This window comes from Phaseolus vulgaris, chromosome 8 (genome assembly GCF_051622355.1).
Source record: "Phaseolus vulgaris cultivar YP4 chromosome 8, ASM5162235v1, whole genome shotgun sequence".
In the NCBI taxonomy this organism is placed as follows: domain Eukaryota; kingdom Viridiplantae; phylum Streptophyta; class Magnoliopsida; order Fabales; family Fabaceae; genus Phaseolus; species Phaseolus vulgaris.
In genome coordinates, this window is record NC_143505.1 from 17393021 (window position 1) to 17455530 (window position 62510).

At 35.5% G+C, this 62510-nt stretch overlaps 3 protein-coding genes across 11 annotated transcripts; all 3 read left to right on the forward strand.

The window, feature by feature from the left end:
- Positions 1 to 20028: 20028 nt before the first annotated feature.
- LOC137824664 (uncharacterized) lies at positions 20029 to 21153 on the forward strand. Its single transcript, XM_068630334.2, has 2 exons — positions 20029 to 20218; positions 20405 to 21153. The coding sequence occupies exons 1-2, from the start codon at positions 20029 to 20031 to the stop codon at positions 21151 to 21153; spliced, it is 939 nt and encodes a 312-aa protein (XP_068486435.2).
- Positions 21154 to 25735: 4582 nt separating this feature from the next.
- Positions 25736 to 30605, forward strand: LOC137827212 (cellulose synthase, putative (DUF1644)). Of its 9 annotated transcripts, XM_068633468.2 has the most exons (6): positions 25890 to 26075; positions 27552 to 27769; positions 28983 to 29269; positions 29375 to 30016; positions 30083 to 30176; positions 30275 to 30605. In XM_068633468.2, the coding sequence occupies exons 3-5, from the start codon at positions 29002 to 29004 to the stop codon at positions 30157 to 30159; spliced, it is 987 nt and encodes a 328-aa protein (XP_068489569.2). In that variant the 5' UTR covers positions 25890 to 26075; positions 27552 to 27769; positions 28983 to 29001; the 3' UTR covers positions 30160 to 30176; positions 30275 to 30605. The 9 variants fall into 9 exon arrangements, with proteins under 9 accessions (XP_068489566.2, XP_068489568.2, XP_068489564.2 ...); XM_068633465.2 differs by lacking the exon at positions 25890 to 26075 and adding an exon at positions 25736 to 25866 and having other exon boundaries at positions 28983 to 30016; XM_068633467.2 differs by lacking the exon at positions 25890 to 26075 and adding an exon at positions 25736 to 25866 and having other exon boundaries at positions 29375 to 30176.
- Positions 30606 to 50563: 19958 nt separating this feature from the next.
- On the forward strand, positions 50564 to 53286 carry LOC137826698 (uncharacterized). The gene is made up of 5 exons (XM_068632786.2): positions 50564 to 51188; positions 51283 to 51379; positions 51542 to 52017; positions 52506 to 52767; positions 52872 to 53286. Exons 1-5 carry the CDS (start codon positions 51183 to 51185, stop codon positions 52889 to 52891), a joined length of 861 nt encoding a protein of 286 aa, XP_068488887.1. The 5' UTR covers positions 50564 to 51182; the 3' UTR covers positions 52892 to 53286.
- The last annotated feature ends 9224 nt before the right edge of the window (positions 53287 to 62510 follow it).

Genomic DNA, 62510 nt, shown 5'->3' on the forward strand with positions numbered 1-62510 from the left:
CCTGGGCCCGTTTCCATTGGCGATAAGGCAGATGAAGTACCTGATTTTCGCCATCGAGTACTTCACCAAGTGGATAGAGGCAGAACCAGTGGCACAGATCACTGCCCACAAGGTACAACACTTTGTTTGGAAGAACATTGTGTGTCATTTTGGGGTGCCAAGGCGTCTCATTTCAGACAATGGCATCCAGTTTGCGAGTCAGCAGTTGGGGAAGCTGTGTACAGAAGTAGGGATCAAGCAGGTGTTTGCGTCAGTCGAGCACCCCCAGACGAATGGGCAGGTTGAGTCAGTGAACAGAGTTTTGTTGAGGGGTTTAAAACGCATATTAGAAAAGGCTAAAGGGGCGTGGGCAGAAGAAGTACCAAGGATTGTATGGGCTTACCACACCACGCCTCAATCCTCCACCAGGAGACGCCTTTCAGCCTAGTGGACGGATCAGACGCCATGATCCCAGTAGAGATCCACGAGAGCTCGCCCCGTTTTTTAGGTTTCATGACAGAAGAATCCAATGAAGAAAGGAGGGTGAACCTGGACCTGATAGATGAAGCTAGAGAAGAGGCGAAAATTAAGGCTGAGGCTGTGAAGAGAAGATTGAAGCGTCAATACAGCTCTTAGGTGAAGCTACGACAATTCTAGGTCGGGGATTTGGTCATGAGGAAGGCTCACCCTTACGAGTTAGAAAATAAGTTGTCTCCCAAGTGGACTGGACCGTTCAGAGTAACCAAAGCCAAAGGGAATGGTTCGTATAAGTTAGAGACTTTAGAAGGGGGCCTCATCCCACGTAGTTGGAATGCGGCGAATTTGAAGTTTTAAGAAGGGGGCAGATTTTGTAAAGGGGACACTCTTTTTCCTTCTCGGGGGTTTTTTAATGAGGTCACCCAAATAAAGAAATGAAAATTTTAAGATACATTTGCCTTAGTTTTTCCCTTTCTTGTAAAATCAAAGATCAAATAAGAAGATAAAGATGGCGTCGCCAAGGTAAGGCGTCGTCAGGGTAAGGCGTCGCCAGAACAAGGCACCGCCAAGAGAGGGCGTCGCCAAGACAAGGCGTCGTCGAGATAGTGATGCCAAGATAAGGTGTCACTAGAACAAAGCGTCGCCACTAGATAAGCAAGCAGAGGTCAAATTCAGAGCAAGATAACAGGTATGTCTAGTATAAGCTAAAAATTCGGGAGCCTAGTCCTTGATCAGGGGTTAAGGGAATCCTTTGGGACACCCCCTCCTCAAGTATGAACAGCTAGCCCCAATATCAGATGTCAGTATAAGTTAAAAATCTGGGAGCCTAGTCCTTGAGCAGGGGTTAAGGGAATCCTTCGGGACACCCCCTCCTCAAGTATGAACAGCTAGCCCCGGTATCAGTTATCAGCATAAGTTACAATTCGGGAGCCTAGTCCTTGAGCAGGGGTTAAGGGAATCCTTCGGGACATCCCCTCCTCAAGTATGAACAGCTAGCCCCGGTATCAGTTATCAGCATAAGTTAAAATCCGGGCGCCTAATCCTTGGGCAGGGGTTAAGGGAATCCTTCGAGACGCCCCCTCCTCAAGTATGAACAGCTAGCCCCGGTATCAGTGGTTAGACATAAGTTAAAAACCCGGGCGCTCAGTCCTTGAGCAGGGGTTAAGGGATTCCTTCTGGACGCCCCATCCTCATGTATGAATAGCTGGCCCCGGTATCAGACGATAAATGTAAGCTAAAATCTGGATGCCTAGTCTCTGAGCAGGGGTCGAGAGATTCTTTCAGGATGCCCTCTCCTCAGGTAGGAACAGCTAGCCCCAGCATCTGATGTTTAGAACATTTTCGCCTTGGTGTTTTCAAACACCCTGAGGACGATACGGCATTGTTGTAGCAGGCCTCTTCTCAGGCGTGGGCACCATACGCAAAAAGATAAGGGCTAAGCCACCCTGGTGTTTTAGACACTCCATGAACAATGCGGTACTATAGTTTAGACCTCTCCATGGGCGTGGGCACTAGAGTGCGACTTTTGTCCCAAAGTATTCAGGCGCCCTGAGGACACATAGAGCAGGTCCCTCCTTGAGTGTAGACACCCAGCACAGGTGAGATAAGCCCTCCTCGCCCTCGAGCGACGTTGAGGCATCAGAGACGAACAGGTATAGTCCTCCCTTGCCTTCGGGCAATGACAAGGCAAGCGACGCTTTCATGAGGAAGATTCCTCGCAGATACGAAGGCCAAGTAAGTTCCTTGGTGGAGAGACCAAGGGAAAGGTACGCATCACGACTTAAAAAGGGAGAATAGGAGAGGAGATCACGTGCTACCTAAAGAGTTAAAGTCGAGCACGATGAAGGAAAGTATCGAAGGTAACGCACGCGATATAGCAAAGAAAGCAGAAGCAGACACAAGCATGCAAAGATAATGCATATGACATTTAAGCATAAATTAAGAGTAATAGTTATAGATAAGGTTCATGACGGTGGCAAGTCAAGCAAAAAGCAATTATATACATGTCAAATATTGGGCCGAAACATGAAGTAAGGCTATTCTTCAGGGGCCTCCAGGGGCACTATTTTGCCATCAACCACTTCGTTCAAAGGGTTGCAACCAGAAGCGTCAATACTAGGATTTGCGCAGGCAGCTTGGACCAGAACCTCTGCGAACCCTTTGGCAAAACTGGTGGCGGCCTCCCTTAGCAGCTTCTCCTCCAGCTCTGCAATTCGCTCCCTCATAGGAACAAGCTTGCTCTCTAACTCGACGGCGTCCTGAATTTTGTCGTGCACTTTCCGGCGCGAAGTTTTTAAGAGTTTCGAACATTGCAAGAAGCGCAAACGGCAGTGAATGATAGTCGTTGATAAGTCCACGTGTCAGTGGATAGGAGGGGGTTGATGAAATATCAAATCAGTGAATAGCACGGGCGTTAGCGCGCAAAGCCACGTAGGTCGCCAAAATTTCAACTTCTTAGTCTTTTCGCTGGACAAATCACAGCTTAAGACTAGGGGGTTTGTATACCGATCAGGTCATCGGGTGTGATGACGTGGACAAGAGAAAGGTAGGTGGTCAAGAAGTCAACACAGTCGCCATTTGCGGAAGTGGCGTTCTGCGGTGTACATAGTCGCCGTTTATGGAAGTGGCGTTCTGCGGCATACATAATCGGTTGTCGCCGCTTTGTGTGTCACCGACGTGTTAGATAATGGAAGATCAGGTGGTCTGACATTGCCGCAAGGAGCACATCGCCGGATCTCCCAGTAAACTTAGTTAAAGTTGTTGGAGGTTCAGTACCGTCCCGTCCCCGGGCGTTGACCAAAGGTCAAAGTCAACACATGGCGGGACCCCTCAAGGGACCCGAGGAAGGAAAGTCAACAGGTTGACCGCTCGAGTCATCGTCTCGCTAAGGCATCGCCCAAGAGAGGCATCGCCTAAAGAGAGGCATCGCCAAGCAAAGACATCGCCCAAGAGGAACAGTCGCCAAGTTAAGGCGTCGCCAGGAGAAGACATAGCCAAGCGGAGATATCGATGGTGTTACCCCCCGATGCCCATGGGTAGGAAAGACCGTGGAGGGGGCGAGACCGTGAGGAAGCCTTGGACCTTGATAGCTCATAACAGTAACAAAGAAAGGTGGCTTCAAGGCCATAAGTTCTAGTACCAGTAGGGGGTAAACCTGACTCGTGAAGTACCCACGCCACTACTGGGAAACCCTGGTATAGATACGACCCCTGAGAGGGCCACGACCAGGGGAGAACCACGTGCATGGTACGAGAGAAAGGTAGATACACTCCCAGGGCAAGTAACTAGTGATTGTGAGGCATGAGTTGGCACCCAGAAAGTCAACCCACATGCCAAATGCACTTCGAAGGAAATAAGGCCCACACGATGGAATAACCCTAAGTTGGGTTGCGGCGCTGTGGGACCTTCTGCGCAGAATAACGATCAAGTCAGAAGAGCACGTGGTAATACACACGTGCTCATTAAATGTTTCAGCGGAAGTTTGCCAAGGTACGCACTAATTCAGTTAAGATTCGAATGTTCCAAGGAATATTTTTATACGCTTTCAATGCGCTTGAACGCGTTTTAATCATGAGAGATGTATAAAAAGGGACCTTGGGGCATTTGAAAGGGATTCGAGTTTTGACCTAATTCTCGCAGTTTTACACATAGCACAAACCCTAGTTGTTTCTGCGGCGCACCTACTGTGAGCACAAGGCAATTAGGGCAACCCAGTTTAAGTGATTCAGCACAAACCCTTTGATGTTTCTCGCTAGCTGACTTGATCGTCGGAGTGCAAACGGCCGCGAGGGCGCCCCTTTGTTAACTTCTTTTCAGGTACTCACAGACGGAGCAAAACGAAGGTGCCCTAGCTCGCGAGGACAAGCCACACGCAAAGACGATCCCGGTCAACCGGCGGGAACAGATTGTACCGTTTGTATCCCCCATGCTTATATCCAATGAAAATGGTCTTCACCGCCTTATCATCCAACTTCGATTTTGCTGCCTTGGGAACATGAGCATAAGTAATTGACCCAAATACCTTCAAGTGCTACACATTGGGTTTGAATCCACTTCATGCCTCAATTGGAGTTGTGTTAGAAACACTCCGAGTGGGTGATCTGTTTATCAAATATACCGTACATATTACGGCCTCAGCCCAAAAATAATTTGGCATACCTTTCGCTTTAAGCATGCTCCTCGTCATGTCCATGATTGTTCTATTCTTTCTCTCAGCAACTCCGTTGTGTTGAGGTGTGTAGAGGCAAGTTATGTTATTTTGCAACCCAAGTTCTTCACAGTGCCTCTTTCATTAGACTTGTACTCACCTCCTCCATCACTACGCACCATCTTAATTTGTCTGTCACTCTCTCTTTCAACAAATGCTTTAAATATTTTAAAGAAGTGGAATACCTCATCCTTGCTTTTCAATACATAAATCCAGGTTTTCCTTGAAAAATCATCAATAAAGGTTAAAAAATACTTATTACCTCCAACTGATGATATGTTCATCGGGCCACAAACATCTGTATGAACAAGCTCCAAAGGAAATTTTGCACGCCAAGTCTCCTTAACAAATGGTATCCTGTGATTCTTTCCAAAAAATGCATGTCTCACACAATTGATCAGGGTGATGAATATGGGGTAAATCATTCACTAAATTTCTTTTGGAAAGATTTTCCAAACTCTGAAAATTTAAGTGCCCAAAGCGTAAATGCCATAACCACGATTCATTATTCACTATTGCATTCAAGCACTTCACCCATATGAATATCTACTGGAAACATGCGGTTTTTTGATAAAATGGTTTTAAGAATCAAATTATCTTTTTTTTATCAAAAAGTGAGAATTTATTTTCAACTATGTGCCTCATGTAACCCTTTTCGGCCAGCTGTCCCATACTCAACAGATTGCTTTTCATATCAGGTACATAGAAAACATCATAGATGTACCTGTGATCACCATTCTTCAATGTGATAATAATTCGCCCTTTTCCAGTCACCGAAACGAACCTGTCATCATCAATTTCACTTTTGTGCGAAATAAGTCATCCAAATCCATAAACAGCTCCTTCTGACCACACAATGATTCGTGCAACCTGTATCCAAATACCAAGTCTGATTGTTTGGGGTTTCATTTGATGTGGCCGCCATTAGTACTGTATGATCCTCTTCATCTTGTACGTGATTACTGTCTTCTTGAGCACAATTGGCAGCATGATTATCACCTCTTGATTTGCACTCATTTGCATAATGGCCACGTTTATGGCAATTATAACACTCAACATTTGATTTATTATAAATGTCTCCTCATCCTCCGTGACCACGCTCCCCGCTCCCCGCGCCAAGCGCCTCCATGATTCTGGCCACCACAACCTTTGCTGAAATAGCTACCATGTTTATGATAAGAGCTACCAATTGAGGCTTGTGCTTGTAAAGCCTGTTCAATTGGTTTTTCAATCTTATTGTCATTCATCCGCTACTCATGTGCTCGTAGAGAACCAGACAATAACCTTACTGTCATTTTTGAAATGTCATTGGCCTTTTCAATTGCGGCAACAACATGTTCAAATATGAGAGTTAAAGATCTCAAAATCTTCTCCACCCTGCTCCAAATGTGTTTCACCATTGGTCTTCATCTGATTTGTCAAGGCAAGAACTTTATTTATATAGACATCAATAGTCTTTGTGGTTTCCATCTGCAATGTCATCACCTTTATAATTGGTTGACAAAATTATCCAAGCTTCACTAGCAGTTGTTGCTCTTTCTATCTCCTCAAATGTCTGGTCATTCATCCCTTGATGGATGAGATACAAAGCCTTATTGTCCTTCTTCTTCTTATCACGATGCGCTACTCGTTGCACCTCAGTTGCATTAGCAGCTAATGCAGACACTTCACTCTCAACGACATCCCATAACTCATGATAATCAAACAAAACTCTAATTTGCACACACCACCGATTGTAATTTTTTTTCATCAAGGATAGGAACTGATAATTGGGTAGAGTTCATGATAACATACTATCTCTTGATACCAGTTGTAGGAACTAATTTAAGGAAATAAGAGAAGGCAAAATGTTGTAGCAACTGATTGAACGTAATTGCGCAAAATTGCAAAACTGATCTTATTGATTTTGATTTACTCAATCATATATATAATAAAATTACAATTACTAGAAGCTATAAAATAGTAGGAATACTAACAGGCCTATAAACTGACCATTAATACAATATAACGGTAAAATAGTTTAAGGGTAATAAAATCAGAATTAATAATAATAAAATATAAATTCATAACCATCAGAAGCTCATCCAGATGTCGACCGACCTCGAATTGGTGAGAACAAAGTTTTAATATATTTTAGAACTAAATTCTCTAAAATTTTGAAAGTGTAATCTTAATTTACAAATAAGTTTTCTAAAGTTTCAAACATTTATTTTAAAAACTCAACAAAATAACCTTAGATAATAAGTATTTCAACAACTAATCTTGGATAAAAAGTATTTCAATAGTATTTACATATTTTTTATAATTGAAAATAATTGGTTTGTATGATTCCTAGTTTCAGAAAGTCTGACTTATTTTTTTTTATCTTTTTATTTACGTATATTTTATGTGTAATTTTAATTTTAGTTATAATTGTTAATATTTAAGTCTCATAATTTTAAAATATTTTAAATTAACGTCTTTATTTTAAAATGTATCTAATAATTATAAATTTATAGTAATTTAAAAAAAATATATTTATAATTGCATTTACTCAGTTTAAACATTTCTTATATTAAATATTACATAAAACAGTAAATGTTGGTTGAAGCCAACATTGAAACCGCGTATATTAAACCTTGTATTTTGCTGAAATAAAATACATGAATATGAATGATAAAAAAATATTTAAAAAAAAATTATTATAGGTATTTCTTTAAATATGTCTTTTCTGTTCATCTTATAAAAATTATTATAGATATTTAACAATTGGGTCGTTTGGGTTACTGTACTATTAATGAGACATGGAATCGTATTAGAATTGGGATCAAAGGAAACTTGGACTTTTATTATTTGGATTATTTTCGAAATTTATTTACATACTAGAAAAAATAAATATTCTTCAATAGTGCTCTCCATATATTTTCTTATAATTTGGATATGTTATTTAGGGATAAATCTTTTATAATAGGAACTCAAAATCTATTTTGATTTTTTATAAGGTCTTCTTGAAATCTTTTTTATTGTTTGGAGTACGTCTAATACTCTTATTTATATTATTTTTTATTATAAATGAAAAAAAAAATATTAACTCAAAATTAATCACTCTTCATTAAATAAAAATAGAGTAATACATGGATCAATAAAATTACAAAAAAAATCATTGAATTTTTTAAACTAATTATAGAGATAACACTCCTACCCCATGATGACATTCTTCCACTTTTCATCAATCCCTTTTCTTTATTCAACAATCTTTTTCAATGTTCAAGAAATACATGCTTCTGATATCTTTTTATAGATACAAAAAGTTAAAATATTATGTCATGAAATATAACCCATTAAACAAACCAAGGTACAGTTATCTTTTGATACTGATAGTTTTTTTAATTATAATTAATAACTAACATAGCTTTTTCATAATCAAGTGAATGGAATAAACTTAATACATTACTCAGCATTTTAACACACATAGCACTAATAGGGAGACAAACGGAAGAAACTTAAACAAAAATAATAATGATTTATTAGATATAATTTATTATTCAATTAAATCTATTTTAAAATTGTATTTAGTAACATCTGAATAGAATTTATTAAATAATTAATAGAAAAGTATATTCAAACATATGTTATTAATATTAACTGATAATTATTATTAAAATAATGAAAAATATTTAATATCTATATTGAAATATGTAAAATCTATTTAATGAAAAAGTGGATATTATATAAAAAGGTGATTATTATATAAAATAATGAAAAATAATAAATATTTATGATAAAATATTGTAAACTCGTGGTTATTATATATATAAAAAAAAGTAATACTTTAATGTTTAATTTTTAAGCAAGTTTCATACTAAACATATAATCTTTAACAACGATATATCATCAGTAATATTGTTATTAATATTGCTTACGGTTAGATAAATTGTCTACAATCTTGGTAAGTTTATATAAGAATTTATATTCCTAGGTAATGTTATTAATATTAGTATTAATATTAATATTATTAGTATTAATTTAATATTAATATTAGTATTAATATTAATATTAATATTTGTAACAATGTACACATTAAAAAAGCATATGCACATACCCCACATGTAATTTCCCTTCTCTTTTTTCATCTCTCCAACCCTCTTATTTTTTCTCTTCACTTCTCACTCCATACATCATCTATTTTAGAATCCGATCGATTTAATGAATATTTCTACCTGATCAAATTTTCTAACAGAGTAAGTTCTTTTTTGCTCTATAGATCCTCTATTTTCTATTTTTCATTATATTTTCAAACCGAGTAAGTTCATATTTCTACCTGATCAAATTTTCTAACCGAGTAAGTTCTTTTTTGCTCTATAGATCCTCTATTTTCTATTTTTCATTATATTTTCAAACCGAGTAAGTTCATTTTTCTCTAAAAATCCTTCATTCTCTATTTTTCCTTAGGATTTAGTCACGAATCTTGCTGAGATCAGTTGAGAAAATTAATTATCTCAACTTATTGTACTATATACTGAATTTATGTTTTCTTTGTGGATAACTTGCATTAGGCCCTTATATTTTGAAGCTTATCCAAATTGAGGGGATAAAATTTTAGAGGTTGTATTAAAGGCTATGAATACAAGAGTTATAGAAAGATGTTAATATTAATTGTGTATTTTATAATTCTTAGTGTTTTCCCTTTATAGATGTGACCTTTTATTGATTGACTCTTTGTTTTCCATTCTCTTTTTTTAGTTAGACCTAGAATGAGTGTACTGTTTGTATATATTCAGACTATTTGTTTTGATTTCAATTGAAGAATAAAAGAGATATTCATTCTCATATCCTTTGATTTCATTTTACATTTTAATTCATCTCTGTTCTATTTTATAGTATGGTATCAGAGCAATTTAAAGTTTATCCTAGCGAGTGTATAGTGGGCTTATCAGGCCACCCACTATTCGACCGTTATCGGACCACCCATAAATATATTATCTCACGCACGAGTTTTCACTACCGACGTGAGGGGGGGTGTTGGAGATCCCACATCGACTAGAGATTAGAGCATCTCATAACATACAAGTGGGTGCAAACCTCACCTTATAAGTCAGTTTTATGAGGATGAGTTAGGCTTAAAGTTCACTTCTTAATAGGTTGCTTGGAAAGAAAACAGTTAAGGTAAGGCAAGCTAACTTTTACCCTAGGTTAGAAATCTGAATGTAGAGGAGACGTGGTCCCAATTTTTAATTTCTCTTACAGGGATGTTATTCGATAAAATTGTTTGATTTTATTTTGTGTGAACTTGTATAAATATTAGATTTTGATAGTTTGAAAGTTAAATATCGTGTTTGATGTTGGAAAGGTTCTTGAATGTTGTGAATTTTTAAATTATATGTATTATATATGAATGATGAAAATTGTATGAAATTGATGTCATACATTTGGAATAATGTATGAGTTATTGTTTGATGATAAATTAAGTATGAAAAAACTATGTTTAACATCTAGAGGATCCTCTAGCGTCGTTAGTGATGATCTAAGTCATATAAACTAAGATATCAGGTGGTGAGAAGTTGATGAGTGAATGTGAGTTCATACACACCGGGTTCCGCTGTAGACACTCAATATTGGATGTTTGAAAATGTATGGATTAGATGTTAGTATCTGGTACGGGCATACCTAATGAGTCTTTCGATAGACGATGGATTCATGAGTAGTCAGTGTTAAATGAAATCAAAGTGCTATGAATTGAAATGAAATCCAATGATTATGATTGAAAATAAATCCATGTTTGGTCTATATGAATGTTGTAATTGGTATTGAAATTTTATATGACAATATTTAAAGAAATGTTTATAATTGATTAGTCTGATTAGTTATTATTTTTCATGAATTAAATGTGTTATGAAATTTCTTTTCATTAGCTTACCCTTCTTTTCATGAATTAAGTATGTTATGAAATAATGAAGTATTTCTAAAAAACTAATAGAGGCTAATTTAGAATATAAAGTAGTGAGTAGCTAAAATCTTGGTACCTAATAGTTAGATACCAATTTAGAAACTATTTTATAAATTTTTATTAATAATATAAACTAATTTAGATACCAATAATTTTTTTAATTTATAAAATGGTCTCTATTTTAGTCAAATAATAACTAATTATTTTAATTTTTAAAATTAATTTCCATTTAAGTGGATCTTGAATTTCTCAATCCAAACATGTATAATAGTTAATAACATATTTTTTTTATTAAAAAAATTTAATAAAAAAATATTTAAAGTGTGTTCCAACCATTAGTTAGGTGAACCCTACATGATTAACCCAATATGAATCCAATTGCACCTTAATCAAAGGAACAAGACTACAAGTGAAGTTATGACCATTGCGAAATACAAAGAAACGTCCCAAAGAAGAAACAGAAACAGATAATAAGATATATTAAGATAAAAATATATCTAATTCCATCTACCACAAATTTGATTGGCACCTTCGTACCTACATGGTCCTTCTTCACTTATAAACCAATTGCATTGTTTGCAGCCTCCACCTTCTTTTGGCACACACATATCAAAGTTGTTAAATGCATCTTTCCATTGAAAGAAACAAGAGAATGGTGACTTTCCATGTGTGCTATCACCAGAATAATTCAACTCATAGAAACTACCTGGGTCAATAAGGTGAAGCTCAGGACCAAGATTGTTGCAGTACATTTGGACATGGGACCTCAAGTGGATAAGAGATTGGTTTGAATGGGAGAAGCCCCAAGTAGATGAATTCATGTTTGTGCTGGAAGGTCAAACACTGAAATTAGGCAAATTTGGAGATACCCGCAAACTTTTAAGTATTTTTTAAAAATTGCATATGAAATCCTCTCTACTCTTACCCGAGGTACTTTTAATGATATGTATAGAGTTATGTGGGGTCTATCGATACCACCCTCGACACATTGTTTTGCTTGGAGAGCATTGCAAGACAGGATTTCTATAAAGCAAAACTTGATTAGAATGTTGGTTCATCTTGTGGATTCTATGTGTGCTTTAAGCGGGAGTAAGCAGGAAACGACTTCTCATCTTCTGATATCTTGTCTGATCGTGAATGCTGTTTGGAATTTATGCAACAAATGGATAGGGGTTAGTTTCGTAAACCATTTTGCTTTGAAGGAACCATTCGAACAATTTCACCATACTTGGTTTAGCCAATAACGTAATAAGTTGTGAAAAGTAGTGTGAATCTCAATCATCTAGTGCATTTGGAAACATAGGAATGGGATAGTTTAAAATTAAACACAGGAAGGTTAGATATTTGTTTTTATAAGGGTTGGAACACCCCTTTATATTCCATTTCTATTTAATTTATTGTTTGCCGATTAAAAAAATGTCATCTCCATTAAGTTTCTACAAGGAACATGATTTGCGATGATTTGAGAGATTATGAAATGTAATATATTTTTTTTAAAAGAGTTGAAATATTCTTTAAATATTTTAAATAATTTATTATTAATAAAAGAAAATATCAATCTTAATTTATTATTTATTAGTTTTATTTTTATTTTTATAAATCAATTTTTGTGACGCTTAATAAAAAAAGAATAAAATGTAAATTACGATATTTTTTTTATAAATTATTTTTTATTTTTCCTCCTTATTTTTGTTGTATTTTAATATACGAAAAATAAATGTAAGAAAAGAAGAAAATTATTAATGAATTGTTTAAATGTAAGACAAATATATAATAATACTCTAATTTGATAGAAAATAATTCGTGAGGTTGAAGATGATAATTCAAATAAAATAAAACTTAAGTGTTGGTAGACTAATAAGTTAATAAGTGTGAAGGATCAATTAAACACATAGTTTGTTCCTTAAATTTATTTTCTATAATATATATTGAGATATTAAGTAGTACATATTATTTTTCAAATAAATTAATTTAAATTTTAATATGAAATAAAATAATTTATTTCAATATATTATTAAAATAAAATATTAATATTTATTTATTATTTTAATTTTAATTATTTATTTAAAAAATGTAATTATTAATAAAAATAAATTATATTATAAAAGATTAATCTATTAAAGATAAAAAATTTTGTAAACTTTCTTTGTAGTTTTGAACTGAAAGTTTAAGTCTTGATTCTTTTTCGATTGACGATTTTATTCTTTTTTAAATTTCAAGCTTTCATCTCATTTTTTATGAAAGGGTATTTATACATGTTTTTATCCACAAAAACAAACATAGTAATAAAGATTTGATTTCGAATTTGATTTTTCGTTATGTATCCTATTTAGGTTTGATCCTTCTTTGAGTATGGTGTTTGTGTTATGATGTTGTGGAGTTTAGGATTATTGAATTTTATTTGAAGTTAAACAAATACATATTTTTTCACGAAACCCATATAAGAAAATGCAGAGATAATAATACTAACCAATAACTCATCTCACAAATCGTTTAAGCAACTATAAGAATAGTTTTATGCATAATATGGGATTGAAATTCCAGTCAAAGTATGAGAAGGATGATTTTGGACTATAATTCTTAACCAGACCCATACATTCCTCTTAGCATCAGTTGAATAAGACTTGGTTCCTTTGCTTACAAAGTGCCCAAACCTGACCCACCTAAACCCTTTTCTAGAGTTTGAGTGTGCTCAAAATCATCATCTTTATCCCTGACTTAATATGCCTTAAACTGACTAGTTTCTTTCTTTTCATAATCACCATCATCATTCTTCTTTAAATCATATAGTGTAGAGTTTAGGGTTTATGGTTTCCATCATCACCAAACAAAACAGTGCATTCATACTTTTGCAATTCTCCATAGTTAATTCATATTTCACCTTTAGTTTCTTCTCTCTTTTCTTCCACAACCTTTCCATACTGTTCCTGCATGCTATTTCTTCTTATTTTTCAATTCTCACACCTTTCACACCTTCAAGGGTGCATTAATAAATCTTTATAATGATTTTTTTTTCTAAAATTTTTTTTTTCTCCTATTCTTGTGTACAATGAAAAAAATATGAATAAAAAGAATGTCATGATTTAAAACCCTTAAGATTATTTGGAACAAATATAATAAGACTTTTTCGTGCTCCATTGAAGGCTACTTTTTTACCTTCATATTTCTAGAGATCTAGAAATGTAGATTTGGTGCAAGTAGTCACTGTCTAAGAACCAACTTTGTTTCTTATCCTTTTCCATATAGCATATCTATAATGGGAATTACGAGTTTCTCTTTCTTACTAGTTTCTGGATTTGTTTTCTATGTTTGAATCTGACAATTGTATGCCAAGAGTTTCCACAATTTTTACAAGTAACTCCAAAGGATTTATAAAATGGTTTTTCTTTTCTTTTGTTCCAACAGATCATATCGGAAACCAGACTTTTCAGATGCATGTCTTGAAGTTGCAAAAAGAATATTTAGAAATTTTGGGCTCTCAAACAAATTTATGAAAATCATGCTTATAACATGTCTCTCTTTCTTGCAGAAGTTTTATTTTTTAGCATCTAACTTTTGTATGTTAACTCCTTGTAACTTGATATCTAGTCAACTTATTGTTTTCTAAACTTAAGACTTTAAACCTGTTACTTAAGAAGATCTTACGTTGAGGAATCCAATCCGTCATGAATTTTTGAAAGTTGTGTGTGTCTATGTAGATTTTGTTGCATATTTTTACAACACATTATGGTTCAAGTTAACTTCAAAAGTTATCTCCATAAAAGTTTTTTTTCTTAATATGTTGTATTTTTTAATCAGGTTATTCGAGTTTTTATCGCTTAAAATTACTTTTATTAAAGTATTTTGATTATAGTAAATATTTTTAACATATTGATTTATCATATCAATAGGTTGAAAGTACTTGAAGTTTCAAAAATATTTGAAAATATTTTATTTTCCTATTTTGTCTTTTCTATTTAGTGAAATCAACAAGTTATTTCCATAAACGTACCAATTTAAAAACTGTTGATTTCTTCTAGTAAAGGAAAATAATTAGTTATTTCGAAAAATCAATTAAATGTTTTAACAAGTTTTTTTATATTATAACCAAACAAATTTAAATTGATACAATTTTTTTCATCAAACCGTTTTTACAATCATTAAAACCTTATACTAAGGAAATAATTTGAACATTTTAAATGACAAACTTTTGTAAGAGAGAAAAATAGAAAGTTTTGAAATCATTCTTGAAAATTATTTTTGCTTTGTGTGGTTGAAGAATATTTTATGGGTTTGATTTTTTTATTTTTTTTTTGTGCTTCATCTGTAAAATCCCAGGTGTTCTCAAACCTTATTTCTTTCTTTGTATTCTGGTGTAGTAGATTTAGATAGAGTTTCTGAATTTTTGCAGAGTGGTTAAGAGTGTGTGTTCTTGTAGGGTTCAAGATCTATACTCTTGATTGTATCTTTTATAAACTTTGTGCTTGGTTTAGTGAATTCTTAGTGATTTTACTAAGGACTGAATGTAGCTTTTTGTGTAAGACTGAACGAGTATAAATCATCTGTGCAAATTTCTCTCTCTTTCTCTCATAATTACTTTATCAATTGTTTTCAAGTTTTCTGCCTATATGTTAATCGGTTAAATAAACATAAAAACTGACTCCATCAATATATTGATTTAATTAAGTTTTCAATTTGACTCCATCTTATACGAAAATCTTCTGAAAACAATTCATCCCCTTTTATTTTAGGCCAACAATTCTAACAAAACCTTTGTTTTAGCTCAAGATATTTTTCAGAGATAGAGTTACATCTTGTGAGGAGATCCTCAAAAGATATTCCATTATCTTCATCTTCATTGGATGATAAGTGTGGTGAGTTTGATACTTTATAAAAAATGGAGTTGGATTTATATATTACCTCTTCTGTATCTACAATAAGACAATGATTGTCATGTTCATTTGCGCTTGAGTTTGACCCTGAGTCTGAGTCTTCCCAGGTTGTCATTAGACTTTTCTTGGTTGAGCCATGCTTTCTTCTTAGCTTGGAACACTCATTTCTTACTGGCTCAGACTTATTGTGCTCGAAACGGACGATGTCTTGTGGGGCTTCTTCATCTTTATGCCTAAAAGAGCTTTCTCTTATTCTAAGAGGAAACCTTGTGTTTCCTTACCCTCTTCGTTTGAGTAGTTACTTAAACTTTTAAGATATTATGGAGATTTCTCCATCTATTGAATAGTTTAACTCCACCCTAGATATGTTTTCATTATTCTCTTGACTCTTAACGACCTTGACTTCCTTTCTTTTGTTGGCCATCTATCTTGAGGAAGTTTTTTCCTGTAGCCCTTTTCTCTCCGAGTGTTATACCTTTCTTTTACCTTCCTTATTCCCTTAATAATTAGCAACTAGAGAATCTTATATCTCTTTTGCAATTTTCACTCTACACACTTTCTTATACTCGGTTCTTAGAAAGTGCACAAATAAGAGTATATTTTTCCTTGTTGTTTAAATGCATCTAGTTGTATTCTTCCAAGTCCCAATCCTCCTCTTAAGGATGAAATCTTTATATCATCCTCGTTGATGATTTGTCATAGTTGATAGTGTGTGGACTGTATGTACATTTTCATTTGAGTTTTCACTATAAAATATCTTCTCCCATAAAATGAGAAGGTTTAGAGAGAGAAACTCCTTCTACAATCAATTATGGTTTCTTGCATACCATGCTTATTGTTTGATCTTCTTCTCTAAAAATATCAAGAATTCACTCCCTCAACCATACTCTCATACCAACTAAACAAAAATCAGAAAAATATAAAAAGTGAGAGATAAACTGTGTTTTTAAAATTTTTATTATTTTTTATAAATATCGTATATGTTATTAGACAATAATTTTTATTAAAATAAATAATATGATGAAATATTTTCATAAAAAAAGTTTTATGTCCCTCTCTTTCTAAATTAGTTATAAAAAATAACATATATTTTATATTAGTTTATTAATAGTAACTATACTGGTATGGTCGACCAAAACTCTGACATGCCTCGGTCTCCTTGACTGAGCTGACAGAAACACACACTGGCGTGGCTCGGCCTCCCTGACCGAGCTGGCCGAGACACCACGCACGGCCAGGCTGACCGACACAAATAACCATTAACGCTCAAACCAAGGTCAGTAAAACTAAACTACCATTAAGAATTAGGTAATGCAATCATAAGTGCGATCCATTCCACTAATCAGGCCCAATGAGGTAAACCCATTAAAATAGTATAAATAGCACACATTCCAAGGAGCAAGGTACGCCATTTATTATTGTGCACCTATCCAAGTGCCGATCACCCACTTTACTGACTTGAGCGTCAGAGTGCCTTTTGCAGGTACCTCCCCCATTTGGCATTCACTCGAGACCGAGAGCCAAAGGAGCAACACGAAGGCGAGAAGGATCCCAGTGAAGCCCTAGCAACCTGCCCAACCGAAGGAGGAAGACGAAGACTTCAATAGTTCTCTAGGTCCCATCTCCCTAGTAGGAACAATTGGCGCCCACTATGGGGCCGAGAGAAACTAGTTGAAGAGAGAAAGTAGATGGTCACAACCAGAAGCATGGAAAGGATGACTAATGCCGACAGGCAACGCTACTATTGTCTCTCTAGAGATAGATGACCAAGATGAAGAGGAGGAAAGATGAAGTTGTCCAGAAAAATGAGCAAGAGATGCAAGCTCTCCAAAGGGAGAATGACGAGATGAAGAAGAAGTCGGTGGAGGGAGGACCGTCCACTGGACCGACCAATGTGGCTGATAGGTCCTTCGCCTCTCCTCCCCACCCGAGACCAGTGGAGGAGACGAGAGACAAGATTCTCACCCACGAGATGGAGGGACAATCCTTTCTCAACAGGTCGGCCAAGACGACCATCACCACGGACTCGGCCCGCCGACACCCGTTCACCAACACTAACATTGAAGTCCCCCTACCAGACAAGTGGAAGGGTTTCAACCGAGACTGATATGATGGGTCTACCGACCCAGACGAGCATATTGATGCATACACCACCCATATGAGTCTCTACACCTCGGACGATGCAATTTTGTGTCGAGTGCTACCCACATCCCTGATGGGAGCAACCCTCAGCTGGTTCACCAAGCTCTCACCTAACTCCATTGATAACTTTGCCACGCTCGTGACAAAGTTCGAGACTCAGTTTGCCACTAACCTCCATCGCCCTGGTAGGCATCCGTAAGAAGAAGGGAGAGTCGTTGAGAATCTTTGTTGATAGGTTCAACAAAGTGGCAATGAGCATCCGGAACCTCAGTCCGGATGTTGCCATGCATCACATGCTGACAGCCCTACGTCCAGAGCCTTTTGCTGATAACTTGTGCATGCAGCCGGCCGACAGTCTGGACGAGCTGAGGAAGAGAGCTGCTAAGTATATGCAGCTGGAAGAACTCAGGGAGTTCCGTAACCAAGCCCGAGTCGAGGCTACTGGAGAAAAGAACAAGGAAGAGAAGGACCGCCAAGGCTGGTTAGGCCAGTAGGAAGACAGGCGCAGAGATAATAGAGATCGACCATTACGATTCTTGAGGTATACACCCCTGGCGGTTGAGAGGGGAAGAATTCTGGACGAGGCACTCAACACCGAGCTGATCCCTCCTCCCAGAAAGGTAGCCAACCCAAACAATACCGACCAAAGGAAGTAGTGTCGGTATCACCAAAACACCGGGCACTCCACTGAGGAATGTCAGGCTCTGAAGGACAAGATTGAGGAACTCATCCAAGCTAGACACCTGTGCTGATTCATCAGGAATGACCGAGACACAAGACGCTCACCTCGCAAAGAGGAACCCTCCAAGAGAATGAGATCACCTCCACGAGGCCGAGACGACCGAGACCGTAGGGACGACTGCCGGCCTCGGAGAGACGATCCTCCCAGGGAGGCCGAGAGAGGAGGTAACCGAGAGGTTATCAACACTATAGCCGGCGGATGGAGCACCAACAACACCTGAAAGAAACACCTGTGGGCGGTGCACCAGGTGAATGCGGTGACATTTCGACACCTTCGCAGATGAAGACTTCAAGGGCGTGGATTACCGCCAGGACGACCCCATGGTCATATCGGTCGATATAGATCGATTCACTATCAAGAAGACCCTTGTTGACCAAGGAGTTCAGTACACATCCTCTACTGGAAGACGTTTAAGGCCATGAGAATACCCGAGGTCGAGATGGTACCTTACGACGACCATGCAGTCGAGTTCTTAGGTGAGAAGGTGGGTACAAAGGGCTACATTGAGCTCTACACCACCTTCGGCTAGGAGAAGAACAACAAGACTATAAGGATCCGATATCTGGTCATCGATGCCAATACCTCCTACAACATCCTCTCTGGTCGACCGTCCATCAACTGGTTGATGGTCATCGTATCGACTTCTCACCTGGCAATGAAGTTTCCTGTTAATCGAGACAACCGTCGTGTTGGTAGATCTAGACCCTCGGGCGACCGAGGACAGATTAGAAGCGTGGGAAGAGCTGAGGCAAGTACCGCTCCTGGATGAAGAACACAACACAGTTGTGGGGACGACCATGGCAACGGCCGAGGCCGAGATCATGAACGCCGCGCTAAAGAAGAATGTGAACCTGTTCGCGTGAACACCGACCGACATGCCAGAAGTGAGCTCAGACATCATCACCCATAGACTGCCAATATTTAAAGAAGCCTGACCGATCTCCAAGAAGAAGAGAGACCTAGGCGATGAAAAACACCTAGCAGCGAAAGTAAAGGCCGAAAAGCTTTTATCGGTCGGGTTCATACAGGAGGCCCGGTACACGACTTGGCTAGCCAACGTCGTCATGGTCACCAAGCTGAACGACAACTGGAGGATGTGCGTCGACTAGAGAAACCACAACAGCGCGTGTCTGAAAGACTCCTACCCCCTACCCAACATCGACCGCCTGGTGGACGGGGCGGTCGACCATAAAATCTTGAGCTTCCTGGATGCTTATTCTGGCTATAACCAGATAAGTATGCACCCCAAAGACAAGGAGAAAACGACCTTCATGAGGCCGACGCCAACTACTACTATGAGGTCATGTCGTTCGACCTCAAAAAAGTGGGGGCGATCTACCAGCGCCTCTTGGATAAAATCTTTCGGGGGCTGATCGATCGGTCGGTAGAGGTGTATGTGGACGACATAGTGGTGAAGTCTGACTCCTTTGAACAACATGTGAAGGACCTTGACGAGGTGTTCAAGGCCCTCAGAGGGTCCAATATGAAGCTCAACCCTGAGAAGTGAACATTCGGGGTTGATGGAGGGAAGTTTATGGGTTCATGCTCACCCACTGGGGGATAAAGGCCAACTTCGACAAATGTCAAGCCATAGTCGGCATAAGAAGCCCGTAAAACATCAAGGAGATACAACAACTCCTAGGGCGTCTGACCGCCCTCCCAACTGGCCGAGAGGACGAGACCGATGGTCCAGATACTTCGAAAGGCTTCCAAGTTCAGCTGGGACGACAAATGCGAGGAAATCTTCAAGCAGTTGAAGGATTTCCTAACATCTCCATCAGCCATACAGAAGCCGAGACCCGCCCAACCCATCCTGGTCTACCTAGCGGTCTCAGATGAAGCAGTCAGCGGTGCATTAGTGCAGGAGGTCGAGGGTGAGGAACGACCAATATACTTTGGCAGCAGACGCTCCACACGGTCGAGACGAGATACTAGATGATCGAGAAGGTGGCGCTCGCCCTGGTCCTCATGGCGAGGCGAATGTGCCCTTATTTCCAAAACCATTCAATCACTGACCTACTATCCAATCTTTAAAATTTTGTCTAAATCGGACCTTGTAGGGAGGATGATAGGATGGTTGGTTGAGTTGTCCGAGTTCGACATTCGCTATCAGCCACAGGGGGCTATCAAGTCCCAATGCCTAGTCGACTTCTCGATCGAGCTGACACCACTACCCACCCTGTCGATCGGGTGGACACTTTATGTAGATGGCTCATCCAACAAAACAGCTTGTGGAGCAGAAGTCGTCCTAGAAGGGTCAGACGACCTCCTCCTGGAGCAAGCACTCCATTTCAGATTTAGGGCGATCAACAATCAGGTCGAGTACGAGGTCTTGCTCGTCGGGCTAAACCTAGCCTACGACATGGGAGCACGTGAGGTCGTGTGCAAAAGCGACTCCCTGGTTATGGTCGGCCAAGTCAAGGGAGAGTTCGAGGTAAAAGAACCCCTACTACAACGATACTACCATGTTGCCCGAAACAACATAGCCCGGTTTAACAAAGCACCATTGGAGCACATACCGAGGGAGGAAAACAAAAGGGTCGACATCCTGTCTAAGCTGTCGGTCACCAAGAAGAAGAGCCATCAGAGACCAGTCATACAGATATGGCTAAGGCACCCCAGTGTGTATGAGACTAAATGTCTTGCAATAGCCGAGGCCGAAACTGATAATTGGATGACACTCATCATCCAGTACCTAGAGGATGGCACATGCAAGCCAGAGCAAGAAAAAACCATGAAGCAACAATGTGTCTGGTACACCATGATCAACGATGATTTATACCGAAAAGGATACTCGGCCCCTTGCTGAAGTGTATCACCAACAAGCAAGCCGAGTACATCCTAACCGAGATCCATGAAGGTGTCTGCGGAAACCATTCGGGGGCACGGACGATGGCTTTCAAGGTCCTGAGGGCTGGCTACTACTGGCCGACCGTCCAAGGTGATTGTGCCGAGTACGTGAAGAAATGTGCCAAGTGTCAGGAGTTCGACCCTCTCCACCACACAAGGCGGGAAGAGTTACACAGTCTTATCTCCCCATGGTCGTTCGCCATTTGGGGGATGGACATTATCGATCCCTTTGCACAAGGAAAATGGCAGACCAAGTTCCTTCTAGTAGGATTCGACTACTTTACCAAATGGGTCGAGGCCGAGCCACTTGCATCCATCTCGACAAAAAATGTTCAAAATTTTGTCTGGAAAAGCATCGTGTGTCGATATGGCGTTCCAAATACAATCATAACCGATAATGGCCGACAATTCATTGACCGAGGACTTCAGTCCTTCTACGACGACCTCGATATCAAGTCAATCATGGCCTTGGTCGAGAAACTACAAACCAATGGGCAGGTCGAGGCCGCAAACAAGGTCATACTAAACGACCTGAAGAAACGCATGGGCAAGGTCAAAGGCCGATGGACCTAAGAGCTTATAGAAGTACTCTGGGCGTACAGGTGACCCTCCAGACAACCACCCAGGAAACGCCATACAGCCTGACATACGGGACCGAGGTGATGATCCCGGTCGAAGTGTGCGAGCCCACCATACGAAGGCAAATGTTCGATCTCACCCTAAACGAGGAGAGCCTAGCGGTCAACCTCGATTTGGTAAGCGAACTTCGAGAAAAGAGCAAGATTCGGGAGGCCGCATGCAAGCTTCGGGCGTCAAGATGGTACAACACAAAGGTCCGACCGAGGAGCTTTCAGAAAGGAGACTTCGTGTGGAGGATGCGCAGCGATGCGAGAAAAAACAAAGGGAAGTTCTCGTTCAACTGGAGGGACCTTTCCGAGTTTGAGGAGTCGCAAAGGGGGGAGCTTATCACCTAGAATGACTTTCAGGCAAAATTGTACCAAGGACGTGGAATGCCACGCACCTTAAATTTTATTACAGCTGAATAAATAAAGTCATGCACTCTTTCCTCACCCCACCGAGGAGGTTTTGATGAGGCGTTTTTCTCAAAGTACTAGCATTGTTCTCCTGCAAATCCTCGGCTCGGTCTGGATGAAGCCTTAACCGGCTTACCCTGCCGAGACCGACCAACTAGGTTTGGTCTGGATGAAGCTTTAACCGACATACCCTGCCGAGACCGATCAACTAGATTTGGTCTGGATGAAGCCTTAACCGGCATACCCTGCCAACACCTCTCACTCGGATCGGTCTGGATGTAGCCATAACCGACATACCCTGCCGAGACCGATCAACACACCCAAGTTACCCTTGTAACTGGACACAAGATTAAAATCAATCTATGAATACACAATTAATGGCCGACAGTGGCCAACCGGTGAAGCATTCACGCCGATGGTCGTCCATTCAACTTGTTCGATTAAGCAATCACAATTAATGGCTGCCCGCCCATTCAATTTATTCGATTAAGCAATCACAGTTAATGGTCGACCGCCCATTCAAGTTGTCCGATTAAGCAATCACAATTAATGGTTGACAACCAGTCGTACTTGTTCGATTAAGCAATCACAGTAATGCCTGACAACCAATTATACTCGTTCAAGTAAGCAATCACATAAATGGCCGACAGCCAACTCAACTTGTTCGATTACGTCCTCACATTAATGGTCGACCGCCCAAACAAATAAAGACCGATATTTTTAACTTATCGAAATTTTTCTTCAAATTCAAGTAGAGTGAAAGAAAAGAGAAGGGGGAGGCCACACCCCGACCTTGGAGGAGATAGAAAGCTACAAAACAAGAAAAAAGTCACAACCGACCGAAGGCAAATCTATTCCTGATTGTTTTCACGACCTTCGCCCTCTTCGCCTTCGGTTGGCCTAGCCTCCTGTGCCGCCAAAGCACTCGCCTTGGCACTGGACATCAGTTGACCCTGGTACACCTTGTAGTCGAGGTCAAAGGCATGAGAGGTCGGCGACTCCCCATAAAGCACATGGGCTTGGCGTACGACACGAAGGAAGCTCTGCTTCAGCAACTCCTCGGTCTCCTCAAAGTTGCGGTCAAACTCGGGTTCGACCTCGTCCTTTGCGGCCTGTAGGGTGGCCAACTCAGTGGCCGAGGACGAGAGTTTTTCATCTCTCTCCTCGACCATCCTCTTCAGCTTGGCGTTTTCAGTCGCCACCCTGTCCATCTCGGCCCTTGCCTCTCCCAGACGGCGACCAACATCAATGGCCTCTTGCTGAGCCAACTCCTTATCGACCATCTCCCGATAAATTTTCTCCGAGAGCTTGGAGTTAGCAGCCAAAGACTGCTTCAGACGGTCGGTGCCCTCGACAACTTCATGCTCCAGCTGAGATATCTCCTCGTCCTGGCGCTTCCTCTCTCGGATCCCTAGTTGGATCATCACGACCGAGCAACACAGCATCTCCAGGCAGCCCCTCAGCAAGTCCAATGAAGGGACACCTCAGATCACCTCCCGAGTGTCTTCTGGAAGGGCCACGTGCACCCTTCGTGTGAACTACAAGTCTCCCCCCAGAAAGGCAAGGGGTGATATCGAGACCTCTACATGGTCGATCTCGGGAGGAGGAGCCACCTGTTCCACACGCTTGGGCGAGGGCGAGTCCACCTCGACTGCCTCCCGACGAGGTGGTGGTGTCGGCAGAGACCCAAGAGAACGAGTGGTGGTGGCAATGTTACCACCCATCCCTCGACTTCTTTTTGGACTTGTGGGAAGGGCCGACCGAGCCCTTGTTAGCTCGGGCATCCGAGCCCTTTACAGTAGGTAGGACGTCGATGCTCCAACGCCCCTTTCTCTCAGCCGCCCGTTGCCGATATTTGTCTAGGACGCTGGCACCGATAACAGAAGTAAAATACTCATACCCTTAACGGCTGCCCATCGCGCCGACTTGACATAAGCACCGATCAGCCCCCTGGTTGGAAGCTTCCTCGGGAGTGTGTCAAAGAGCAAGAGAATCTCTAGCTCGTCAGCACCTCCCGTTGGCCTTGGCCACACTTTAAAGTCACAAGGTTGGCTGGTCCAGTAAAGAGGGAACCAAGACCGACCAGCCTCGTCAAAATAATACGATGTCGCCTCGGGCTGAATGACGACTTTCACAAACCTCTCCTTAAATCTCTTGAAAGAGACGGCGAATGAATTAAAAAGAACACTCCCTAACCGAACGATCAAGGAGTGCTAAGACACAGGCTGGGCGGGGTGAGAAGTATAATAACAAAGAAAGGAAGAGGGAGAGGGGTGAAGACGCATGACATCACACAACAAGCGAAAGGGCTGGAGGGACGCCCAGATGTTTGGGTGGAAGCCTTGTTGAGTGTCCGAAGGATGCCCATTGTGAACCTATAAAAGGGGAGAGACACGTGTAGGTCGGCAAAAAGGCACGTGTACATGTAGAAGAAAGGGGAACCGGTACCGGGTCTCCCCAAGCAAACACTCTCGGTGGGCTCACAAGGCAAAACGCTAAAGTAGCCAAAACGCCCGCCCGACTTTAAAACCGGGTGCTTGGCCAAAAACTTGGTCACAGCAGCCTCAGTTTTAAAGTGGCACGAGATCCCCACTACCTTAGGGTCCACCCAACTGAGGTCCACCAAAGGAACGCCCATCGGGGGGGAGTCCGATCGGTCAATAGCATTGGCTGGGTCATCCTCCCTGACCACCTCTACTGGGGGTGACGCCTCGGCCACCTCGATCGACAAGGAGTCGGTGGTAGAAGAAGAAGAAGAGGAAGAAGAAGAAGAAGAAGAAGAAGAATGCCCAAGGGGAGAAGAGGGGAGACCGAGAGTAGGAGAAGGGCGATCAGAAGATGATGTAGGACGAGAAACAGTCGACATGACTAACCTGATATAAAGTAGGAGACTGGACAAAAGCAGAAGGGCGAACATCACTCGGTTATCAGAGCACTGGGCGAGATATTGCTCGGTTATCAGACAACTCACACAAAGAAAACACAGTGTCTCGACACTGTTTGGACCACTATTTATAGGGCCTAAGGACCTAAAAACACGAAACGTCAAAACGATCTCAACCGTTAGATCTTCCAGATCCAACGGTCCACAATGTCTCCCACCCAAAAAACCCTTCATTAATGCGGGTCATCACACTGCTTGAGGTCACATCACACCTCGGGAAGTCCAATAGTCACGCACCCTAAGATACTCCATTTATTACTATGCACCTACCCGAGTGCCGATCACCCACTTTATTGACTTGAGTGTCTGAATGCATTCTGCAGGTACCTTCCCTATTTGACATTCACCCGATACCGAGAATCGAAGAAGCAACATGAAGGCGAGAAGGATCCCACACCCTAGAAACCTAACAGGAACAATAACAAACTAACTCTAATTCTTGAATAACTAATAAAGATTATTAAAAAACTAATACTAAAAAGTAGACATAAATATTCATCAAACCACATTTCCGACTTAACCTAAATATTTATTCAGAAGAAACTTAACCCGATTTTTGTTCAGACCGTTCAATTATTCTTATCCGTAATTGTATTGTATACGTATCCTACGAGTTTCATGGACGGTGAGTATTTAAAGCACGATTAAGAAGCCCAATGTGTTTGGACCCGTGACACAATATCCTTGTTGATAGGTGCACACTGCATTTTCATCTTTGTTCGTCACAATTCTATTATATATAAAAATAATACAATATATATATATACAATAAGTAATAAAGCCTTTCTTTTGGAATTCCATTTTCTTTGTTGTCTTGTTTCTTCTCTGTATCTTTGGGATCGCTTGCATAGACCAACCCCAGAAGAAGAAGGAAATAAATAAAATATAAAATTCAACCCTTTTGTAAATCCCCACCTTTTGTCCTGTTCAAGATTTCGTTTTTCTTTCTTAGTTTCTGCAATTTATCTTTGTTCATCATAATTGGATTTGATATTTCTCTCTCAGTTTTATAATTGTGTTGTATTACGTTTGGATTTTAATTTTCCCTAGAAAAATCTTCAAATTTTTTGGTGATTGAATTTTGTTCAGGGTTTGGGGGTTAGGTTTAGGGTTTGTTTTTAATTGGTGTGGTGGTTGAATGTTGATCTGGGGTTAGTGCCGGCCATGTATGACTTTCCTTGGGATTTGATTGGGTTTTGGAAATTGATGCCTAGTTATCCCCAATCTATTATGGGATTCCTTTCTGTTTCTTTATTCCACTTTTGTTCTAATTTTTTGTTATTGGTTTGGTGTTTGGATGCGTGCAATTGGAATGTTCTGCAATTGCCCTGTTTTCTTATTGAAACAGAGCTTTGTGCTTTGAAATCATTACTAGTTTTCTTGATTATCTATATAAATTTGTGTGGTAGATGGCTTGTTTGGGCAAATAAGTGATTTTCTGTTGTTCATGAATCTTTGAGAACTTGCAAAACTTTGTGGCTTGATATTGCTATATGGGATTTTGTTATTTTTCCTTGATGCCTATTTTTATTGCCTTGGTTTCTACTTAATATTTGATATATGGGCAAAGAATCGAATTTTGATACTCTCCAGGTCCATTTGATTGATCATATGACTTAATAGTGTTGATTGCTTCCATGCTTTAGGACTTTTGAAGAGTATGTGGGATAGACATCCTGAGAGTGTAAAATTTGATTTGATTATCATAGGTACCTATAGTTGATACCTTGGTTGTATCGGATAGGAAGAATTCCTGCCTACCCGGCTAACCTCACTTTTTTGTGGCTATTATCAATGTATTAATCCTTCACCTGCATATTTACAACTCAACCTGATTAGGTCTTTGTACTTTCCTTAACTTTTCTGTCCCTCAGCATCATGATATATCCGGAGTGTTGCTTCTGTAACAATAATGCATTGAAGCTCTTTTGTTTCTTATTTATTTTCATGCATGCTCATTTGAGTTTTGCTCAAATAACTAGAAAAAAATTCATTCCCCCATTTTTAACATTTCATAATGTCACTTCCATTCATATCCTCTCCTAGGTTGATCTTAGATGCAAAACAAAAATAAACGGGATTTGCTGATGAGCCTGGATCACAGAATCCATGTTGACCTCTGATAATATGATCTAGCATACTAGGTATAATCATGTTAGTATAGCAAACTCTGCCGGTATCATCTCATTCAAAGTATAGTGTTGTATTGTATTGATGAATCAGTCTGATTGAAGTGTCTTTATTTCTCTGTTTATATGGTTCTGTTTGTCATTGACGATTCCTAGATTTTAAACTTAATTGATACTGAAATTTACTGGATTGAGATCTTGTGTTGCTGAACATAGTCTTTTTCTTCCTTTTTTGATGGTGTACCCGCAGATTTTGGGGCATGTTGGTGATTCTGTTGTACAGAAGTGTTCGTTAGTTATACATGTGTCCAAGATTATTGTATACATTGATTCATTTTTTGTATCGTACTTTGGAGCATTGCATGAGGGACTGCCCTCTGATTCTTTTGTGAAGTCATCTAAAGTTGTTATAATTACAAACTGAGCCAGAAGCTGGTAGGGAATATAGCTAGAGAGCTTATTGCCCTGGTAAGTTTATAAGCAAACAACACATCATATTGTTATTCCCATGTCCTTTATTTTTTTATTGACAATTTTTTTCTAGTCGTTTTTAAAGTTAAAACTCTTTCTTATACCTACTTTTCTTCTATGAGAAAAGCTGTACTTTACAATGGGTATACCTAATTTTCTTCTATGAAGAATCTGGATTTTGCAATTGACAAGGAAGTCTTGGTTAATTTGTTTTTCACTACATCGTAAAACTTTTGAAATTTTTTTGAAGTTATAATAAGGTGCCGTTACTTTGGAAGTTATAACTTGTAACATTTGGGTAAAGACACGAAGTGTTGTTACAACAGATAAGAGTAATTGTCAGTCTTTGTCAAATTAGTTTTAGTTTAGTCTGAAGTAATGACACCATTTTAGTATTGGTCTTTTAGTTTAAAGAATCTGACGACAAAGGTGCCATTAAACTTGAATGATGATTGATATCCTTGCGAAATGCTTGGTTTTGAATCCAAGATTATGTTATATTGGTGTCTTTTGAGATGTATGAAGAAGTAACTGCATGTTTTGTAAATGGGACTACCTAATCCTTTTAGTTACGGTTCATTTTGTGTTGTCAACAGTCTGTTCTTATCTATTTATTTTATTTTTAACTTTTCTTATATATTACAGGTTGTGTCAGTAAAGTTTGAACTTTTGAGGAGTGGAAAAAGTGTGATATACTTCTTTTGAATTGTAAATAATGCACTGCAGAGTTAACATATTGGAATGCCAGATGTAGATTATACCTTGTTTATTTAAATCTCAAAATCACACGTAGAATCAAAACATTATCCTCTAAGCTTCACTGTTGTGTGTAATAAAAGGAAAACGTTATACATTTATATTTTGTTCCTTTTTTTATGTTTAATTGGTAATGGCAAGTAGAACTAAAATTAGAGGAATACATAGAAATTGGAGGGAAGCCAGTGACTAGAAGTACACGCAATATTATACATAAAGCATTTCACAATAGGAAAAGTTAAGTGGTATGTGTGGAGTTTGTATTATATCTAGTTTTAGTTTGTTACATTTTTATTGTTCCTAGATTAATAGAATTGTTCTTCTACTGCTGATCATGTTTTTTATTTTTAATTTAATGTCAAAAATTTGTGTTTATGAAATCTAAGTATGTAAAATGAAAAAAAATGGTCTGGTTACTTGCATCCTTTTCTAATTAGTTCAATATGTTGAGTAGTTAACACCTTGCGAAGAAGATGGCTGGTGTTAAGAGAAGATTATGTAGTGATTCAGATATCCATGCTCTTCACAAAGAATTGGATGAAGTTTCATGTCCTATCTGCATGGACCATCCACATAATGCTGTTCTCCTACTTTGCAGCTCTCATGAGAAGGGCTGTAGATCTTACATTTGTGATACAAGTTATAGACATTCAAATTGCCTGGACAGATTTAAAAAAATGAGGGACAATTCTAAGGAGAACGAAAATTTACCCAGTTCTTTAGTTAACACAAACAATTCTGGTAATAGTTTTGATATTAACATTACTATGCAATCTGACATGCATGATGTTAATGAACTCCATGAAAATGAAATTAATACTCTATTGTCTGTTGGACTTGCACAAGGATCAAGACAGGGTGATGCCCAAGATCCAAGTAGGCATTTAGACCCACATGATGAAGGAATTTTAGAAACTGCTGATTCTGAGACCTTGCAGGACAGGGCTGTGCTTGAGGATTTAGGTGCAGATAATTCATCTGAGTCAAAATTGAAATTGAAATGCCCTTTATGCCGAGGTGCAGTACTGAGCTGGGAGGTGGATGAAGAGGCTAGAAATTATCTGAACGTGAAGAAGAGAAGTTGCTCAAGGGACTCATGCTCATTTGTTGGTGGTTATCTGGAATTGCGCTGGCATGCCAGGAGAGTTCATCCTACTTCTCGACCCTCTGACATTGATCCTACAAGAGAAAGAGCCTGGCGACATTTCGAGCGCCAGAGAGAATATGGCGATATTATGAGTGCTATTCAGTCTGCCATGCCTGGAGCTGTGCTGGTTGGGGACTATGTTCTTGAGAATGGAGACGGTATTGGTAGGTTATCAGATGAACGTGAAGGCAACATCAGCAATGCAAATGGACCTTGGTTAACCACTACTATACTGTTTCAAGTGATGGATAGTACCATTGAAATCGTTAGGGAACCAAGAGCTCATGCAAGTACATGGTCAAGGCACCGCCGTTCATCTGAACGCCGGCGCTATCTTTGGGGTGAGAATTTACTGGGTCTTAATGAAAATGACATTGAGGATGATCTTAGGATATTTAGTGATGCAGGTGAAGATCCATCTCCTGTCCCAAGGAGGCGAAGGCGTTTGACCCGGACAAGGTCCAATGAAGATCAACCACGATGATTCCCATCATTTACCTGGTAATATTCATAGTTCAGTTTTATGGCAAGAACTTGTATTACTTGAATTGTTTTGAATATGTCATGTCATCACTTAACGCACTTGGTTTCTTCATTAGAATTGTTTGAACTTGAACTTGTTCAAAGTTGTGTGGGATTTGCATTCAGACCTGTGTTCCAGCTTTGGACCAAGAGTATGCTGAAGCAACAAGATCAGAATAAATGATAGTCATTTCCTTGAACACTAGTTCCATTGAAACAAGGAAAATCTGTAGAAGGATGTTTTCAAAGACCCCTTTAATGTAAAGTGCATTTAACCTTGAAAACACTAAACATTTGGGTGATTTGGAAGTTTGTTGCACTGTTAATATTGTTATCACGTATAATAAAATGTACTGCAAACCTATGCTGTTCAATCCTTAAGTAAATTGTTTGTTTTGTGGTGGGGAATATTGTGTGATTCTTTTAAGGCGCACTGTTTTTGTTTGTTGGGACATGATGAAAAAATCCAGACAAGTGACCTCACCTGAAACATTGTCACACGTTTGACCAAATGCTTCAAAGTTCAAACTAGTTATTATTTTTGGGAGGTCATTGAAGTAAAAGCATGAAAGGGACAAAAGAAAGTGTGGATTTAGAAAAGTAACTGAACTGCTCTGTGATGCAAAGGGAGCTGTCAAAACAATTTCAATGTTTAAACGTTTGAATGCTCTAGATAATAATTATTCATAATGTAAGATTTAGATTTAATTCAATTCTACAATATCAGATTATTACTAAGGAAGGTTACATGTGTGTGTGTGTGTATATATATATATATATATATATATTAATAACTTTCATTAAATATGGTAAATTAAACAAATTTTTATATTTTGAAACCCACGTTCCTTAAAAATGTTCTTAAATAATGTTGTACTGTGTTTGATTGGAAGACATTGGAGGTTGTGTTGAAAAGGTTTCAAAATGGTGATGGAATCAAATTATTTATGTGTTGACTGTTCAGACCTGGCTCAACCTCCTATGTACGGCCACCCTCCTCTTCTCTCCTCCTTGAAACGCTGCTTTGCAACGTTACACAATAATAAAATAATAAATCAATGTGCTTCTGTATCTAAAATATCAATTGTAATATTTTTAATTAATATTTTTTTAAAGTAGTAAGAATTTATAAATATAAAATTGGCAACTGTATATGATTACATGATCAATTTATCATTAACACCGTATTTAGCTAATTTCTTATTGTCTCTCTATTCTACTTAAATTGCTCACTTTCTCTCCTCTCTTCCATTTACATGTTTTGTTTTTAATTCTGTAATTTAAAAATATCTTGTTTTGATATCTAAATTTGACATTATTAAGAACATATTTAAATGATTTAAATTATTGATAAAATTATTTCCACCTTATTAAAAAATATACTCAAATGATTTAAATGATTGATAAAAATGTTAAGTTAAACAAGTATATGATTTGTACAAGAAGTAAAATGATTTCTACTTCACTTAATGGCAAGATGAAAGTATAATTAATAATAAGTAGTCTTAAAGTTCATAGGTAAGATATGAAAAAAAAAACTATGAAGGTATGCACAAAAACCTACAACCATGCACTAGAAAAACAAGCAAAACATGTTTAATCAACTTGTAGTTTTAAATGAGGTACTATATGACTTAAAAATCCTTTAAAAACAACACTAGGTTGAATTCCAAATACTTCAAGTATTGTATAACAAACTAAAACACTGGTTCAAAAATCTAAAATAGACAGTTCACTAACCACAATTCAATAGTGAGCATAGAAAACTCAATTTTGATCTTGCATAGTCGATATACATAAATGACTCCCACATGATGCTCACTAATCCTAGCACATATAATTATGACAATAGACCCAGTTAATTGGGTTAACCTGAAGTAGTAAACAACAATTGTTATCAATAGAGATAATGAATCATGATGCTAAAAGGTAATCATAAAATTTCATGTAACTCCTCAACCCAAAACTCATCCCATTTATTAGACCACTTTTTTTTATGAGCTACAAGGCAATGATGGCGATTATCTATAGGACATCATCATGAATGCAATGATACCTCTAAATGAAAACCCAAATTATTGAAAGTTGTAGTCCACTTGAGTTTGTTGGTGAATTGGTTCACACCAGAGGATACATGAATCTCTTCATTTTTGTCATTAGTAAGGTAAATCAAACACTGAAGGTTCGTTATATATTGGTCGAGGTCGACAATTCTTACAATGTGCTAATTAGATAGTTAATTATAATTTAACTTGGGGTTGTCGCTTGTATCCCCATATGTCTATGAAGTTTCTGGCAGAAAACAAGATTATCATCATTGTCAAAAAGTGTTATGCTTGTAACATGAAAGTCTCACCACATACCGTAAACAATTAAAGGGTTAAGAGTATAGTAGCACCATACAATTCCAACTCCACTACCTTCCAAAATGAAATAATGGATTTAGTAACCAACGAACTATATGAGCACCAGTGTAGAAAAGGTGAAAAATGACAATTATTTTAACATTAACACGACGACTTTTGGACCATTGTGTTTTAACACGTAGTCTATTCTTTTTAGGCATAGACGTCGACTATTTAACCCCCGTGTTAATGACATATATTATAACCATAACCGTTGTTTTAGACCTTTCCTGCACTTGTACATACAATACATACAAGAGGTATAAAACGACGATTATGGTAATAACCGTCATTTTATACCTTCCCTAGACTCAACAAAGATGGGATCCTAAAAAGGAAATTATTAGCATAACCGTCGTTTTATAGTTCAGGTCGTCCAATTGCTTTAATCAGGATATCTTGATGACCTTGAGGTACAAAATTATCTTGGGAGCTTTGCTCAACCAAAAAATCCTGCAAGAGACCAGAGTTATATAAGTTTTTAATATAATTAATGCTTTAAAATAAATGCAAAAGAGGATAAAAATAACTTACAATTTTTCTGAGACTATCCGTGATTGCTTAGAACTATATCTACCTGACTTCTTAATTCGAGCCATCTTCCATTTTTTGTGGCGGGAATTGTGAAGGAGGTTCACTGACCCCTGTATCAATCTCAAAAGCAATCCCTATCTCAATTGCTCATTTTCCATCATCAATGATTGTTCAAGCTTACGATACCCCGAACGAGACATTAGGTGCGGGGTCACATTCTTTAATGTTATGTCTTGAGCTTTCTTCTGACGATCTTGTCATAAATGAAATAAACAAAGTGAAACAAATAATATTAAGTAATTAATGTTATGATCCATAGATAGAATAGTTAAGTAACTTCACTTACCAACCATGCTTCAGATTCACGGCTTTGAAAAAAAAGATGTCATGTCTCCTCATCAATATTGTTGTACTTTAAACAAGGATTTTGGCCTTTATAACGTCAAAAAACATAATTCGTCATCAGTTGACTTAAACTGACGGAATTTAATGGTGATATTAGATATAATCTTTGATCTCAACAGTTCCACATTAGGGATCTCAAAATGCGTCTGCAAAAAAATATCATGAAATTAAAATTGATCAATTAATATTAAAAAGCAATATAAGATAACAATAATAATGTATACATTACCTGAACATCCTCACAGAGCATGTTCCGGTCAACCTCAGACACATCATCCCATGAATTTATCAATATGGAGAGCCTCTCACGAGCAACGACTCCAAGATAGTTGTTAAAAGTGTCAACATTAGGACCAGAAGCCACTCTGGTGTTGACGTTAATGTTGAGAGGTGTCTTCTTACCACAAGCACGTCTCAATGAGAGATGCCTTAGTCTAGTAGGCCCACCGGTGGATCTTCCGAATGGGGGGGGGGGGGGGGGGGGGGGGGGTAGAAGAAATTGGAGTTTGATCGTCAATCATATATGTGTTAAAAAATTAGATAACAAACATTAGTTAAATTGCATCGATAGAAAATCATATAAAACAAATACATTAAATTCTAAATTCGTATTATAAAAAATATTTCTAAATCATATGTAAATTCCCTCGTGGTCTTTACGCGTTGCATGTACATCATCAACTACATCGTTATCTTTATTTATTATTATTGGTGTGAATGAACGGGGTCACCATTTTCAATATCATCAATAGCTTCTCCTTGTTTTTTCCCATGTAAAATGACATACCAATGTTCTAACATAGGATCTTTGACGTAGAAAACCTAAGATGCTTGTGGAACCATTATAAATGGCTCATTTCGATAACCTATCTTTCAAAAGTCCACTAATATGAATCCTGATTCATCAATTTTAACCTCACTCTTATTGTCAACCCATTTACACTTGAAAACTAGAATAAAAAACTTAGTATAGTCAACCTCTCATATCTCTTCTATAATACCATAGTATGTCATTGATCCAACTATAGGATTTGTATCTTTTGAAGTGGAAAACTGCATTGATTCGGTTTCAAAAGTAACACCTCAATTTTGAATTGTACTCTTTTCATCCATAAACTTTGTGTAAAATATACAATTGTTCACTTTGTAACATGTACAAGAAATGACATTAAACTTCAATCCAACAGCCAAGCAGGTCAAGGTCTCCGATATCGTTGAATCCTTTAACACCTCGTCTTTAAACCAAGGCATGAAATTTCTATTATGTTCCGTCAAGACCCATTTCTTTGGTTGTCTTGGGTTATTTGCCTTTAGAATGGCTTTATGAGGATCTATGTAAGGTATAACCTCATTTGTGTTATTCAATATATACAAATTTGTCTGCAAGACTTCTGATCGAGATTTGCTTACGACATGTACACCACGTAAACATTTACTTATAGAATGCCTGTGGTGCTATGAGTTGGATGGAACACCTATTGGATTTGCTTTTGACATGTACTCTAAACAAAATTCAATACTTTCTTAAGCTATGTACCTTTCAATCATTGAAGCTTCTCGACGATAATGATTTTTGACATACCCTTTCAAACATCTATGTCATTTCTTGACTGTCTTAGACAGAATATCACCATAGACAACATCATGTATTTTTGCTTCATGCACAATCCAGGAGGTAAGTTGTAAATAACTAGTAAAACAGGTCATGAACTGCGATTCATACTCATATTACCAAACGGATTCATTTCGTTTGTAGCTAAACCAAGTCAGATATTTCTTGACTCTTTACCAAACTCTGGAAACTGGTCATCAAATTTTTTCCATTTAATAAAATCAGTTGGATGTCGATTCATGCCATCACATTTCCTCTCATCTGCATGCCATCTAATATTATTAGCATCATTTGGGTTTGCAAACAAACGTTTCATCATTGGAATGATGGGAAGATATCACATAACCTTCATTGGGGGTCCATGCTTTTCTATCTCTTCAATATCATCATTTTTTTTGTTTCAACTTATAATGTGATAACCAACACCTCAAACAATTTTTCAACAATTCAAAATCTTTCTTGTATAATATACAATCATTAGGACATGCATGTATCTTTTTATACTCCATATCCATCGTACAAAGAATCTTTTTGGCCTCATAATTACGATTAGGCAGAGTATTTCCCATTGGAAGCATATCCTTCAACAACTGAAACAATTTTGTGAAACTTTTATCAGTCCATCCATTTATTGCCTTCAAATTCATCAATCTAAACACCACCGACAATCATGTGAAGTTAGTTTATCCAGGATACAATGGAGTCTCTACATTGCTTGACATACTTCCATATCACAATGGAGACTCAACTCCAACATAATGAATCATGTCTTCCAATTGATCATCATGTACTTCACCACATACTGCATCATCCATGGTGGACCATACATATTCTTCGGATATGGAAACACTTGGTAAATTTAATAATTCACCATGTCATGTCCATGTTGTATAAAATCGTAGAAACCTATCACATAGAAGGTGCTCTCTGATTTTGTTAACATCCAATCTCATTCTGTTTAAACAATTAAAACTCAAACACCTAAACTTTACTCCATCATGACCACTATTGTTGGCGCTACGTTGCGTAAATTGTATAATTTTTTCTACTCCTCTTTCGTACTCATCACTTATGCGAACAAAGTTAATCTAATCTCGATCCATTATGTTCTGTAATGGTCATTCAAGTGTTCACTAATAAGTGTGAAATCTCACATTTGTCGAGGGTTGAACACTCCGGACTCAATACCAACACGTATCAATTGTCAAGTGTCGAACACTCCCAGACTCAATACCAACAAGTATCAATTGCTAAGGTTCGAACACCCACAAACTCAATACCAAAATGTATTAATTGTCGAGGGTCGAAACCCTCATACTCAATACCAACACGTATCAATTACCGAGGGTCGAACACCCCCGAACTCAATACCAACACGTATCAAAGAATTATAAATATACATACAATATAAAATTAATAAATTTAATTAAAGTTATGAATAATAAATAATATCAATTAAAATCAATAAATTATTTATAATCTAATTACAAAATCTAATTAAAAATCATTAAATTAATTATAAATACTAAATAATATAAATCTATTTACAATCTAACAATTTATTAATTCTATTACAACCTAACAACTAACATAATATAAATTAACAAAAAATAAAAATTATAATAAATGCTAAAAATACAAATACAAATTAAATTAATTATAAATACTAAATAATAGAAATCTATTTACAATCTACAATTTAATAATTCTATTCTAACCTAATTACTCACATAATATAAATATAAATTAAAAAAAATACAAATTATAAAAAATACAAAATATACAAATTAATAATACTAAAAAATATTTAAAAAAATTAAAACACCACCAACCTTGTGCATGAAGGTAGAATGGTGGTGAAGGACAGTGTCGACGGTGGCTAGCAACGACAAAGAAACCAGTGAGGGCAACAAAGAAACAATTGAATATAGTGGTGGTAGCCAAGAAACCTTCACCAATAGAGGAGAAAAACCAATAAGAGAAACAAAAAAAATAAGCAATGGAGAAAATAGGAATGAGTGAATGTGAAGGAGAAAGAACATAAAATGAGTGAATGTCACAACGGAGATGAAGAAGAAATAGAGAGCACGAGAGTAAGACAAGCGAAAAGACAAACGGAAAACGAAAGTGTAAGTGACACGCTTCAAATTAGGGTAATCAAATGACTCTAACACGGCTGTTCTTAGGTAAAACCGTCATTTTAGACCAACATTGCTTGGTATAAAACGACGGTTGTGGGTGAAACGGGCGTTTTAGTCCAAAGTGCTTGGTATAAAACGATGGTTCCACCCACAACCGCCATTTTATACCAAACAACTTTGGTCTAAAACGGCGGTTTCACCCACAATCGTCGTTTTATACTCGTTTTAATTTCAAAATGTCACCGCGTTTTGATGGACAACGTTTGATAGTAAAAGCGTTGTGTATTTAGTGTTGTGAATGGGCTTTTTTGCACTGGTGGAGGTACCATGATCTTTAGAGTAGAGTAATAATGTGGGGTTTATCTCTCTTGATGGTTTTAGTGTTAAAAAAAATAAATTTGACTTGGACCCAAGAAATGATATTAAGGAGAATCAACCTTCCTTCAATGAACAAATGTCTAACTCTCAACTCCGATCACAATAAGGTCAAAACACTCATATTGGTTAAGTAATTAGTCTTTTCATGCAAAGAAAACTGAAGGATATTTTCACTAAAAACTCCAACTTTTTCGCATGAAGCGCAACTGACATGTTAGAGATTGATATAGACTTTATATGTCATAACTTGGCCATCATACCAAAAGCTAAATTGGTGGCTCCAAAAATGAGAAAGCCTAGCGAGGAGTGATAATAAGTCCTTGACCAAGAAGTCAAAAAACTTTTGAAAGGTGACTTTATAAAAGAAGTAACACATACCACGTGATTTACCAATGTCATCATGGTGAAAATTCATATGTTAAATGGAGGATGTGCATTGATTACACCAACATCAACAAAGCATATCCTAAATATTATTATTCTTTTTCAACCATAGATTTCTTGGTAGAAAACACATATGATTTCAAAATACTTAACTTTTAAATGCATACTACAATCAAATCAGAGTGTACCCTCAAAAAACGACAATATGAACTTCATGACTAAACATGTAAACTATTGCTACAAGATCATGTCATTTGGTCTAAAAAATGAAAGTGCAACCATCAATGTTTAATGGATAATGTCTTTAAAAACCTAATTGGAGACATCATGGAAGTATGCGTTGAGGACATGGTTGTGATATTTTTATGGTTGACATTTCTTATAACTATTTTCCATGTACTATGTAGGATCCCTCAACATCGTTCAACTCCATGGTCTCATAAATAAAAAGCAATTGGATGATCGTCCAATGTTGAAGATAACCCGCAACATCTCAAGAGAGATTTTGTCGAGGTTAGAAAACACAACATGCACTTGATCCCTGAAAAGTCTGTGTTTGAGATTGGAAAAGGAAAGTTTCTTGGTTTCACAATCACACAACATGGGATTGAAGGGTGAAACCATTCTTCCCATGAGAAGCCCTTATAATTCAACAACTAAAAATAAAGAGAGCCCCCTTAGCTAGTTTCCTATGAAATTTAGCTAAGATGACTAAATTCTTCTTTAAACTTCTCAAAGCACCACAAAAGTTTGAGTGGGATAAGAAGTGTGAAGGATATTTCAACAAATTAAGTGAGACCTTACTTATTTACCATTGCTCATAAGTTAGCCATGAAGCATCCTATTATATTAAGTTGTTGTTAAATCAACTATTAGCTTGATCCTAATGTTTAAAAAAGGAAAAAGAAAAATTTGGTATACTTCATAAGCAAAACTTTTCAGGCTTTTGAGAAATGATACGAAGTCATTGAGAAGTGAATTCTTGCTTAGGTTAGCTCAGCAAGATGAATTTAACCATAATTTTAGAGTTTCAAGCGATGGTCAATTTGCCCAATCAAAAAAGTATTGCAAAAGCCAGAGCTTGATGGACAAAAAATAGTTTATTCAATTGAACTATCCAAAATTGGACTATAATTTGAAAGTTGCGGCCTAAGAAAAACACAATTCTTAGCTAAAATTTTAGTCAAGCTACCCTATCTCAAACATAAACATGAATTACGGACACTAAATGTAGATGATTCATCAAATAAGAAAGGTAGTGGAATTGATGTAATCTTGGAAGGTCCCGATGGGATAATCTTAGAGTAACTTTAATGTTTGATCCCAAAACATCCAATAATCAGTTCAAGTGTGAAACCTTAATAACATAATTATGACTTATTATATTGCCGATCAAAAAATAATTATGACTTATTAAAGAGATAGGAGTTAAGATACTTTGTTATCAAAGCAACTCACAACTTGTCATTATGTCAAAAAGAGAGGTTCAAGCTAAGGAAACTCTCCTTAAAAATTATTATGACATCGCTAGCTTTGACGAGTTTAATATGAACATGTCCCATTCATTTAGAATGATAGAGTCAATTTCCTATCTAAGTTGTTCAATATGAAAAAGTTGGGATAACATTGGACATTAATCCAAGACACTTTGACCTACCTAGATTGGGACTATGATGATGTGTTCCAAATTAGTTTAACCAAACCAACATGGATGATGTCAATTATTCATTAACTTTCCGATGACATCCTTCCTAAAAATAAAATGGATGAAACAAGAGTACAAGTTATGTTTTCATTTTACACCATTTATAACAATGCAAAAAGGATTCTTCATCATTTACTCAAATGCTTAGATAAAAATAAGCTCAATATATGTCTTTTAAGTTGCATAGAAGAATTTGTAGAATGCATTCAAGATCATAAAGCATGGATGCTTGATTACTTCACAAAAAAATATAATTTACCATTTTCTAAAAGATGACACCAATGCATTTTTCCACAAATTCAAAGAGTGATGACAATTCTCCCTATACAAAATTTACCTTCCAGAGATTTGTTCATCATAGCTACACCTTGGTCATTTGCTATTGGGGGATGGATATCCTTAGACTCTTTCCCATGGCCAAAAGACAAGTTATGTTTCTAGTTTTAGTTATAGATTATTTCAGTAAATAGATTGTAAGATCATTAGATAGGATCATTACATAATAAGTCCAAATTTTCAATTGAAAGAATGTTATATTTATGTTAGAATATATGGCCTTAAACGATAGGGGGGTGAATTGTTTAAGAGGGGTTTTTGAAACTTTTTAAGCTTTAACAAAATTCTTTGTATGAATCCAGAACAAAAATCAGGTTAGCCAAGAACAAGATCAATAAAACAGCAAAACAACAGAAAAACAATCGGTTGATGTAAATGAGTTTAAGGGTAAGAGAAAGATACACCAACAGTTTATATTGGTTCACTCTTAAACCAAGAGTTACATCCAGTCCCTAGAAAACCACTGGTAATCCACTAAGTAATCAAACCAAATTACAACAAACAATCCACCAAAGCAGTGACTTTGAACCCTTCAAGAAACACACTCACTTTGCTAATTCACACACCAAGAGTATTAATCTTGATCCCCTCAAGAGCACACAACACTCCTTAGCAACACAACACTAAAAATACAGAAGGTTGAGAAGAGATTACACTCATTTACAGAACAATCTAAAATCAATACAAATGCAATCCTATTCCACTCTCTTAGAAAACCCAAAGCTTTGATGTGAATGTTCAAATATTGAATCAACTCTTTCACAACTCAAAAACTCAAATCTGTTTTCTCTTTTTTTGTTTGAAAACATAAACAAACTATTTATATTTTCCAAAGATTGGTAAAAGCATTTAATGAAGGAGCGTATTCAGTTGGAAATCATTTAAAGCTCATTCAACCATCAAAACAAAATTCTGTTAGGATTTTCAAAGAAACAATCGGTTGAAACCACGAAACAACCGATTGTTTGGTTTGACAGTTGAGTCAACCAAACTCAAATAGTTTTCAACCTTTTCAAAAACTCCTAAGAGTAAAACAACCGGTTGATTCAACAAAACAACAGGTTATTTTTCACTTAGTTTGAAAAAGACTTTATTTTAAAAAAGGATTTAAAACACATAAGCTTTAGATTCAACAAAGGTGTGAATTACATATAAAACTACCCAGATCCCTCCCAAAACACAACAACAACACAACCTTGCGTCAAACACAAATGGTTAGGATTCTTCAAAGCACTTGATCACTCTTGATCACTCTTGATCAACAATTTCAACATGGATTATATTATTTGTGGTCACTAATAATGGTAGAAATCATCAATAATGGGTTTGAACAATTTCTTCAACGGCTTAAAATTAAATATAAAGTTTCCTTAGTTAAGCATCTTTGTTTGAACAAATAGGTAGAAACAACCAACTAGTCGTATTTAATGGGCTTAAAAAGAAGTTAGGTCAAGGTTTTTGAGCCAATGATATGTTTGTCATTTTATGGGACTATCATTGTATGCCATAATCCTCCATAAAATAAAACCTTTTTTACATGTGCACGAAACTAATGTCATGATTTTAGTCAAATTGGATTAAGAATCTTGAAGACAACAATTCAATGAATCTTGCAACATAATCAACGAGATATAAGAAAAAAAAAAGCTTAGATTCATGAAGGACCTACTAATGTATTAGCAGAACATAATACTTGTATCAAGAAACACAACTTTGAAAACGATGACCTCATTTGAAGAAATTTGGTGATGCTCATCAAGATCAAGCAAAATGTACGTTGACACCAAATTGGGATAGTTCATATCGAGTTATGAAATTCTCATAAAATAGAACTATAAATTAGAAGTGTTAAACAAAAATTTCATGCTAAGGACATGAAATGTCAAAACCTATTGTAGTTAATGTAAAAAAAATCTTAAAATTTCATTTTTCTTCTACTTTTTTAAGCTTTTTTTTTTCAGATATTAGTAAAGGTGAACTTCGTCATTGGCGTGTAAAAGTGACATTTAACATTTACTTAACCTTTTTTTACTATTCATGTTTAATAAGCTCTTAATAAATTGTTAAGTTTTATTTTCAAAATTTATAAAATTCAAAAGCAAAAATGCTCTTAATGAAACATTAAAAGTTGTGTGACAAGTTATATCACTACAAGAAAATTTAGTATTACATAAAACATAAATATGTATGTAATAGACAAAATCTTATGTAAAACATAGTTGCATACGAATTGCATACAAAAAAAAAAATTCGTATGTAAAAGTGTTGTAGGTAACTATTACATACGGATTTAAAAATCTATATGTAAATTACCTACAAACATATCCTTATGTAATTACATACAAATATTTCTGTGTGTTATCCGTATGTAAGGATCTGTTATATTTACATCGGACAATTACACAAAACAATTCTATGTGTAATTACATACAACAAAATTTGTATGTAATGGTTTGATGTAATTATTTACAGAAAAATCCGTATGTAATGTCCAATTTTATTTTTAGATATCATCTTTAACAAAATAACTCTTTTTTTTCAAACTTTGACATATATATTCAAAATCATAATAAAATAATTTTTATAAGTTATGTGGATTTTTATAAATAAACAAAAGTGGAAATATTCTTGAAGGTTATTCATCAAGCCATATAAAAAAAAACATTCATACTACTAAAAGTTATTCGTTGAGTTATATAAAAATAATAGAAATGATTTGGATAAAGTATTAAATTTTTTTAGATTTTTTATAAAATTAAAATCATAAATGTTCTTGATAAAGTATTAAAAGTTATCTGTCGATTTATATAAAAAGAAAAGACATAATCTCTTGTTGAAACATTAAAAGTTATGATCAAGTTTTATAAAAATCAAAAGAATCACTACAAGAAAATCATCAAATAGAAACTAATTATAGAAACAAAAAATAATTAGTTGCTATAGTGACTAAATTAGGGACCATTTTAGAAATCAAAAAAATTATTGATTTCTAAATTAGTTTCTATTATTGATCAATAGTTTCTACATTGATATCTAATTAGCTACCAAAGTTTTTGTTACCAAATTTAGAATCTAAATAATTGGTTGTTAAAACATTGGTAGCTAATTAGATACCAATTTAAAAACTATTTATCAATATTAAAAACTAATTTAGAAACCAATAATTTTTTTAGTCTCTAAAATGGTCTCTAATTTAGTTACCATAACAACTAATTATTTTTTGTTTCTAAAATTGGTTTCTATTTAATGATTTTCTTGTACTGAACGGATATTTTTGGTGAAACATTAAAAATTATGCGACGAATTTTATAAAAATAAAAATAAAAATGTGAAAATATTTTCAATCAAATATTAAAAGTTATGTACGAGTTATATAAAAAAGAAAAGGTTGAAATTTCAATATTAAATCATATCAAGCATAATAAATGACTAAGCTCTTAAATATGTATGCCCAATATATTTTTATTATATCATACTTCATTGTATTATCTATACTTGAATCTATTTTTAAATTTTTACTAAATGATAGAAACTTGTTAAGTGATTTTTTTTTACTTATTAGTCTTATTCCTAGGATCGAAGTATTTCAAAAATTAATCTAATAAAATAATATCTCATAATTTTTAACTTGGACATTTACATAAACAAAAGATGTGATAAAAAATTAGATATTTTTTTTCATTAGTGAAAATAAATAACATAGAATATAACATTATAAATTTAATACTTTATTAATTTCCTTCTACAATATATTTTACCAAAAGACTTTAAATATATACCTCGAATGGAAGAAGAAAGTTGGATGCATTATTTTGAAGCTTCTTCAAAACTAACATTATTTAGAAGTTTCATGTCAATATCTTTTAAAGGTCTTTACTCAATTGACATTGATATTTATGTGTCATAACGACATTAACTTGTTTGCATTGATTGACACATGATCAACTTGATTTAGAGGCCTATATTTACTCTAAATTAATATCGTTGACCTTCTCCCAGATTGTGATAGTGGTGCCTGAGTTTCTGAAGAGCTTGTATGTTAAGTAAAGGAAGATTGACCAAAGGAGGCGTTTATTGAGCTAAGGGACTATTCAGAAGGTTGCTCGGGGAGTTTGGACATGAGACAAAGTCTACATAAGAGGGACTTAGCCAATAAACTCCTATATCACACAATTTTGTTTGACTTTTCAAGCCTTTTTTTCTTCAACATAACCTTCAACTTGGAATTTCTTTCTCATAATTTATGTGCAAATAGAAAAAAGTTAGTATCACAAAACAATTATCAAACTCCAACCTCAATTAGGTTTAAAACCTTACTTAAGAACCAATTTGTTTGGTTCAGAATGGACGCAAAGGATATCTTTGCTACCCAGTGGATGAAGAATCCTTTTAAGAATTTGCATATATAATATATTCCCAATGAATAGTATATACTCGACCCAAAACTTGTATATTTCAATATTTCTTTGTCAATAAAGTAGGAACCAAGTGTTTGATTAGGATAACAAAACAAACTTTTAGCTTAATTATGATTATTTTTTTAACATTTAATTTCCAAATCTTGCTTCTAAATTTCCTGAAGGAGTATGTATATATAGAAAAAAGACCTCCATAATAGGCATCATTAAGGATACCATTAAATTTATGCCCATGTTTAAGAACATAATGGAAGTTAGAACAACTTTTCCATTATGCTATCATTATTAACAAAGAAAGAGTCACCATAACTCTCTTCACCAATCTTCCTTGACAACAAACACTTCCTATTCAACCAGGAAACACTTACCACTAAAGGAGTTTCTCACACTACTAGTTGAAGATTGAGAAATTATCACAAAATAATAAGCAACACAAAGACAAACAAATGATGTGGACCAAAAAATATGACAAGTTTTGTAGAAGACAATTCTTCAAAGTTGCAAAATGAAAAGGTAAGAAGGGTAAGAAACAAACATTTTTTTTATATGAACAAAGTGAAAGCTTTCACACAAAATGTCACACATTTTTCCTAAATATGACACTTTTATATCAAATCAATTCAAAAGACACAACAAAAATTATTCAATGTTTAAATATAAGATTACTCAAAGCCTGGACTTCAGACTTATGTATCTACTCATATTTCATATACTCTTAATATAATTTGAGTATCTTATAAGTAAGTTTTATTAATAGACCAATAGTTAACCATAAAAGGATCAAGCCTAACAACTAAGTCATTTTCTAATTTATCTCCAAAATCATGTCAATTGGAACAAATACCCAAAAAAAATATTTTTTACATCATAATTCATATGTTTTATCCTTTACAAAATGACTCTAAAAAGCCTATATATAACACATTCATCAAAGGGATTCTCAATTCAACTCATATTCTTCTATTTTTTATTTATTTCTTCCTAACACTACAAGAAAATCATTGAATAGAAACCAATTTTAGAAACAAAAAATAATTAGTTGTTATATTGACTAAATTAAAGACATAATTTTAGAGACTAATTTTTTTTTTCTAAATTATTTTCTATTATTGATAAATAGTTTCTAAATTGATATCTAATTAGCTACCAAGGTTTTTACTACCAAATTTAGAATCTAAATAATTGGTAGTTAAAACTTTGGTAGCTAATTAGATACCAATTTAGAAACTATTTATCAATAATAAAAAATAATTTAGAAACCAATAATTTTTTAAGTCTCTAAAATGGTTTCTAATTTAGTCACTATAATAACTAATTATTTTTTGTCTCTAAAATTGGTTTCTATTTAATGATTTTCTTGTAGTGTAATTTAAGTGTTAAAGAGTCATTCACAAGTGAACTTCCATTTAGTGCTCAAAATTTCACTAAAACTCTTTTTTTCATCATAACCTATTCAACTTACAAAATTCAAAGATTTTCATCTAAAATTGTTTTCTTTTTCGATAAATACAAATATTCCATTTTCTTAATCTAATCACTAATAATCATTTCTTAGTTTCTATATAAAATACAAGGAAAAATGTCATAAATGATATAATATGAGAAGATCATGAAAAAGAGAAAGCAAGGATTAGCAAGAAATTTGAAAAGAGTTAAAGGAAAAGTGTGTTGTTTTGGGAAAAGAAAAACATAAGGGAAAAACATGAGAGTGTGATGTAAATAGTAATTACTTAAGTCATGAAGTGAGAGAAAGAAAAAAAAAAGGAAAGGTGGCAATGAAAGTAAAGGAGAAGAGAAAAGAAATAAAAAAAAATATAACGAAGACGATTAAAATAGGAAAGACCAAATAGATAAAAAAAAATATAAGGGAAAAAACTTGAAAATTAATAAATAAAATTTGTCACTAAAAAAATGTTATTATCATATTTTTATTGGATTATGAGAGTTTGAAACCTCTACAAAAATTTTGTATAACATTACTCATTAATTTTGAAAGTATGAAACTATCATAGTACTATTAATATTATCTGAAAACTAAAGTAACCACTTTAGAATTTAAGGAAAAAATATATTAGTAATTTTCAGAATGCAAAATAATAGACTGAAATATATTTAAAAAAACATTAAAAAAATCTGATTTCATTAAATTGATTATATGTGACATGCATTGACAAGGTTCATTCGTGTGGACGTCATTAATCATTTCATTTATGTCTTTAATGACAAAGATATAACACTAACCTGAAATTCAAAGCCTTAAAAATATTTTTTTTGGATTTGGAAGAAAATAAAATAACACAAATTTAAGACTCTAAAATTAAACTATTTTTAATATAAATTTTAAAAGTAAACTATTTTTAATATAAATTAAATTTTTTTGTTTACTTTTATTATTAGTTTGAGCAACATTTTATTTCTCTAAACTTTTAATCATTCTTCTAAAACCAAAAAATAAAGAAAAAAAAAACTCAATAAAGTGTAAAAATGGATTATAAAACTAAAAAAATTAAATTTAACTAATACAACGAATCTTCTCGTCAACTCTTTCACACACGTTAAATGATGTAATTGTTTTCTCAAACACTGTGACAAAAATAAATGAAAATGTTGCGACTAGAATGAAAAATAAAAGTATGGAGATGTTGTGAGATTGTTTAAAAATGTGACATTATAGTTTATTTAAGATTATTTAAAAAATTAAGAAAAATTAAAGCGACTTTTCAAAATTAAAATGTGGTGAAAGATGAAGTTATAGAGGTGTGTGAATTATAATAATAAAAAAAGGTATTGATGAAACGGGGTTTGTAATCCTTTGTGAGAGAGGGAGTGTGGAAATTCTGGTGCGTTGCATAGCTCAGCCATGTGATACTTCTAGTTCCCCAATTTGTACCCACAGGAATTCACCGCTGGCTAAATATCTTCTGCAAACCCCCACATGCTTGACTGCAACAACAACAATATACCTTAGTAACTTTTTCTCAAATACACATGATTGCACAAGATTTTGAAAGGGATCACCATGCACCATGTGCACCCAATTTTTGTTTCTTAATCAAAATCTGTGTTCTACTTCCATGTGCCCCCCAAATTTCGGGCACTTTCAATATAAACTATGTCTGTATGTATCTATGCATTTTATCTACCTCATTTGCAAGGACCTTTGCTTTTAATAACTGATATATCTTATCCTTTTTTTTCTCTCTCATTGCACAGATATTTGTCTATTGTTTAGCATATAATTGCTTTCCATGATTGAGCATCCAATGTTATGTTCTATTGTAGCATGGATTTCAGGAACAAGAAAAACAATACACACTTTAGGCCAGTTTCAGTCAATTTTCAATAGATATGCTGTTAATTTTTTTACCAGTAATGTGATGATGTTTCATGTGAATATTGATTATCAAATTAACACATTTATATTTTATTTTTTATTTTTTTTATCAGCAAAGAATGGAATTAATTTAAAAGGGATACAAAGGGGTATCCCAACCCATTTACACATACCAAACTACACAAAACAAGACAATAGAAATCACTCACTAAGGAGAAATCTCCCAGGATCTATGCTAAAAAACTAAGCCTAACACAAACATGTGCACTTGTAGACAAAAGTGCAACCACTAGCAGATATGATCACCAAAATCCTCCTGGGCCGAAGAACCTCCATCCTGTTCTTGTAGAGCATTGTCTATATCCGGATGCTCCACAATTAGTTTTGGGTGCACCTTGTACATTCTTTCAATCAAACTATACAACCTAACAAAGTGAAAGGCCTCAACCTAGTCCCTAGACAGCTGAACAAATTCTTACAGCCAGCACCAACCTGCACCCTGCAAAGTATAACGACCAGAACAAGCTAGGGGGAAAGGCTTCAGTGCCAACTTTGGGAACTTTGCGACAACGGCCTGCACCAATTCCCTGTTCCCACCAATTCCTTAATATTGCTTCATAGCCAACGAGTCTTCCCTGATCTGAGCAGAACCTGCAAATTTGCACCAGCAAAGGGGTCCAGACCGAATCTTTACTTCACATTGGCATCAAAGGTGCACCAGTGGTTCGACACACCAGAAAGAGGACCAGCTTTACATCTCTGATGTTGAACAACATAACACCTGCAAAACACTATAAAAAACGTTAGTTCAGCAAGCCTGCTAGTAACTGTTGCACGTCATCTTTATCGGTAGCTGTTTTTATTCTTGGTCCAGACGCATGTTGTACGCACATAATAGCCCCAGCATGAGCTGAAGCAGTCATGCCGCCACTCAGCTCACCAAGCATAAAACGTCGCTCCATCCTATTGCCCGAATTGAAGGACCAGAGCTGTTAGTGCACCGATGGCTAGGAGGGAACCTCCCCCGACAGAGACTGTAGCTCTCACCAGGCTTACACACTTCTCCTGACAAAGAGGTTTTAAGATCCCTCATCCAAGAAAGCTGAGAGACGTCTAGTGCAGCATACTGCTTGACCAAAGTGAATGAAGGTTTACCAGCTTCATACTTCTACCATCCTACCTCACCCCAAACTTGATTAGAGGTACTTGATCTGACAGAGCAGTGGAAGGCACATCACAACCTACCCACTTTCCCAAGCAGGACTTGTACCGAATCCTAGGCAGAAACCTCCACCTTATACCTGCTGGATACAGCCTCCCTTCCCTGAACTACCTTCCCTATTCCAGCAGTCACACCCAACATTCAGCGAACCAAGACAAAGCACTGATTCGGATCCAAGATCCAATCTGAAAATGCATACGAAAAACCAATTGTTTTGTTTTTTAACCAAAACCAGGACTGCAACTGCGCATTCTGGAACATCTCATCAGCATCGGGGACTCCCTGTCTAAACACCACCAGGTTCCTATGCTCCCAAATGCAGCTAACAATGGCCGCCCACAATCCTGACCACACCTGATTTTGTTTACTAGAGAAGTGCACCAATTGGAAATTCATAAAGTGGTTCATGAGATCCTTATTATGAGCCCCTAAAACACCAATCCAACGATAGCACTGTGACCAAACTTGTTGTGCAAACATACATTCTAGGAAGAGGTGTTGGGAAGATTCGTCCGACAGATTACACAGTGCACAAAGGGATGATGTCACAGGCACTCCTCTTCTTACCAAATTTATTCTGTTAGGAATTCTGTCTATGAGGATTCTCCACGCCGTAGTTAGAACTTTGGGCATGGCTCCTGCTTGCCATAGCTTGCTGAACACACTTTCCTTTGGAGTTGGGATTTGGTGGTTAGCCAACATAGAGTAGGCTGATTTTACCGAGAACGTACCCTTTTGGTCCCCCTTCCATAGTAGTTGGTCAGGGGAATCCTTGCACATTGCGCCCAAACTTAGACTGGATAACAAGTTGACCTCCAAGTCCGTCTCCCATTGAAATTTGTCCCTCCTCCAATTCAGATTCCACCGCCACCTATTATTTTCCCATTCGCCTACTTCTCCCACCTTTTTACCTTGGTCTAGAGACAAAGAAAAAAGTCTAGGGTACACCGATCTAAGGCACTCGTTCCCAAGCCACACATCCTCCCAAAATCTCACTAGTGCTCCGTTCCCAACTTTCCACCCTATGGCCTTTTGGAACCATCCGTGCACTACACCTTCACCAAACTTTAATGAGGTCCTATTTATATTTTATAATTGATTCATATTAATGTAGATCCCAAGAGATATATGTCAGTCTCATTTTCTATTTAGTGATTCTATTCCCAAAGTGGCAAACCCACACAAATTTCATTCAATAAAACAGAAAGAAGAAGATCGGTTGCCAGAAATCAAATATTGAATAAAACAAGAATATAAGTATAACAAATGTTATAAAAAGAAAGAGACAGGAAAAAAAACACAAGTTTGATGAAGTGTTTGATATATCAAAGTGTCCATATATCATCTCTGAATAAAAATATTCTGAGAATAATATTAAAAAATGTACTACTGGTTTATATATTAGAAGGCCTTAAAAGTCATATTGATACTTGTGCATAGCTCAAAGGACAAGTGCACAAATTATAATTGAGATCATAAAGTAATCTTGCTTGAAGAAATGACATTGAATGTTGGTTATTTCATTCTTTTATTCTTATCCTATTGTATGTAGCTTTTGTTTCAAGCAACATTAACCCGATTGCTCATTTTGGTCCAAATAAAAGCTAGATGTCCATGCTAACTCTCCACCACCTTCATTTGAAACTACCTTATTAAGCAAATCTCATTGGTGGTACTTCCAAGATGGGGTCCAAACATCTCACAGACACACAAAAATGTATGGCCAAGAACATTGCCGCAGAGGCTGCACTGAAACATGTTGTTTCTTAATTGATTAATTAAACAAATTTTAAGTGATTTTATCTTAGTTTGGGCCACTTGATCATGTTATATATAATAAGCCATTAAGCCCCATGTTACAAAGAATCACAAGCCAACTATTCCCCACTCACAGCCTGGTTGTCTAACCATCATCCTTAGATTCACTGCAATTTTGTTTGTCTTATCTCACCAAAGGCCTCAGAGAGTAGACAGGAATCTTTGGCATCCAGACAGCACAGATAGATCTGCAAACCTGTTCATTTGACTGGTACAGTCATCACACAGACCCACAAGCACAGACAAAAATTTATATTTTTATAAAAGGTGGGAACAAAGTATCCACTGTAGGCATGCAGGTATGATTGTTATGTGATGATAATATATATAGTGGAATCTACAGCATGCATTATTCACATCAAAGCTAATACCTCTTTTGGTGTGTGATAGCAGATTCTTCAATGGCTCTTTAAAGGGGCACATGAACAAGAAAGAAAGAGCAGCAAAAACAACAACTTTAGTATCCCTCCCAAAAGGGAAGATACTAGTGGTAAGATCAACTCTTACAAGTTACAATCAATAGTACTACTTAATTTCTCAACTCTTGTTTCTTTCATATTGGTCATATTCTTGAATGAACATGAACTTCTTCATCTGATTTTGGTGTGATGAATGAAGAACCTTGATGCAAATATATCTTCTTCATTTTCAGAAAAAAATGCTAAAGGGAAAGAGGTAAATCTACAAAAGGGTGAGAGATCACAAAAAAGAGAAAGAAGAAACAAATGGAGCACGCCTGGTTGCAAGAACTTCAAGACATTCACTTTTCTATATAGAAAAGATATTCCAAAAGCTTTCTTTTACAGCACCCTCAACTTAAAGAGGTTAGCAAGCTTTAATAGAAGACAAAGTCTGTACTTCATGAAGATGAAGAAAGAAGAACCATCCAAAGATGTAGGAAGTGCTAACAAGGCAGATTCAGCTAGCCATGTTGGAAACAAGGTTTTGCCCTTAAGTGAGGCACCATTGTCATCCTCTGCTGAAAGAAACGACAAATGTGGTGATACCACAGAGACTAAAGATCAAACCAAGGGGGACAAGAAAAAACCAATGTCAAGAATGAAAGAGCTACTTAGATGGGCTGCTTCTGCCAAGTCAGAGAAAGGAGGGAAATTCAATGGAAGAAAGGTGAACTAATTTTTAATCTCTACAATGACCATTTTTTTTATTTTCAACCATGTGGGTACTATACATGGCTGTTGTGAGATCATTTAGTTATAATATTGTCATGTGTCACACTATATTGTAACAAAATTAAACTTCCATAATGATCAAACAGGTAACATATATTGAGAAATCTGTAAGACTTTTGCTAATATCTAGAACATGATTGATTTTCTTTCTTTTTTTTCCATTTTATAAACCATTGACTAAAATAATTTCACACTATTTAGCCACTTATTTCATTCTATTTGTAAAATATGTGCTTTAGAAAACAAATTAGAAGATGGTCTCATATTCTTCTTTTGTTTTCATTTTATTTAATCTCCTCCTAATTTTTTTGTACCTTTTAGTTGCATTTTTGAAAACTACAAGTACTTTTAGACAATGGAAATCGAAACACACCCTTAATCTCTATTTCTTCTCAGTTGAATTGATCTTCAAAATGTTTTCAGGTTTTAATGTTTAGAAGGCGTGGAAACTTGAAAGCAGTTCCAGATGATGATCAAGGATGCACTGAGTCACCCAAGATCAGTTTCAGATGGGATGTGGAAAGTTGCTCCACCACTTCCTCTGTCTACTCAGCTATCTCAATAGCTTCCTCATCAAAACATGGACATAACCAAATTTCAACTTCCACTTTATCCATCCCTCCTGAACACACTGGTCTCAGTAACACCACCAGAAAAGGAAACTGGATCACAACAGACTCTGAATGTATGCCACAACTTTTTGTTCATTTTTATTCTAAGATCATACATAATTTATCATCACCACTTTGACTAACATTTTCTTCACCATCTTTTTTGTTTAATGAACAGTTGTGGTCCTGGAACTGTGAAAAGAATGAGGCTTAAGGGGATATTGCATGTGCGGTGAAGTGTTAGGTGGCAATCTACATCACAAGTTAATGCTCTAAAATGTGTCATGTTTCTGAGAGATATTTCTAGAGATTTTATGTAACTTAACTAAAGATAGAGAGATCAACAGGCATGGAAAAGAGATGAAAAAATATCAGTAATTAATTATCTGAATGTGCTAGATGCTGATCAAACAGATCAAATGCCCATGTGCATGACATGAGAATGTTTGGTATCTACATTATTAGGAGTATAAATTAATTACTTGTTGACTCAACTAATTATAATGTAGATGGTTTTCCCAAGTGGGACCACTTATTCTGTAAATCTCTTATTATCAACATTGACGATTATCTGAAGTGAAAGTTTAATGCCATGTTCATGCTGTTAGTATAGAAGTCATGTGTAACTAACACTAATATTTTTTTAATATATTCATATAACAAACATCACTTTTATGAAATGCATGAGCTTGAAACTTGGTTTATTGTAATTGTTTAGACGTTTGGAATTGGAACTCAACCAGTTCAAGCAATTAGATTAGGAGAGTAAATTTTTAGTTAATTAGCTTAATATTTATTGAATGAACCATACATGCCCAAAAGTATTTTGAGATTAACACATGGAGAATTTCGTATGGAAAAGCTTCAAGGGAAAGAAGTAGAAAATTCTGAAAATATTTAGGTGTTAGATGAATGAAACACTTAAAAGATTGCCATAGAATGTTTTAGAAAACATTAGAAAGTTTTAGAAGCTTTGTGTATAACTTGATGAAGCCTATAAATAGCCACGTCTTGTACTATTGTGAGTTGTAGTGTATCCAATCCACCACCAACCTCTATCTAAGTGCCATGCAAGAAAAGTAACCTTTATTTCTAATTATGTTGTTCTCCTCAAAATTGGGTTCCACTAATTAATCATTTCATCTCTTTCTAGAATCCAATAATTGGTCATGTGATCTTATGTAACTTTGATTATCTATTGCATTGTTCCATTTTATTTAACGTTTTAATGATAAAAAGTTGTCTCATTTTAACTGTCATACTAGTACCACTGAAACCTTAATATTTTGTTCTAATAATATCTTTAACTATTTATTTATAGAGTGAGAGAATAAGGAAAAGTGTATGTGAAAAAAAATGGAATTAATACAAAAGAGACAGAATATATTAGGAAATCACACAATACTTTTATAGGTTAAATAAAATACAGATATTGGGAACTAAAGAGATTAAAAAAATAAGAATTGAATTAACTTATACTAAATATAGAAAATAAAATGTAAAGTTCTTAATTCATGCTAAACCTGAAACAAAATAGAACGGAAAGAGTCACAAAACCAACAAAGGCCTAAAGTTTGTATACCTTTTTCGGAAGAAATATCGAAAGTAACCTTTTGGGTATATAAAATTTTAACATATTTGCTACTGTCCTTTTAAGACTTTTGTCTGTCTTAAAGAGTGAATTTAAAAAAATAAAAAAAAACATAGGTAAAGAGGGTGAAAAATAAGATTATTTAAAATAAAAAATAAAAAAAAGAGTAAAAAAGTAAAAAGAAAATTTGTGAGTAATTTAATTGATTTTATAGATAAAAGTAATTTTTCAATGGATGGATGAAATGAATTTAGAATGAATGCTGATAAGTTATTTATACGTATTATTCATGTTTAGTTGAAATAGTATTTTTCTAAAATTTGTGAATTTGACGAAAAAATTATAAGTTATCTAATATTGTCAATATATTTAAAAAATTATAAATAAAAATAAAAATATTATTGTTAATATTATAAATTTATTTTAATTATTATTATAAATATTATTTATTTATTATTATATAATTTTATATATATGTATTATTTAAAATATTATTATTATATATGACAACGTAAAACATAATCATTATTCTTCATATAAATAGTTGATTACTTTGTCTTTACATTTCACTACAATAATTTTAGTAATTACGTTTCTGAACATAGTGCTATGAATCAAATCTCAAATTAAATTTTTGTCATGCCATACACAATCAAAGTTAAAATCACGAATCAAATAACGTGAAAGCTGAATATGAATAATGTGGCTATGAAAAGAGCAGTGTAGTAATGAAAAAACGAAACACAATGAAAATGAAAAAAAAAAATGAGAATGAAATTTGTAAAATCTCGTATGTATAGGTGGCGTTTTTTGACTTTCCTTACAGTGGATCCTCCCACAAATCCGTCTTTGCTATTCATCTCAAAATCAGTAGAAAACAAACGTAAAAAAATTGCACTCTTCCTTTCGCATAAATATTACTCATGCAAAAACAAACACTAAAGTGTCGTCATAATCATGCTCCCATCAAACATTTTGAGGTAATTTTTTATCATTATATTTTATAGTTTTTCTTTCTAATTAAATGGTTTGTGAAACTTCCGAGTGCATGCAATCTAACAATATATTATATAGAACAACCAATTTAAAAGTTATTTCTATTGTGATGTTCCGAGTATATCTCGTTCTAAAGGTTGCTCTTGATGTCTCGCGTCCAAAAAAAATGGTAGTGTACCAGCAATAATTAATTCTATTCAATGTCAACTATATTTATAGAGTTATTTTGGAATTTCATGTGAATGAACCCAGATCAGTAGACGAAAGTGCTTAATCTCATTTTATTAAGTATGGCTATGAGTTTATATCAATTTTTATTAGGAGTTAATCTTGCATGTTTGTCATATGTTGTTTCAGTTTTCCGTCATGTCGGCATTGATGTCGTAATTTTTTTGATTGAATAATGCTGAGATGGTCTCGTCCTTATATGGTACAAGTAGTGCCAAGATTATGGTTTGGACCTTATCTAGTACATTAGCCCCCAATTTCGAGAAGTTTTTGGTTTGAGAGTTTAGAAATTTTGCAAGAAAATTCCACCTTTACAGGGTTTACTTGATCTAAATGTTTCAGCTGAGACGCATTTGGTTTCTTCTTCTGTAGTTCCCCAGGCTCGTGGGTATACTCTTGAAGGGCTTTGAAGCGTTTCATTTTTAGATTTGTGCTCATTTTGATGTAAAGTGTTGGATTTAAATCTATCTAACGGTTAGGAGTGGAAGTGTCTCTTGGATTTCCATGTTTCATTTGCTATAAATAGTGGTGGGTCATTGTTTAAGGACCAATCATATTTTTTATTAGAGATTCGAGTAATAGCTAGGTGAAGAGAATTCCTTGTGTTTCATCTAGGTTAGTGATGTTTTCCTCTTCGAACGTGCCAGCTTCTTTGAGAGGGTGGTCATCAGAAGATGTCGATGAGTCCTCGGTTGAGGTAGTTGGTGTGAGTTCGGCTTCTAGAACGGGGTTGTCGTGTAGGGCGGGGCACCTTGCTATAGAGCAGCCCGAGAGTGATCTTCACCTTAGGACCAGCTCTGATTGGGTGGATTCTCGTGTGACCGAGTACTTCTTTGAGTAATGATGGGTGTCTATGGTAGATTCCTTCGCAGCAAGCATGCCCATGTTAAAGAGTGATTTTGAGGTGGGTATTGTTATATGGAAAGTTGTAGCACCATTAACAATGTTTGCCATGGTCAAGAAAGGGTCCGAGACTTCTTTTAAATGTATGTCTGCTTGTTTTTGGATGTTTGTGTCCAATTTTTGGTTGACAAGTTTACTATAGGTGTCTTGCAAGTTTTGAATGTCACATTGATGCAATTACACCCAAACAATTGGTCCTCACTACAACTCTTTTGCTTTGTGTGCGAGATGTTTAACTAAAACATTTGCCTAAAGTATTTTTACATTTTTACAGTGCGCGACCTTCCTTCCTGGTTGGTTGACTATCCCTTGTCAGTCATTCAAGCATGTGTACATTTGCCCCTTATACCTCTTATAAAAAATTTAAAGGGGGGTTTTCAAGAATGTAGTGGAACCTTTAGGTCATAGATTTTTCTACACGATAAATTGAAGTTCTTTTTTTATTGGACTAGGAACCCCATTTGTAACATGGTTGGATGAGGTCTATGATGACCTCTAAGGATAAAACAAAAATGTTTATTTGACACCTACACTCCAATAAATATTAATATTTTAATTATTTATAAAAATTTATAACTTTTTTAACTTTGAAACATTTTGCATTTGGTTTGTATTTTCATTAAGGAGATGTTTTCTTTTTTTTTATTTTTTTTATTACAAATTTTAATATTTATTGTGGGTGTAGGGTGGAGCAAGGGGTGTCAAAATATCATAACCCAAGGATAAAATGGTTTTCGAGATTTTAAATAAGTTACTATGGAGGTTACCCACTCGAAAGATCCTTGTCGTATTTCTCTCACCTAAGAAATGGGTGGATTTCATTGCTGTTAACTTTGCTAAATGGTTCTATGCTTTCTAGGTGTCATGGTCAATGTTTCTCCCAACTTCAAGCAAGTGTTCAAGAAGTTATGGTAGCAATGCAGAAAAGTTGTTGAAAAGGTTCCTAAAGAAGCTAGTGTGTCTCTAGCACCTAGTAAAGCTACTTCGGTCACCCCTATTGTTGACTTGCTATCCCAAGAAGAAAACACATAAGAGAAAGGACAGGCCATCCAAGAAGCATTCATCCTTGTAGAAGTTTTCGAAGAGGTTCTAACCTTCATCTTCTAATTCTAGTACCAATATGCTAACACCTCTTTTAAGAGGTGATTACCATTTTTCTAACGGAGTTAATAACTCTCTTACAGTTGCCAAGAGAGGTAGAGATTACTACCTTGGTGCAAAACTTGGTGGCTACTTCTATGGAGTTGCAAAGTCGTGCCATTGTCCTTACTCGAGTGATTGGTGCCAAGGCTTCAAAGGGATCTTCTGTCGAGATGATTAAGTTGAACGAAGAGATGGCTGAGTCGACCAGCTCTTTGAAAGCTTCTTTGGAAGCCAACGTGGCTTTAGAGGAAAGAGCTTGCAAGGTTGAGACCTAGCGTGACTCCTAACTATCGATCGTTCATGGCAAACACAGTGCTTGATGTTGAAGCAAAAGGAGAAAAATCTTCCAGTTGATATGAAAAAACTGGAGCAAAGTCTAACCGAGATGACTCTCGCTCATCATAAGGCAAATTCTAAAAAGCTTAAAGTTCAACTCGTGCTCTTGAAGTTTCAAAAATAAGTTGTCAGCGTTCATGAGGAAGGTTTCGATCAAGTTATCTCACAAGTTGTCTTCTTCTATATGCTCCAGTCGGCGAAGACAAATTCAATATTGGTAAAGACATTTAACATGGGGAGTTGATGCGATCGATGATATCCCTGTCAAAGGAGCGGGTGGTGAGGCCGAGGAGAGCGAGGATGACGTTGGTCAAGGAGATAACAAAGGCCTAGAACCTTAGTTTTTAATTTTTTTTTTCTTGTAATAGTTTTGTATGCCTTCTTTTTGGTTTGTACTGAATGATTACAGGAACACATTTTCTTTTTGGTAAGTGATGGTTGGTTTCAACCTGATATATTAATGAACTTAGTGTGAAAATCCAAATAACATTGTGAATCTCTTGGAACACTTTTACAAGTCTAAAATAATTCTATTACAATGTTCATTTTGGGAGACGTGATTGTATCAAAGACATTTTCCCAAGACACCTAAGAAAACAAAGAAAATACACAAGATCAACAATCACAAAATACAACAACAACAAAATTGTGACAAACAATTTAGAAACAAGAATACATATTAGAAACAAATTTTTAGTGACAGATTTTTGGTTTTGCGATGGAAATATTTTGTCATTGACTCAATTTTATTAGGGGTGGCAATGCAGGCTAGCCCTTTCCGCGTTTGACCCGCAAAATGTGGGTCGGGTTGGCCCTCCCCGCGCAATGAATGCGGACTCATTTCACTGGTCTGCCCTGCATAAGAGGTAACCCACGGGCCTGTAGGCTAGCCCGCATAAAAAAAATATTTAAAAAAATTAAATTAAATTTCATTAATTATAAAAATCCTATATCTGTTGCTGCAAAATTAAAATTTCATCAATGTTTCAATTCATTCAATTAAGATAAAAATATAAAGGAATTCAAGTATGAGGATTGTTATAAGGTTTTATTAAAAATAATTAAAGCTTTGTTTTGTATCTATTTTCCCTCAAAATATATGTGAATGTATTAAAGTATCTTATCAAATTTTTTTCTGCAAAATATTTAATGAAGATGGAATTTTTTTTAAATCTATCTTATTGAAATCTCTTTTTTATATTATTTTTTATTAACAAATTTTAAATATAAGATTTTACTTAAAACTAAATTCACTACCACTCTTAATATTAACTTCTTTAGATGATTAAAATAAAACATTATTTTTCTTAGTACATTAAATTCAATTTTTTAAAATAAAATAAAATAAAGATCACATTGCAACGATGTGTGGGTGTGGTATGATTTTATATTTGCAAAACAATATATTAGTTATTTTTTATTTATGCGGGTCAGCAGGCCAACCCACTTCGGTGTTGCCCCACGCGAGCTGGAGGTTATGCAGGGCGATTCTAAAGGGTCAGCGGGCTAGATTAGTGAGCCCGTCCTGCGCTTTTTGGTAGCGGGCTGCGAGTCAGCTCGCATAGCCCACCTCGCATTGTCATCCCTAAATTTTGTGCTTTTTTATTTTAGGTCCAATCTTCAATCATGTCATTCCTTGTCTCTTAAAGTCACCATAAAAGTAGTTTCAACTATTCTTCTTCAACCTCTAAAATACTACCTTAAGGAGAGGTAAGTTCTAAAAAAGCAAAGAAAAAGTTAAGTCTTTTCACTTCCACTAAAAGTAAAAAATTACAATAAGAAAAAACTCAAATAAGAATGGACAACTTTCAAATGAAATAATATAGATGAAAAGACTCAAAGAATTCAAAAGAAACAAGAAGAAAACAAATAAGGCAAGTTTAGAGGAAAGCACATAAAATAAATCTAGTGAATTGGTCTAAAATATGAGTATTAAAACAAAATAAAAAAAATGCAAGTTGAATCAAGAACATATGAAAGACATACAACTAGAGTTTTCAAATGGAATTAAGAAGTAAATTTCACTTAAAGATACTTCATGATACAATTCTAGTCATCAAACAACTAGAAACGCGCAAGCAAGCGCATCTAAAAGTGTGGTATAAGGTATGGATTGCTATTATATTTTGCTTTTGTAACATGTGTTTTTAATTCTCATATTTTTCTTTCTTTTTCCAGATTATGAGAAAATGCATTTTTACTTTCTCAATTCAATTCCACAAGCAACTCACAATTTTGGCTCAAAGTTAACTTCAAATCAACTAGCAAGTGTGTGCAACAAGTTTAAGCAAATGATTAAACCTAAAAACCAATGAAACAGACTAGAAGCTTGTGGTCTGCACTCTTTTTTATGAGAAAGAAAATTTTCAGAACTTTTATAATGATCTAATAGCAAATAATAACTTATAAAATTTGTGCAAAAATTTGAGGTCTACTTCTAATGGAATTATAAACATGTAAATGGAACAAACAAGACACTAAACAAATTTAGAAGATTCATAAATTCAAAGCTAAGTGAGAATAGATTAAAAATAAAATCTAACTATGACAAAAGATTGAGCAAAAACATGTTATAAAGTTTTCTAGACACATGCAATTGTTTCAAGAAAACTAGAACTAAGTAATTGAATCAATTTAGAACAAAATTAGATATAGAACATATAAGGAAAGTTAAGTAACCTAAACTCAAAGAAAATATGAAAAAGACAAAAAAACCTAAGACAATAAGAAAAGAAAGGAGGACTTATCTCTTGAAGACCTCTAACCTAGCTTTGGTGTTAATGGATGGAAAAGCACCATTCTCCCTAAGTACCAGAAGATAGAAAATTCTTAAAATTTCCAAGTTTCAAAAGAAGATTGGATTTTTCCCTTCCAAAGAAGGTTTTTTTGGAGAGAATGAGGAGAAGATTATTCTCATTTATGACCAAAGACAACAAGAAGAAACTACAAAACAATTCAATTCTCACTCAAGCGAAGAGTGAGTGTACAAGGGGCAAGGAGTCTAATTCATAGATGAATAAGCTTTTTGCTCTTCATATCCTAATGAGTGCAGGACTTAGAAAACAAGCCAAAAGGAAGCTGCAAATGAAGAAAATTCGTAGCCCCTACAAGTCCAATAAGGCTCTTACAAAAATGACCTACTCTACATGATGTGAGACTTATACTATCCTTTACTCCAGTGTTTGGCCAAATTCTTTAGGGTTCTTGGCTGACTTTTACAGCCCAAATATTGCCCACATGTGTTTCTACAAAAATCTACAATAAATTACAAAAGAAACTACACGTATACAATATCTACAAGACTAAGAATAAGGAAGAAAATCTTAGTATTCTACTCTTCAATTGTAGAGTTTTCCTCCATGAAGCATCATTTTATTCTATCCTCTTAGCCAATAGTTTTGAGGTTGGATGATATTCATCAATCAACCACATCTTTTATGGTCGCCTTCACTCATGGAATCAATGACAACTCCTTCATCACTGGTGTGAACCAAAAAGTAATTTAACCAATAACTTTTGAACCATTGATACAATTATCGACCTCATTCTTATCTTTGTACATCATTTCCAATCATAATTATTATTTAACCATAAACACATTATATTTAACCATATTTTACCTTTACTATAATATTTTTCCTTTCCAGCATTAATATTGTCACCTATACTACTATGCAATTGAGACCATCAAATTCTCTCACACAACCATGACTAATGGATTGATGACATTCACAATCCTCATGGAAGTATAACATTATTTAACCCATTGCATAGTAAAGTTAATATCACCAAATAATTTGCAAGCCTATTAATTTATGGAAGCAATCACATTTTCCTTGAATAAGGTGTCAATCATAAAAACATCCTAGGCGTGGAGTTCTCCCCATCGTGGCCATGCTCCTTCTAGAATCCTTAAACATCATTACAATCACAACTACCATTTAACAAGTTCATAAACATATGTAACCACATTTTACACTAACTTTAACTAGTCATCTTGCCAATGAATACAAATCATGTGCCTTTCACAATGATGCAGTGCAACTAATTAAGGAACATTTTCCACTGAACCATTCACTGAACACAACATAAAAAAGGGGTTCATGATAATCATAACGATTGTTGAATGTTTAACATTACTTAAATCTTATTTCATAAGTGATTCAACCACAGCAGTCATCTTCACTGATAGAATCAATCACAACTCCCCCAACCAATGTGTCACAATAAAATTTGTTTAACCAATCATTCCACCACCATTCATGCAGGTCCCACAATCATTGTTATCTTAATGAACTCATTTTCAATCATAATGACCATTTAACGACTAGCACAACATAGGTAACCATATTCCACCATGACTTTAATATTTCATTTTGCTAAGAATAATTGTTTCACATACACAACATACAAGGTCATCCAAACCTGACTAACATTTAACCAACTGCACACCACATATAACCACATTCATTCATATTAACACCTCATCTTGCTAATCATTCCAAGTCTCAACAACCAAATTATGCAATGAAAATCATGAAGTTGATCTTCAAGTGCACCATTAACTGTACAAGGCATCAAGAAGAGATTCATGACATTCATAACAACTATACAACTAAT

Excerpts from the sequence above, each read along its gene's own strand:
- LOC137824664 (XM_068630334.2), top strand. The coding sequence starts at position 20,029 with ATGGTCCAGATACTTCGAAAGGCTTCCAAGTTCAGCTGGGACGACAAA. Across the intron at positions 20,219-20,404 it reads ATTAGTGCAGGAGGTCGAGG|GGAGGATGATAGGATGGTTG; the intron begins GTGAGGAACGAC and ends CGGACCTTGTAG.
- LOC137827212 (XM_068633463.2), top strand. The coding sequence starts at position 29,002 with ATGGCTGGTGTTAAGAGAAGATTATGTAGTGATTCAGATATCCATGCT.
- LOC137826698 (XM_068632786.2), top strand. Across the intron at positions 52,018-52,505 it reads GGAAATTCAATGGAAGAAAG|GTTTTAATGTTTAGAAGGCG; the intron begins GTGAACTAATTT and ends AAATGTTTTCAG. Across the intron at positions 52,768-52,871 it reads GATCACAACAGACTCTGAAT|TTGTGGTCCTGGAACTGTGA; the intron begins GTATGCCACAAC and ends TTTAATGAACAG.